Genomic DNA, 72,089 nt, shown 5'->3' on the forward strand with positions numbered 1-72,089 from the left:
AAGGCTTTGGGAATGTTAAAGGTTTAGGGGGAGGAGGGGGGAGATATCTACATTTCAACTAGGAGTTATAGAATATTTATAAATCCTGTCTTTAAGCCAGACCAGAGAGAAGTCTTTCACAACTAGCAAGGCAGAAAGTTAAAAAGCAATGGTATGATTTTTGGAAGACTTATTTCACTGGGACCAATGGATAACTTTTGTTCCTAAAAGGGGAGGGTGCTTCCTGTGAGAGACAGTAATGTCATTATTCATGCAGTAAACCAGCCCACTTCAACTGCCGGTCCTCACAATGCCTACAAGTGTAATAAAAAAAAAGAATACAAAAAAACCACTTGCTTCCTTTTTTATGAGTATTGACATTCTTGTGCAGTATTAGGAGAGCTAATTTAGCTTCCAGTTCTAAGAATTTTTGAATCTATAGCCAGTAATTATTGGCATTCAGAGGTACAAAAGAGGAAAACAAAGCTTGCAAATTCTAGCACATTCATGTGGGATTGGGAGCTGAATTAGGATCCTCACACCCCATTGAATGATCAGCCCCCCTATTAGAGCCTTATTAAAATGGTAATGATTATATGCCAGCTATAGGCAGGCAGCCGCACCTGTCAAAAACTACCCCGATTATCCTGTTCATTGAACTGTCTGGCTCTCGAATCAGTGTCTCAGGTTTACTTCTCTGTGAAGTTTTTTTTTTTCCCCCATTTTAAATAAAAAAGATACAAGAACAAACATCTCTTTGGGGTCACAGAACACTCTTAGAGTCCATTATATCTTCTCCTCATTTTCTGTTTTTTATCTGGTCTGGCAATATGATAGGGGAGCTGTCCTCTCTTTGGTTTAGGATGCAAATAGGAGAAAGAAACAGAAGAAATGTAAACTCTCATCCAAATAAAAATTCTAATGTCAGTAAAAGATAATGCAAATCTATAATTAATCTGTAAACTGGGATTATTCGATTGTCAGTTATAAGTACTGTGATCAAGGCATAGATTCTTGTTACTCATGCATCATTTGCCAAGCCTAGAGATCTGTTGTCCTTTATTTAAAAGATATTTTGGGCTGTCATCTACCTTTTGCCTTTTAAAACCCACAGAACAATAATGTGTTTCATTTGAAATCGCTCCCCTCCACGAATGAACCATATCTTTGAATGCACAATGTTGGGTTTTTCCAGAGCTAAATTCTGCCCTTACTGGGAGGAAAAATGTCTTTAAAAGTGTTTCATCTTGTGGTTTGCCAAATTCCAGAATATAAAAGAAGATCGGTGGGAGAGGGCATTGAGGGGTGGATGTCACTGATAGCACTTGTGACATGCTATGATGGTAACTGCTCAGAGCACAGGAGAGAAAAGCAGATTTGTTTGGTTTGGTTTGCTTTTTTTGGTCAGAGGATGGCTTCCTCTGATTCCTAGCATTTCGTGGGTGGGTGGGGGCATCATGAAGGATTTTGGTTTCCTTCAATAGCTACTGAACTGCAGGGATTTCCATTACTCATAAGCCATATGAGAGGAGAGAAGGAAGCACATACTTTCTTATCATCTGCCCTTTGGTAGAACTTCCGCCTAGAGGGACTTTGAAGATACAGGAAGTTAATAATAGAAAGAATCTCAGATTCCTTTTACACATTGTTTTGTTAAGTTGCAGGAAAACAAACAACATTCAAATTTAGGATTTTGTGGGGCGCCTGGGTGGGTCAGTGGGGGTCCCGGGATCGAGTCCCACATGGCTCTCTGCTCAGCAGGGAGCCTGCTTCCTCCTCTCTCTCTCTCTCTCTGCCTCTCTGCCTACTTGTGATCTCTGTCTGTCAAATAAATAAATAAAATCTTTTAAAAAAATTAGGATTTTGTGACACTATCCTAGCTGAAGTACCTTGGGTTTCCAGTCACTTTCATATTACAACATGAAAATATTCACAACTAGGTCTGTTAACCAATATCTTAATTACACTGAGCTGCTGCTTCTATTACTGTAACAACAAAAGAATGCCTTTTTTACAGCAATTCACAACTCATCTGAGACATTCTTTCTAAACATGCTATTTATTTATTGAATGACTTCTGTGCAACATACTGCCGTGCCTTCCCAACACCCACTGCAATCTACCTTGTCCCCATCCAGCCAGTATTGATTGACTATCATGAAGTACCACCTGCATCATTCTCAAGCCTTTCTTGCCACAATATTTGAAGAAGGTTGTATTATGGGATGATTACATATTGAAATAATTGATTTACTATGCAGCCAAGATTACTACCAGAGCGTCTGGGTGCCCAAATCCTGTTCATAACCCTTAAGCCCCCTGACCTTGTTCTAGCATAAACAACCCTTGCCTCTCTGTCCAGAACCATTCAGCCTGACACCTTTGTGATATGTTATCTCCCTGGCTCTCCTCCTACTTCCCTTCTCTTTTCTTTCCACTCTTTTCTTTTTAGCAATTTATTTTTTCTGCGATTCCTTGTAGTCACCTCTAAAAAGACAGCCCCAAATTTCAGCCTCAAGCAGAGACCTCTGCAGTCACTCATTCCCAATAGCTGGTCTCTTCCCCCAAGGGTGTCCCAGGAGTTCCCAGCTCAGCCTGACTACTTCTGAGTTAGTAGTTCTTATACCTGTTCCCATTTCTGTAGCATTCTCCTCCACTAATGGGTCACAAATTGACCATCGATATTCAAACCTTACAGTGTTTTACAGCAGGATATTCTGACAAACTAGACAGTGTTTCTGTCTAGAAATATATAGCCAGTAATTATTTGCATTCAATGTAGATGTATCCTCATGTACATTTTGTCTCACAAAGACCACCATTCAATGCATAGTAAAGGGTATCACAGAAGAAAACTATCTTGGGTCTTCCAAGTTCAAAGCCAAGACTCCAAGAAAATGCAGTGTATAAACTCTGAATCTGGAGGAATTTGTGGTAAATTATTCCAGTTTTCCTATCCACATCAGCTAGGTACAGATATCTTGGGTTGAAGGGAAAAATGAGAGGACCAGAGGGGTAACTAAGGAGGGAAGCCTGTGGGTTCCAGGACAAGGAGAACAGGGCTTGCACAACCTCCACTCTTGTGGATGTCATCTTTAGCCAGTCCTGTGAGCCAGGGGGAACTGGGCCAGTGCTCACAGTAGTGGTTCTTCTCAGTTCACAATGTACATGGTCATGCTGGACAGTTCCACTGGTGGTCCTTCATGGTGGCATCCGTTGCTCATCCATGGAGAGTAACCAGCAGAAATGACTTGTGACTTAGGACATCGAAGTCCTAAATGACTCACTGTGACTTACCAACTTACCATGCATGGGCAGCCTCCTGTCACTGATTTTGTAAACCTCTCCCTCCCAGCGATTCCTTGATGCGGAGAAAAGGCTCTGTTCTGCACTTCAGAGAGAGCATAGTGGTGTGAGAGGTAAAGCTCAAGGTCTTCCTCTTAGTCAAGGCACTGGTGGGAGAAACAGCCCACCCCACATTCTCTTAAATATTCCTACTTGGCCTTCCACTAACCTATATGAGGTCTTCATTACCTTCTTTCTTACGCTGCATGTCGCTGGTTTATCCCTCCTCCCATCTGTCTTGTGGATTGGGTCCCTTCATGTTAGTTCCCTGTTGAAACACCATGAATGGTCCTCTATTTCATGCTGCATTAAGTTCAAACTGCTCTTATGTCTTATCTACATAGGAATAAAAATCAGTCTCACTTCCTCAAAGTCTTAAAGGGAACCATCCATTCTTGGCTCTGTTAGGATTCATAGACCACAAAGGCTACTCCTTATTTCAACAGATTTAAGTTCCTTCCACTCCTAGAGGCCTGCAATTCATGAGTCCTGTCTACAGATAACCTCCTTTGACAGTAAAAGCTAGAAGTTATTTCTTCCTCCTCTGACTCCCCACAACACAACACTTTATCTAAACCTCTTTCCTGGCCCCTTTCTCTTTAAATATTCCATATGTACCTATTTTATTTACCTCTCAGTTGTACATCTCTTGAAGGCAGGAGCAAATTTTGTTCCATCTCCAGAGAACCCAAGACCTTGCCTGCTATATCAAATTCAAGATACATGCTTGTTAGAGGAAAGCATATCTGTGGTTTGTGTTATGCACCTGGCTGTATTGAAGTGTTGTTAATGTGTCCTGAAGTAATTTCCTGGGAAAATTGCTTAATATTCAGTGCGAAAGGTGAAAAAAAGTAGAAATGCTTAAAATTGAACAGTGAAGTTAATTTTATTATTTTACGAACTGATTCGCATCAATGTTTAGAATTTTTTTTAATTGTAGCATTTCATTTTTGCCACATGCCCCAAATCTTGAATTCTTTTTGACTGTACTGTTTCACTTCTCAGAATACATCAGGACATCCTTTCAGAATATATCCAGAATCCCAGCCATTCTTACCACTTCTACTACTACTCTATTTTAAGCTGCCATCAACTATGTTACCATAAATATATAATATATAACATATATGAAATATATAACATATATGGTATATGGTATATATAATATATAACATTTAACATATAATCATATATTATACATTATATATTATAAGTATATTTTATTTACATAAGTATATTAATATAAGTATATTTTACATAGATAATGTACAATATATAGAATATGTGAGATGTTATCATATCATATTATAATCACCACCACCTAGATTACTGTAAGAGCTCCCTAATTGGTCCCTTGTCTCTACAGTTTATTTAATATAGAAGCTGAAGTGATCCTGTTAAGATGTAAGTTAGATCATGTCATACCCCCTCTCAGAACTCAGTGGCTTCCCATTTCATTCAGAGAAAACTTTACAATGGTCTACCAGGGCTTATCTGCCTCCAGTCCTGCCTCATCTATAACCTCTTTTCTTATCACTCCACTTCTTGATGGCTCCGAGCCAGTCACACTGGTGTCCTTGATGGATCTTGAGCACCCCAGATACTCTTGTGTTTTAGAGTCTTTGCCTGACTGTCCCTCTGTCTGAAACACACCCTTCCAGATTTGTACAGGACTTACATCTCATTTCCTTCGAGTCTCTGCTCGGATGTCACTTTCTCATAACATCTATTCCCAACAGTCCCGTTTAAAATTATAGTTTCCTAGGGACTCCTGATGTCCAACCTCTCCCCCCCACGACTACTCATCACCTTCCAACATATAACATAATTCACTTATTTTATTTTATTATCAGCATCCTCCACTAGAAGGTAAATTCCACCAAGCTAAGTTTTTATGTTTTGTTCTATGGTGTATCCTAAGATTTTAGATCAGCTACTCATATATAGTAGCTACTCAATAAATATGGAGTAAATGAATGGTACCATATTAGACTTTAAAGAGAGGTCTCCACAATCTTCTGGTCTCATGGTTTCTGACTTGAGGACCTCTGAAAGTCATAATAGTATCTCTTAGCAATTTTCATAATTTTCAAGAAGTCTAATAAAATAAAAACAACCACTTGGCTAGATAAAATTATCTAGTTTGGGAGTCACACTCCCAAACTGTGTGCTAAGGACCAGAGTCATCATCTAGCTCATGTTCCTTTCATCAGGCTTTCTCCCTATGTCTACAAGGAGTCTGTGGAGTGATTTTCAATACATTAGACTTTGATAGGTACATGATCATTCTATCTGTGCTCTAGTAAAGAGTGTACTTTCCTCCCCTTGCCATGTCCTATGGTCATTGAGTAATTCTTGGAACATATTCAAAAAATGTATGCTCAATTGAATTATACAGTGACCTTTCCATGTATAGATCAGATTTCTTAAGTTCAGATGTATATTGATGATAATGAAACCAAGAGGAAAGTTAGAAAAGCTGCTTGGTTCATAGAGGGAAGGAGCTGGTGCTGGTTAACACAACAATGCATTAAAAATGGAGTGTGTTGAACAGGTGTGCTTGGACACGACTTTATTTCACAGAACATCTTGTGAATGCTGGAAAGAATATAGTCCTATCTATACACAGCACTCTTAGTTAAGAGAAAAGTTTGATTAAGAAGTCAAGGCCCTAATCATTTTTTTTTAATGTAGCTCATGCATTAGGATTTGAGGATAAGAATATTTTTAATTCCATCCTTCACAATATAAACATCAGTCTTACTTACCAAATCCAAGTCAGCAATCTAAGAAATGTGTTGGCTTAGTAACCATAAGTATCTAGAGTTGTATATAGAATAGTTTCAAACTGAAAAATGAGAAAATGCAGAATAATGCCTGCTTCTTTAACATCTTGTGCTCCACAGATGGTCCCCTAGCCAACATAATTTTCTCTCTCATTTTGATGATATGGGCTGGAAAATGTCTCAACCAAATTAAGCTAATGGAGGTCAGTGTGTGGTATGTGCCATTAATTTGAAAAACAAGGAGATAGATAGAGGAAAGACAAGGTAATGATTTGTGACAGGGGGCCCCAAATTTGATTTAAACAATTCAATTACCCCTTTTAAAGTCCCCCAAAGAAATGTACTGCAAAGCTCTCCACTCCCCACCCATGCAGACAAGGACACAAAAGCTGCTCTTAATAACAGTTCTATATTACTTTCCCTGTGACATGCTGTGGAGATTGCAAGACAAGAGCAAAACAAACCCCAATGTATCCTATTGTAAAAGATTAGAGGTGGACAGACCATGGAGGTCTGTTTATGCAGGACTTGGAGAACAGAAGATGGCAAGTCTCATGGGAACAGCCTTTTTGGCACCTTACTGGGGACACTGGGCTAATGTTGCCAAAGTAGCTCTGGCATTATGAGAGAATTACTTAAGGAAATTTCCACCTGCAACAGCCCAAAGATACCAAGTATATTTAAACTTCAGCCCTGGCCTCACAAGGGAAACCAATGGAAGCATGTACTCTTATCAAGGTCACAAGTTCTAAAAAGAAGCTTGAACATTGGTTCAGTGACCTTCCCTAATCTTGGGCAAATTGGTGAGCTTTTCCCTGTCTCAATTTTTTCATGTGTGAAATAGAGATTATAGCAAAACTGATCTCATAGGACCCTTATGTTCTTAGGTTCTTAGGAGGACCTCATATTTAATCCTTAGAAGGATTAAATGAGATAATTCGTATAAAGTACTTATAACCAAATTGAACTTGTGAAGGTCAGAGCTAACATATTATGGATACTAAAGAAACTTTATAAAAAGTAAACAATAAAGTATTAATATTTGTTTGTTTTTCTTATTTTAATAATGACAAAAACACTTCTTAGTGTTAGTTATTAGCCATCTTCTGGGTACTTCCTTTCAAAACCAACACCAGTCATCTCTCACCCTAAAAAGGAGCAAGGCCATATGCTTAACTGTCTTTAGTTCGGAAAAGAGAGAGAATTCTCTGATCAAAGGGGAGAGTGTATCATTAGATACACTCAATGAGTAGATCATTAGATCTATTCCAGGAATATTCTTTTATTCCTTCACCTGCAAAGCCAAAACACATGTATAAGACAGAGATTGTTTGGAAGTGCTATGAGAGAGAAAATTGTTCAGTTTCTGAAACAGAATAACTGTAGAAGTATTTCACAATATTTTGTAAATACACAACCTTTGCAAAGGGGTTGTGGCCACAACAATGGGTAGAAGCACTGTGCAGCCATCATACTACCTTACATATTCATGGAATTAGTAAAGGCAGCTGGACATATTTGAATGAGCAAAGACCATAGTCATCAGTTTGTGTCTGGCATATGGTAGGTGCTCAATTATTGAAAGCTATAGTGATGGTAACAATGAGAAGAGGTACGATGGAAAAGAAACTGTATCTTAAGAAGAAAACATAAAAATAATTTGGAGACATATTGCCTGTCAGTTATAACATGGATATTTTAAATATGTGTTCATCCTACTGCAAATATTTTTGTCAGGAAGTGATCTTTTTATCTATCATCACCAAGTCCAAAATTTGCAAGGTATGTTGACTGGATGTAACATTCCAAATATGTTTAATAGGTTGATCTCTTTTTGTGGCACCACGAGGTTGAAAGTACAAAGACATAGATTCACTTGTTGATGACTTTGTGACATTGATCCTTAATTCAACATATAATTGTTGCTCATCTAATCACCTGTATATGCTAAGTCAACCAAAATAAGCAAGAAGTAGAAAGAGCTTTCTAACAGCTCTCCATGTAGCAAGGGATGCAGACACACAAGCCAATAACTTAAAAATCTTCTTGATCTTGACAAGAAAAGAATTATATACAAGAGCATACAGAAGCTGGATATACTAAGCATAAAGCAGCTTGAAGGTTGAGTTTGAGGGACTCAGGATCTCTGTCGTGTTGATCATTACCTACTTTGTCAAATACAAAATAAATTACAACAGCCCCTTTGTAGAGGACTTTGAAAGAATGGAAAAGATATTGCATCCAAGCACAGGAAATTTTATTCTTCTAGTTAAAATAGAACGTATTTTCCATAGTGGTATGAAATGCTGTATCTGGAGAATCATTTTTAGTGTTTCTGTATTTCAAGAAAATGTGACCAATTCTGAATCACCTGTTATCAAAACATTGCACAAATGGGAGTATCACCTTTCTTTCTAAAAGCCTATAAGTTTTTATTGTAATAAATAATAAATATAGTAAAACTTAAAAAGTTTACATGACATTTTATAGACAACTTTCTCTTCTATGTACTGGGAAAATAGACCAAGTTATTTAGGAATAAAAGAATATATATCCTGTGAGTAGATAAACCTGTCTAATTAGTACAGCCTGTCTCCCTTGATCAGAGAGTTCTCTTTTTTCCAAACTATAGAACATTTTTTTAGATGAAATAAGTTACCCAATCTTGCCATACTTGCAATTTCTACTATGCTCATAGTATATTCTTAACCCAATTCTTCACATTGCATGTCATTTTGATTTTCTATTTCATAAGGAAATCAAACCTCAGATGTCTATGCTGTTCAGATCCCCAAGGCAGGAGGACATAGGCCTGGTGTCCTGCCTTTGGAGCCACACACGCCATGCCCACAGGACTGGCCCAAACTTTGGCCGGCAATCTTGCCCACAGAATCGGTGAGCTGATGATGAATGGCTGTGAAGGCTTTGTGATTGCTCAGGCTCCTTTGTGGTACTGGACAATGGAGGAGGACACAAGTCTGGCTCAGGAGAGCAACGGATAAAACTGCTGGGCAGGATGGCGGGCTCCTGCCGACACGACCACTTGTTGACATTGAAAGGATTTCACAACAAGTGAGCAGAAACAGAAACGATTCTGTTCGGCAGGGCTATTAGTTGCAACGTGTGGCACCGGAGCGGTCACTCCCGATGTGTTTCCTCACTAATGAGCTCTGAATGCCCATTAAACTGGGCTGCCATAGGCCCAGAGCCACCCGGACAATGGCATGCATGAATGCTTGCCCCTGTTACTATTGGTTGGCCCAAGGAAGAAACAACTGGTATCACTCAAATTTAAACAGAGTTGACAGTACAGTTAAATGATCATTAATTAGAGTTTGTGGGCAGATAAAGATGCAGAGCCATTTCTAATGACAAGATAGGTTAGCGTGACTCACTCGGGAGCGTAACCCAGTCTGGTCCTGCCCTATTTCTCGAACCATGTGAAGGGGCATCCATGGGATTTTAGACAGGGTAAAATCATCTTTGGAAAAGTGTGTCGGGGTGGGGGTGACAAAAATAAAGCTTTATAAGTTGTAGCTAATAACTAATCGTTATTAGCGATTAATAATACCTCAGAAATAGTATTAAGAACTGAGTTCAATTGTATATATGAAAAGTCCTTGAGCTGGGATAGTGTAGTATGGGGTGCAGAAGACTTTAGATAGAAAACCAGGCTTAAACTTTGGCTCTGAAGTTTATTTGTTGAGTGATCTTGAGCAGCTTTTGAAACTCAGGCATCTCCATTTCTCCATCTGTGAACTGGGGCTAATCATCACCTCAACAGCACAGTGTTATTGCAAGGATCACATGAGGGAGAGATTTTTGGGTTATGTTGAATCATACATCTGTCATTATCTCTCAATTTCAGGCTACCTACATTATACACAGATATGACATATGCAGAAGGTGGCTAGGTCTCTCAATAAGCAAAAATATAGACAGTTCCAATGAAATGACAAATTTAAACTTTGTTTTCCAAACATTTCATTCTTAGAGGCATGATTCAAGCTGCATGATACCTCAAAACACCTCAAAAGAAAAATCACTCTCAGAGGTCTTTTCCTTAATTGTTCACCTCATAGTATCTCCTCAGAAATAATGGCAACAGAGCTGAATGAAGAACAATATTTCATGATCAGAAGATTAACATCTTATTCAGAAATTAAGGAATATTCTCATATACATCCTTGACATCAGTTGCCTTCCTCATGCTGATAACCCATAAATCTCTACAAAGAACTTTATCTGCTCTCCAAGATTCAGATCTGAATCTTCCTTCATATCTAAATGGATATTTTACAAAAATCTCAAATTTAATACTTCTATAAAAGATAGCTTTTGCTGTATGATAAACTTCTCCAAAACTTAGTGACTATTGATTTAGCTTATGATTCTGTGGGTTGGCAATTTGGGCTGGGCTCAGTAGGGTGATTCTTCTGATGTTGGATGGACTCCAAAACCATCCTTGGTGTTGGTCCACCATGGATGGTCCAAGGTCAGCTGTTTGGTAAGGTGGACTGTCTGACTCGTCCAGGATGGCTTTGGTCAAGGTGGCTTATTTCTGCTGCACGTGACCTTCCATCCTGGAGTTGGTCAGCCTAGGCTTGCTCACATAAGGGCTACATGGTTCCAAGAGAAAGAGCAGAAGTGGTCAGAGACTTTTTAGGCTTAGACTTGGAACTGGCAGGCATTCCTTCATCTGCATTCTATTGGCCAACACAAGTCACAGGTCAAGGCGGGAGAAAAGTGTTGAGAAGATTCCATTTCTCAGTGGAAAGAGCTGCAAAGTCTCACTGCAAAGAAGGATGGATATGTGGAGGGAAATTAACATGGCCATGTTTGCTGATAATCCTAAACTCTCCCAAACTGAACTCATCATGTTCCCATGAAATTTTTCTCACCCCTGATTGTCCCACTTTGGTTAAAACCATCAAGACCTACCTGAAAACCTTAATGTTATTCCAGGACATTTCATGCTGACAGTGGGTGGTTGAGTTTTATTATGTCTACTTGATTGATAGATCTTTATTCAATACTCTCATTATCTCCATTCCAATAGACTCAGTGTGAAGTTATTTTGTTTTAAAGAGACAGTGCTCCTGTTTTCCTAAAGAGATTTTTCTCTCTCTCTCTGTCTTTAAGTATCTTAACTTCTCCTCCCCACCTTTTTCTTTTCTTCCTATATATATATATATATATATATATATATATATATATATATATATATAGATTCAGAGGTGTTTTTCCACTGCTGTCACGGGAGGGTAATAAGGGGGTATTGGCCCCTTGGCCTCCTGAAACTTTTTATTTTATGTACTTAAGTTTAAAATATGAGTGTGAGTTCTCTTTTGTGGAACTTAAGATGTAATATAAATGATTCTTTCCAAAATTGTCCAACAGCTTTAAGGAGACAGTGACAGTTTCTAAGTAGTTGGCTGGGAGTCCTTTCACATTTCTACTTAGATTATTTTGCAATCTGAGTGGTTCTCCCTGCCCCCAGAGTGTCTGCTTAGCCATTTCACCTCTAATACGGATGTTTTATAAGAATCTGCTGATAACTTGGAGTTCGGCAGATCTTGTTATCTGGGCTCCAGGGAAACACACATTTTCTTGACTTCAAAAACCCAAAACGCATGCAACTTTACAATTTGGAGAATTAGCTGATGTGCCTCCCAGAGACCTGAGGAGGTGATGGGGAATATGAGCAGTGTTGTCTCTTTAAAAGTGCCTTTTCTATGATTCCCCCTCCTGGGGCCTCCTGCAGGAGCTGTAGGCTTGGGTGAGATTGCTGTAGATAGTAGTGAATCAGAATGAAATGATTTTTGTGTAGATGCATTTGGCTGCCTATATATCTATGTATATATACATATATATAAAACTTATTATAACTGTACAGTTTGTTTCTGTGGTAAAACATCATTAAACCATTTTCCAAGTGAAAAAAATGATTCTTCCCATTTTTGCCTGGATTATTTGATAACCCAATTGACCTGTTTCCAGTACTACATTCTGTATTAGTTTTCTATTGCTATGTCACAATTTGCTACAAATTTAGCAGTTTATAAAACACCCATTTATTATCTCACAGTTTCTATAGGTCCAAATTCTGGATATAGGTTAGCTGGATTCTCTGCCGAAATTCTCACAAGTTGTTACCTGGGTTATGTTCCTTTCTGGAGCTCATTACCAATGTCATGGGACTATTAGTAGAATTCAATTCCTTGCTGTTGTAGGATGGAGGTCTCTACTTTCCTTCCGGCCAACAGAACACCAGAAGCCACCTGTTCTTCCTGTCACAAGGCCTGCTCCATTAACATTAGAGTTGATTTCTTCCAGTCAGTAGGAGTACATCTCTCTGACTCCCATCCTTTCCCTATCTCAGGATGCTAAGACAGAATCTTATATACAATATAACTAAGTCACAGGAATGACTTGTTATCATTCTCAGGTTCCTCTCACACTAAAGAGTAGAGGGTTACATAAGTTATGCACACCTACTCACAGGCAGTGGGAATCTTGGGGACCATTTAGAATTCTGTCTACTATATCTTCCTCCAAAGGCCATCTCATCAGAATGCAAATTGCATTATGTCATTCCTTGGTTTTTAATCCATTCATGGATTCCTATTACCTACAAGATAAGCATCTTCTTTGACAGGGTGAATCTTTCCCTTGAAACTCTTTCTTATTTAAGCCAAGACACAGGGAAAATGCTCTCAGTTTGGAATAAGCCTATCAAGTCAGAGACATGGCTAGACCAGCAGACACGTGGCACAATAATGACTTGGGCTCAAAATATATCATCAGTTCAGTATTTGGACTATATTTAATCATGGGCCCTATTGTCACTAAAAAATCACCAGAAAGAAAATATTGTGGGTCATATGGGTTTTTTACTCCCTTTAAGACTCAAGAATGAAATAACTACACAACATGCAAGCATACGCTTATATTTATTAAAAATAAATAAGCAGAAACAGTCTAAAATCTGTAGAGTTATAGTTACTGAACAACATAATTAAAGTTTGTCAACTGTACTCAATCCCACTTAATTTATAGTTCATGTTTATCCTGGGGCTACTCTATGCCAGGTGCTGTGCCTAGCTTATATGCATCAGTTCATTTAATCTTTATGGCAGTCAAATACGGTAGTATGATTAACTCAATTTTTTTGGAGGAGGAAGCTGAGGTAGTAGGAAGTTAGTTAGAGCACAGCTAATGAGTGACCAAAAAGAAAAATGGGTTTTCAAATATATATGTCAGAATGAGGTTACATGTAAGTACCTTCAGTCCTGGCAACACAGACACATACACACACACACACATACACACAAGGGATAAAATATAACATAATTAGTTAAATATGAGTTCAAAATAAAGAAGGACAAAGTCCCAGATATGCAGATACCAGGATGAAAAGCCCAAATGAAGTCTAAACAAATGAACACTACAGCAATCTAGGAAAATGCTGGATGTAGAAACATCTTCCAATAGCTAGGAGTTGCGGTTTTCATGTTCAGGTAGAGAGAGAAAACTGAGAAGATAGGGTCTTGGGTCTGCTCAAAATGTGCAGCTGGAGCTGAAGCGGGTGCATAAGGTTCTAAGCTCGATGGAGCTGTCTTGCCATACAAGAGTGGGGAGAAAACCCCTACCCACAAGGTCATGAAAACAGGAGGGATGTTTGTCTCTCCTTGGGGCTCTCACAGAACAAAATAGTCCCTACCTTCTACATGAAATATTGAAACCCAAGTCTGAACTGTCTGTAGGTGTGGCTTGGATTGTTCCCACACTGTGTTGGTTTCTAAGCAAAGAAACATATGTCAAGATTTGTCTTAGACAGAAACCAGAGGCACATATGTATGCTGTGTACAGACTTCTATCCAGGCTCGTGGGACCTGGCAGGAAGGAAGTGCAGATAGAGGTGAATTCAGAGTCAAAAACTATAAACCATATGAGGAAAAGATCCACTATAAGGGAGAGTCAACAGACACAACAAAGAGGAGGATGAACATTTCCATAATTTTAGATGTTCTTACAGCTGAAGGAGTTTATAAAATAAGAGACAAAAAAAAAAAAACCCTCAATTTAAAAAATAGACTAAAAACTAAAACATAATTAGATTTGAAGAAAAACTGAGTGGAACAGTGGAACTGCCTGTATTTTAATGTCTTATTTAAGTGAAAAACTCAATAGTTATTTAAATTAAATTAATTAATGTTTATTTAAATTAAAACCTCAATAGCACACTAGATACAATAAGATAAATGTACAGATTTAGAGCTAAATATGAGGAAATTACACAGAATGCTACACAGAGGGAGAAAAAGATAGAACATAAAAATTTGTTGTTTTTTTTTCCCTTTTTTCTTTTAGTGAAGTGTATTTCACACACAGTGTTATATGAGATTCAGGTGTACAAAATAGTGGTTCAAGAGTTCTATACATTACTCAGTGCTCATCACATTAAGTGTACTCTTAATCTCCTTTATCCACAGGTGAAATTTGAAAGGGATCTTAGTGACAGGAACATAGTGATATAACATTTCAACAGGCACCTGGGAACAGGTTTGAGAATGGAGAAGACAATACATTCAAAGATAAAATAATAGAAGTTCTTTTCATAATTCACTAGAAATGTGAAAGTATAGACGGAGGCATATAAGTACCAAGTAAGATAAAATGAATAAAACCATATCTGATAAATCATGCTACAGTTGCGGAGAAAACTTATTTTAATGTAGCCATGGGGAAAACTTAATGTCCTCCTCAGGGATTGTGGATCAACTCCAAGGCTCCCCAGCAACAGAAATAGAAGTCAGAAAGTGATGGAATAATGCCTAGTTTACATATAATTCAAGAAAGAAAGTGAAATAAAGGTATGTCAGACATGCAAAGACTGAGTTTATCACTTGCCAACACTCCCTGAAATAAGATTGTTAAAGGATGCACCTGGGTAAAAAGGAAACAAGCCTGAAGAAACAGGTACTAGCAATGGTGGGGAAAGAAAATACCAAATGTGAGAGAAAATATGAGCAAACATGGACTGTTTTCTAAAACAGAGTCATTCTTAAAGTTACAATTCCATTTATTTTTCTAAAAATATAACAATATGGAATTATCATTTTGTAACAGTAACATGAAATGTGGAATAAATGATCTAAAATTTTTTGTTTCACGAAGAAGGGATGCAGAAACACTGCTAAAACTTTGACTTTATGAATACATAGTTAAAAGTTGTGGGTACCCACTAAAACTATGAAAATAATATATTTGATTTCTAAAGACTGATGGTGAAGAAAAGGGTATAAAGAAAAGTCAAATAATCCCAAGAAGTCAGGAAAAGAGGAGAGAGAGAGAAAAAGAAGGTATGGGGAAAATAAAACTAAACATTAAACAACAAAAAGAAATCACATGTGGGGCACCTGGGTGGCTCAGTGGGTTAAGCCGCTGCCTTCGGCTCAGGTCATGGTCTCAGGGTCCTGGGATCGAGTCCCGCATCGGGCTCTCTGCTCAGCAGGGAGCCTGCTTCCCTTCCTCTCTCTCTGCCTGCCTTTCTGCCTGCTTGTGGTCTCTCTCTGTCAAATAAATAAAAAAATCTTAAAAAAAAAAAAAAGAAATCACATGTATCAGTAACCACAATAAGCATGAATTTGTAAGCTCCATAGTCAAAAGACAGATATTCTGAGAATTAATAAAATTATAAAATCCTGCTAAGGCTGTTTCTAAGAGACACTATTGAAATACAACAATAATGAAAGATTGAAAGTAACCTAAAGGAAAATTATTTGCCAGGAAAATATTAATCAGAAAAAAACAGGTGGGAAGGCAAACTGGTGCAGCCACTCTGGAAAACAGTATGGAGTGTCCTCAAAAAGTTAAAAATAGAACTACTCTATGACCCAGCAATTGCACTACCAGGAATTTATCCAAGGGATACAAAAATACTGATTTGAAGACATACATGCACCCTGACATTTATAACAGCATCATCCACACTAGCCAAATTATCAAAAGAACCCAAATGTCCGTTGACTGATGAATGGATAAAGATGATGTGGTATATGTACACAATGGAATATTACTCAGACATCAAAAAAATGAAATTTACCATTTGCAATGACGTGGATGGAGCTAGAGAGTATTATGCTAAGCGAAAAAAAAAAAAAGAGAAAGACAAACACCATAAGATTTCACTCATATGTGGAATTTAAGGGGAAAAAAAAGCAGATGAACATAAAGGGGAAAAAAAAGAGAGGCAAACCAAAAAACAGACTCCTAAGGCTAGAAAACAAACAAGGTTGCTGGAGGGGAGGTGGATGGGGATGAGCTAGAAGCATGATGGGTAATAAGGAGGGCACTGGTTGTGATGAACTGAATATCTTACGTACGTGCTGAATCACTAGATTCTACACCTCAACCTACTGTTACATGTTATACTGTATGTTACCTGTATGTTAATGAACTGGAATTTAAATAAAAACTTGAAAAAAAAGAGAAAGTAAGTATAACATTATGGAAGGGAAAAAAGCATTATGAAAAATGTTTAAAAGAATAATTTATGAGAAAACTATGGTAATCCTGGACTGTAAGAACCGCCTCATCTAGATTCACACTATCTAAAGCAGCAATCAGATAATGACAGACTCACGAGTTAACACACCTCTGTGAGCAACTGATAGGTCAGTTAAGCAGCTAAAATTAGCAAAGTCATAAAACATTTGGTAAACAAAATAAAAACTCCTGAATATATGTCTTGCCATTGAAACCTGGAATCCTAAAATTAAAGAACAGCATTCTTAATCTTAAAACTAGAGAACAGTATTCTTTTTAAGCACACAGTGGACATTTATAAAATTAACCATGCACAGAGTCACAAAGCAATTGCCAAAAATATTAAAGAATCAAAGTACAAATCTGGGTTTTTTTTCCCTTGATATAGGTAAATATAAAAAGCAATAATAAAATTATAGTCCTACCTCTCATTATGTTTGGAAACTAAACAAAATATATGTTTAATCAGTTTACTGGTTAAAAATGTGTTACAGAAATGACAATTTTTAAAATTAGGTGACAGTGAAAGAACTACATTTTAAAGATTATGAGATACAGATGGTACAGCACTTAGAGAAAATTCATAATCTTTAACACATAAATTAGAAAGAGAGAGAGATTAAAAATGAATGAGTTAAACATTTAAGTTAAGAAGTTAGAAAAGAGGGGCGCCTGGGTGGCTCAAACCTTAAGCATCTGCCTTTGGCTCAGGTCATAATCTCAGGGACCAGGGATCCAGCCCCATCTTAGGCTCCCTGCTTAACAGGAGTCTGATTCTCTCTCTCTCTCCTTCTGCCCCTCCTCCACTCCACTCACACTCTTTCTCTCTCAACTAAATAAATAAAATCTAAAAAAAAAAAAAAAAAGTTAGAAAAAAGCAACATTGTAAACTTTTAAAGTAGAAGGAAGGAAATAATAAAGAGAATGTGTTAATGACAAAAAGAAATAACAATTAAGCCAAAAGTTATCCTACTGCAAAGACAATAAAATCATTCTCTAGAATGACTGATTTAAAAAGAGAGACAGGGAAAAAAATAATAAAAAGAGAGACAGAAGAAATAAACAAATAAAATCAGGAAGTTTAAAGGGACAAATAAAGACAGAGATAAAATATTTAAAAATATAAAGTGAGAAACAGTTCAATGCCAATTATTTTTAAAATCATTAAAATAAACAACAGTCCAGATAAATATTAATTCCTATAATTGACTAACACAAAACTTCATGACATGAGCAGATTTATTTATAATCGTTATACAAATTTGATCTACATCCAAAATTTCCTTGTTTTGAAAAAGAACTGGCCAACAAAATTTTTCTGGAGCGGCCTATCAAATCTTCTAGGAACAGACACTGTTGTGTTATAGCAACTGTTTCAGAAAACAACAAAGGAAGGAAAGCTCCCTGAATCATCTCATGAGGCCAATAAAATCTCCATGGCAAACCCATACAAACTAGCGTTGGAATGAAAACTCACAAGGCACACTCATTCATGAGTATATATGCAAAATCATAAATAGAATTCCAGTAAATTGAATCCAACCCTGTGTGTGTGTGTGTGTGTGTGTGTGTGTGTGTGAGAGAGAGAGAGAGAGAGAGAAAGAGAATGAGAGAGAATGTGTATGTATATGTCTGCATGTAGGACTTATCATAAGAGGTAAATACGATTTAATACAAAAATATTTGTTGGGGCGCCTGGGTGGCTCAGTGGGTTAAAGCCTCTGCCTTCAGCTCAGGTCATGATCCCAGGGTCCTGGGATCGAACCCCACATCGGGATCTCTGCTCAGTGGGGAACCTGCTTCCTCCTCTCTCTCTGCCTGCCTCTGCCTACTTGTGATCTCTGTCAAATAAATAAATTAATAAATAGATAATATTTATTAATGTAGTTTATCACATGATCAGACTAAAGGAGGAAAAACCATTTAGTAATTTATAAAAAATGTAAACATACAATGCAATCATTATTTTAAAAACTTTTAGCCAAATCTGTATTGAAAGAATCTTTCTCAATCTGATAAAGAAAATCTACCTCAGACTGAAAACAAACATCATAATTACTCATAGGAGTACACCTTTCAAAATTAGGAACAAATCAAGGATGTCAGTTGTCAATTTCTATTTAACATTGTATGAAAGATCTTAACAAGTTGCCATCCAAAAACAGTGGATTAGCCATATACTGAGGTAAAACACTTGTAAAACATGTATTTGACAAAGGTTCAGAATATAAAAAGAATATTCTGGAATACATAAGTAGCTGCAAGTTACCTAAAATAGATCTAGATATGAAAGACCCAATAGAGAAAACTATTAACATTCTTTGAAGTACATAAGGGAAGATATTAGTCTTTGGAGAAATGTATATGCCATTGTAGGAAGATTTAATATCATAGAGGTGTCAGTTGTCACCTAACAAATGTTTAAATTTAATGCAGCAAATCACAACTGACAGTTTTTCATGGGCTTGACAGAACACTAACCCCAAAATTTATATGGATGAAGGGGGGGCCAAGAATAATCAAGAAAATTTTGAAGAAGAATTAGGAGGGGAAATTTGCCTGATCAGATATTAAGAGTTATTATAAAGCCAGATTAATGAAAGCAGTGTGATGTTACTGCAGGTGTAGAGAGACGGACCAATGAAACAAAACAGACAACTCAAACACAAGCCCATATACACACCTGTGCTGGTGTGTGCATGTGGGTGTATGTGTGTATATGTGTGTGTTGCAAAGCTAGTCTATGAGACAAGTGCCATTACAGATGAGTGGAGAAAAATGAACCACTTACAATCTGATTTGGGGACCAATGGCTTGCATTACAGAAAAAAAGAAAATTGAATCCCCATCTTAAGCCTTTCCCTAAAAGCAATTCTAGATAAATTAAAGTTCTCAGTGTGAAATGCAAAGCTTTAATATGCTTAGAAGAAAAATAAAAGAAAATATCACTATACAATCAGGATAAGCAATGATATCATAAGCAATACACAAAAGCATCGATCATAAATGAAGTCTTCTTATAAATGACACTACACTAAAATTTAAATAATTAGATAAAAATGGGCACCATGAGCAAATAAAAATGATAAGACACTGATTTTTTAAAATGTGCATTAAAGGGTTAAAGACAATTTATTAGCACCTAAAATGTATAAACAATTTCAATTTATGTTAAGTATCAAACAATCCCACCCCCATCTCCAGCTCCCTACAATGAGAAAAGGTTATGAATAAGAAATTCACAGAGAGGGAGTGCCTGATTGGCGCAGTCCTTGAATGTCCCAATTTTCATTTCTGAATCAGGTCAAGATCTCAGGGTCCGGACCGCCAGCCCAGCATGGGTCTCTGCACTCCGCACAGGGTCAGCTTGAGATTCTCTCTTCTTCTCCCCTTGTCCCTCCTGCTCATTCTCTCTCTGTCTCAAATAAATAAATCTTTAAAAAAATTCACAGAAAGGAAATAAAAATCCCCATAATAATATCGATAGTAATCAGAACAAATCAGTAAAGCAACAGGGAAAGAATGTTAACTTTTTACACTAGGTAACAATAAAAAGTCTGATGACCTCAGATGTCTTACGATGTCTAGCAGAGGGTTTAATGGTGGACCCAGGCCCTGCCCGTCTGCTACAACCTCTTTGGGGAGTAATAATCAGCCTGTCCCTCAATAGAGGGTACATAGATGTATTTATTACAACTTGAACTACTACACAGCAGAGGTCAATGAATGAAAGTTAATCAACATGGTTAAAACTGGAAAACTTCGTTGAGTGAACAAAGCAATAATCAAGAATGGACCTCCGGTATGATACCATTTGTGTAAATTCTCAGAACATACAAAATAAGATAGCCTGCTGTTTATGGAAACATGTACTAAAAGCACAGGAAGGCTATATAAGCAACCTCAGGATAAGAGTTCTGTCTGGGACTGGAAAAGGAAGAGTTGGTTAGGGAAGGTTATCTTCCCATTCATTTTATGGAAAACAAAAGCTCTGGAGGAATTATGACAAAAAGTTTTTGCTAAATCTAAGTACTGGATACAAAAGAGCCTGAAAAACTGTTTCGTGGGCTTTTTTTCATGTCTGAAATATATCAAAATTAAAGTTTTTAAAAGTCATACAAAATTTTCTGGCTAATGCAAAAACTATGTAAAATTAGCAGAAATCTCTATGAGTTAGAGTTAGAAATCTCTATCTCTATAACTCATATAACTCTATGAGTTATACAAATATCTACTTCCTTATTTTCTATTTTCAAAACTCTTCTGGATTATAAAAAGCTGCTACATTTTGAATTTGGTTTGTACGTTTGGGATGAGAGATTTGGCAAGGGTTTTATTTGCAAACAATGCTAATATCTTGGAAGCACTTGTTTTTTAGTCATTCATAGCAAATATGTAAATAGATTTTAAGTCGGTAACACCAGTTGGGCTATTTGGTCATTATTAAATGTCATGTTCCTGGTGCTCTCACCAAGGAGGATTGAAAGGGCAGACAGTGCTGAGCAACTCTTGCTTTTTATCAAAACTCTATGTCCTTTGGCCTCCAGGAAACTCAGAGCTCACTGAATTATCAAGTACAGCTGCCAATTTAACTTCGTTTTGGGTCTTACTTATTTATTTCATCTTCCACTTTTTTTTTTTCATTTTTGATCATCCTTTCAATAGTCTTATTGTTCTGTCTCTTAAACCAATCTCAACCAACAACAATAGAAAAAGAAAAAAAGACGTTGGAAAATAACTAAAATGTGAAGAAAGTACTTGTTCAGAAAATTAAGTTTAAAACATGTAATATTTAAAACATGGACCCCCTCCCCTGTCCTGGCCTTTCTGACATTAGTCAGGGTCCCTAAACTCAAGTCTTACAGAAGTGGGAGGGATAGTGTGTTATTGCTTTCAGAGTCCCTGTACCTTCAGAAAGAATTTCATGGAAATAAATAGCCAGTGATTAGCCCCAAGGAAAACAAACAGTGGGATTTCAGGAACAGTGAGAAGATGTTTTAGGGTTAAGGGCTCCCCAGCATCTCTAGAGCCGCATGAAATTAACCAGCTCAGTTATCTTGTATGCAAAATGCCCCACGCAGTCTGGGACACAAAGCAAGCAGTCAATTAGAGTTCTCTTCTCTTGAAGACTTTGTTCTCAACATTTGGTCACATGTGGAGACATTTCAGATTGTCCTAAGGAGAGGCCCCCGGCACCTAGTGGGTAGGGTTTAGGGATGTTACTAAAGATCCTACAATACACTGAACAGCCCTCCTCTCCTGCCCCAACAAAGAAGGACCCAACCCAAATGCCAATAGTTTCAAGGTTGAGAGACCCCGGCTCAGAGTTCAAGTTTAATAGCAGAGATTTAGAAGAAGCTAACTGCTTTTTAAATTAAAGTCATTGGTTTCTCTTCCGTACTATGGAGTCCTTCAAGTATGTGTTTCGGACTCTTCATTTTGTGAACGGTCATATAGGGTTTGGGATATGGAAATGTCGATTCCAACCAGACCACACTTTATCTAGTATGTGTTTCTTTTCACCAAATGAGTTCATTTGTCAAAGTTTACATTTTCTTGTCAAATCATAGGTTTTTAAAAAATACTCTTTAATAACCGGATTTCCCCTACCAGAAAGGTGGGGGGGATGTTTTCCATTTTTGTTAAAATGTTTTCATAAGATAGAAGGTATTCCATTGGAAACGTTTGAATTGTTCGAATAAGACTTTGTGGTTTGCATTTTAAAGAAAGATTAAAGTGTCTAGAGGGAGATAGCCAGTGGATCTGTGGCGATTTGTTGTACTTGGGCAGTGGATTCTAGAAAGAGGAGGCATGGCTAGGAGTCAGAAACCCATCTTTTACTCTGGCGGTCCTCAACATGGGGTCCATGGAACAGTAGCAGCATCAGGATCACCCAGGGATTAGTGAGAAATGCAGGTTCTCAGGCCCTACCTCGACCGGCTCACTCGTACTTCAGGAGCTGAGGCAGGCACCTAAGACTTCCATATAACCCTGATGCATACCCAGGTGGGAGAACCACAGACCTAAAGCTCTTTCACTTCCCTCATATCACTTGGGCAAGTCAGTGACCCTCCATGACCCTCAATTTCTTTGTGTATTTGCCTCTTTGGATGAAAACAAAAGGAGACTTCACTATAAAGGCACTTTGTAAACTGCATGGTGTAACACTAATATTATTAATCTGCAACACGTCAGAACCAGAATCCACACTGTTGAGGACAGAAGGCCTCCACCTCCCTTAGAAATGTGTCCTTGTCCTTTTCTGTTCGTTATCCCCAAAGTGGAGACATCCACCCCTAGGATGAGTGGCTTAGGCCATGTATCAATCAGATAGAGGGTTCACAGAAATGACTCAGTGTTTACCAGGGTAAACAAGAGAATTTGCAAGCTGTGCAAAAAAGGCACCCCAAAACACTTAATGATTGTTTTCATCCTGGCATAACTGTATCCCAATGTACTTGGTCCTTGTTGATAACAAATTGTACCCTGAACTTCAGTCTCACTGGTAAAGTCTGAGAACTAAAAACACACTGTGGGAATGTCATTTGATCTGCTTGGTCACCCATCGCCTCTCAAAAAAAGGAATGGAGTCTTTGTATTCATCTCTAAATTAATCTATCATGCTCTCACTTCTTTGCCCTTCAGCTAAGTTACCACAGCAGCAGATCCTCTCAGAATAACACAAGTTGTGGAATCTCCTCGATCCCTAGTCAATGGATAATTTTTTTTTAAGTTTTATTTATTTATTTGAAAGAGAACGAGCAGGGGGAGAGGCAGAAGAAGAGGGAGAGAGAGAATTCCAAGCAGACTCCCTGCTCAGTGTGGAGCCCTATGTAGGTCTCTATCTCATGACCCTGAGATCATGACCTGAGCTGAAATCAAGAGTCAGATTCTCAACTAACCAGGCCACCCAGACACCCCCCTCACTGGATTATTTTTTGATTATGACTATAAAAAAATTGGAGATGCTGAGTGTTTTAATTGAGATTCCAAAGTGATATTATAAGGGTTTTTGCCCCCACTCTTGCATCCCCCACAATACCCCCAAATCTCTATTTCCTGGAAGATAAGAGTTCTAAGCTGTTTCCTTTATCTCATAAAGCCAAATAGGTACCTTAGAAAATTGTGTGGGTGACGAAGTAAAATTGAAGTAGATGCTATTTTTATTTGGAGCATGTAGAGAAATGGGGGCTTTTATTCACAGCAGGTTCTGTTCTTGGTACCCACCTGTAAAGTGGGATCATATCACTCACCTATCAGATTTGTCTGGATAATTTAATGGATTATAAGATCTTTAGTACATGTGAAAAATTTCATGCAGAGGATGGCACATAGGAAGTGATCATCTAAGATCATATGTATTTATCTGCAAAAATCAGTTCAAACGCTCAGGCTTGCTTTTGTGGACATGTAAGGACCTCTCCCAATTCTGCCCGCAGTGTTTGAATTTTCTTGGCAAATATGGCTGGATTCAGTTGTAGAAATCATGACTATAATGGTGGGTTTCACAAAAACTATAGCTATTTTTTTTTTCTCCTAGCTATCTACATAGGTAGTGAGTGGAACATGATTTAGTCACGGGGAGCTCTGAACTTGGAGTTTGGGTTATAAAAGGACATTTGAGAAGCAATAGATCAATATGTGAACATACCATTGCCCCTGCTGATAAGGAGAGTCAAACAGAGAAAATTTGTATTGCCAAAATGGGGTGTTGAGAAAGGCGTTATTTGCCTCTTGATGACATTTAAATTTGGGGTGACATTGTGTCTGTCTTGTTGGGTATTTCATCCAAGCCCAGTGATTCCATTACATTGTGAATACTTCGATGTGCCCCTCAATACCTTGGTCCTAAATCTCTATACCAGAAAGTGCTATTTTTAAAAATAGTGATGACCCATTGAGCATTCATCCTGAGCCAGCAAAGTGCCCCCGTCAGTTCACTAGTGAACATTGGCGTGTGGAGACCGTGGGTGACACACTGGGAAATTAACAGTCCACATGATAAAACCAACCCCCCTACCCTCACCCTTGGGTGCTTTTGGTACTTACTAGTCTTCACTACAGGAAAGATGTTTTTATTCCCATTTCACAGATTACAGAAATGAGACTCAGAAAGTTTAAGTTCTCAGAGACTGGATTAAAACCCAGGTTTCCCTAACTCTTAATCCGATCCTATTTTCAAAATGCCTGTTAATCTCCAGCTATATTTGGTGTTGAGCCCTCTGTCATGAGAATGGTAAACTCAAAGTCCTCTTTCAATGGAGCAGTGATAGATTCTAAATAACTCTTTGCACTTCGTTGTGTTTAAGGCATGTTTCAAGGTTTAAGCAATGACTGCCATCCATGTACAGGTTGCTTATGACTTGTGTTGGTTATCTGCTTACATTTTTTTTTTATAACCTTCAGTATAAGGAGGAGAGTGCTTGTCCTGTTACCATCCCCATGTGTAGAGAGGGAAACTGAGATCCCAAAGTTAAATAAGTGGAAAAGCTGGCATTCAACGTCAGTTCACTGACTTCATGCACTGGATTTACTTTCTGTCCTGAGTAGCTGTGAGAGCAGCGGCACAGGGCCCCCACAATGACCACATTTTTGGCTGGGTATGGTTCATGAGTATCAAACAGTCCCACCTCGGGCATTAAAGTGATTTCTCTCCTTTTAAGAAATGGATATTGCTGGCTAATTTTGAGATTAGCTGATTTTTGTTAATGTAGAGATTGCTTGGTCTTTAAAATATATTTTTATGTATGTGGTTGATAATGACTATTTCAATATTTTAAGAATAATCTCCAGAAGGATAGAAAAGAAGTTGTAATAGCTCTGAAGCTCAAATTTAATTCTGCAAGAGTTTATTAGTAAAAGATTTGGGTTTTATTCATTTCCTTCCGGTGTATTCTATGAAGGCACTCTGGCTATAGCTCTGATTTGTAAATAAAAACCTTGAATTTTCACATCCTGACCCCCCAGCTTATTAGCCCTATGGTCTTGGAAAACTCAAAAGTGCAGCTTTCTCATCTACCAACTGAAGCTGAAGTACTCTCTTTCCATTGTTATTGTAAGGATTAAAAGCAATAATTTATGTTAAAATGATCTAGAAATTGTAAGTCACAGAGGAAAGTGAAGCACTAGAGACTTTGGTATCCTTAAAATTTTAACTTGGAGGCATAAACTCATGGTGGTAGAAGGCTAGTGTTTTCATAACTTGGGAGGCTTAGCGGAAGGCTATGCCTGGACAGAAATTACACCACTGAGTTTATCATTTGTGTGTTTGCCTCTACCACTTGATGGAAAATCTAGAGAGCAGGCATTATGACTTACTCAGCTTGTTTATCTCCAGTGCCTGGCACGCACATACACAAAAAAACACCTGAGCACATAATAAATATTTTGAGGAATGAATGAATCCAACCATCTACTGGGAGATAAGATCATAAGGGGAACATAAAGTCCTATAATTCATCATCCGTCTCCCCTGCTAACTCATGAGCGCCAATGGAAATGAGAGTTGGTCCAAGATTAGACATGGATCTTTAGTATATTTTTCTTTGACCTCTCTCTCTAAGCATTAGCTTTCTTTAGGTACCTGGAACTATGAAAACATTAGCTTTTATACAATCATAAGCTATGTCTTAGATTTATGAATTTATGGAAACCAAAGTATTTAATACTTTACATTTTTGTGATTTAAATTTATACATTCCTGAAAATCCAGCACAAGATTGCATATAAAAGTAAATACATGCCCCAATTTGCCTAAAAAAGACCTGACTTATATTTGCTATCCTGAAGAGGGGTTAATTATTAATAGTTCTTTCATTCTACAGAGGATTCTGTTTTGGATAATTAAGAAAAACTGGCATGAATGTAACTTGCTGGATTTCTTTTTTGCCACTAGAAATGAGGGAAGCAGTATTGTTATATGGTTTGAACATATAGGCCTTGGGATCTAACAACTGGATCTTAATTCCAGACCCTTAATTTACTAACTATTTAATCCTGGGCAAGTTACGTAACCTCTCTAAATGTTATAATTACTGTAATTAGAACAGAATCACTGGGGCGCCTGGCTGGCTCAGTTGGAAGAACATATGACTCTTGATCTTGGGGCCATGACTTTGACCCCCACATTGGGGGTAGAGATTACTTAATAAATAAATAAATATATTTTTTTAAAAAGCCAGAATTGCTAATAACATCAACCTTGACAGTTGTTATGATAATTAAATGATATAATATATGAGAAGCATAGAGTCTGCTGTAAAATAAACACTCAATAAATACTACGAATATAGTTCTCCCTCCCATTTTTGTCCCAGTGAAGTGCAGCACAGCCATTCCATGTCGTTGGTGGTATCCGCCCTGAGCCTCAGGAAAGACCCCAGGACAGAGGAGGTGGTGACAGAGAAAAGCAATGTTAACTAATAGAAGATCCATGAAGACTCATCATCTGGCAGATCCAGATAACTTTTCAGAGAATGCAGTGATTGCTCACTTGTTCAAAGTCTGTCTTCTTCAAGTCAGCTACATGCTCCATGAGGGCAGAAACTCTATCGGACCTGTCTACTATTTGTGGCTTTGGAACATGGTATTGTGTCTCAGGAAGAAGGCCAGCATGCAAAGGAATGTTGAACCACTGCAGTTCCCATGAAATCTAAAGATGCCAAGCTACAACAAATGTGGAATGTCCTTCGTCTGCAGGACTTCTGTACCAGCTGTCTGGGAGGGACCAGATCAACATGTGGGAGGAGAAAAGGCGGTCTCTGGGATCTGACTCAGTGGGCCAAGCCTGGCAGGCTGTCCCCAGTAACCACACCGCCATTGTCCATAATTGTCCATCAGATCCAACCAGAGTTTTATCCTCAGATATTTCTCACATCAGAAGTCTGCCTCAAATGACCCTGGTGTCCAAGATTTGCTCTACCCAAGCATTCTAGATTTCACTCATACTGAGTAAAAAGATTAGCCCCTGCTAGTTTTTACGACCTGAATAGCTAGATGACTCTATTGTGTAGCTAAAGTCATTTGTATTTCAACTCAGTGGGAAATTAATAACACAAGTACTTTAACATCTATATAGGGAAATTTAGATGGAAAATACCTTGCCTAGTAGAGATGGTATTTTGAGCAAATATGTGAACTGGGGGTTAAAGGTGTAGTTTCAAAGAGTGGAGAAGCAGGAAACTTCAGTCATTACTCAGGCTGAACAAGCCATCTGGTTGATGGATTCTGGGATTTTTTTGTAATCTGAAAATTTGCTTTAATCTTTTACTACACTTTATATGTATACCTACAGCCTCCGGGTCTGCTCAAAGTGGCCAGCATAATTTTTTTTTTTTTTTATGTTAAATTCTGTGAAAGCAACCAAGTATGGGTTAGGCTGAGGGAAGAACCAAAGACACAGCCTGAAGTGCTTCGTGATTGCAAGGAGGTAAACCAAGAGGGCTGGCAAATGACTTTGTTCTTCCATTCTTCCTGCTCTTCCTTCCGGTCTGTTTGCATTTGGGACAACCCACCCCCATGTCAGAAAGAAATGGGCAGTGATCTATGGGAGGGGTTCCCAGGAAATGTTTTTCAGAGTTCCCGAGGGAGCAGAGCCAGACTTCCTAATGTGCAGGGCCCAGGGCCTTCTGCGTGCATCAGGACACTTTTGTTTCCTTTTGCCACTTGAGAGGGTAATCCTGGGCAAGGTTGCAGCCACTGTTTTTGTTCGTTCAGCCGTTCAACAAATATTTATTGGTCACCTGCTATGTGTCTGCACTATGCAGCTTCTGGAAATCCAGGCATAAACCAGACATATATGGTGTAGGAGAAAACTGGACAGACAAGAAAAAATACATATAAATATGTAAGTAAAATGTATATAATATTAGATGGTGATAAGTTCTACGAAAAGAACTGAACAAGGAAAGGAGATCTAGTATTGGCAGGGGACTGCCGTAATGAATAAGATGATAAGGCCTGTCCTCGATGATAAGGTAACATTTGACTAATGACGTGAAGGACATAGGAGAACACACCATGGGACTATCTTGGGGGTACACATTCCCGGCAGGGGAAACTCAAGTGCCAGGGCTCTGAGGACTCTGCCTGCTCTGCAGAAGGAACAACAAGAAGGTCTAGAGCAGAGTTAAGAAAGTGGGGAGGTGAGGTCCTAAGAGAGTTATTGCAAAATACCTCATAGGCCAGTGTAAGGACTTTGGCTTTTTACTGTGACTGAGATGGGAAGCCATTGGAGGGTGTGGATCCAGGAGTGGTATGAACCACCTTGCATGTTAACAGAATCAGTCTGATTGCTGTGTGCGGAATATACTTAAGAGGGGCAAGGGTAGAAACAGGAAGACCAGATAAGAAGCTACTATGATAGCCCAGGCAAGAGATGATGGTGTTTTGAATCAAGCTGTTAGCCGTGAATCGGTGGGAAGTGGTGAAATTATGATATATTTCATTGGAAATATTGTTCACAGGGTCTTCTGTAGAGACTGATGCATGTTAGGGGGGAAGATCCTGGGTTCAAATTTGGGAATTTCTGAGACTTTGCTGCAATCTGTATGGACTAGCACCTGTTCTGTGTTGCTAGAGAGCCACAACCATCTTCAATCGAGGTTAGCCAAGGAAAAGTCCAGCCAGTTGGCAAGTGTTTGCAGACAAGTAATCACAAACAGGTTGTGCAAAAGGCCGCAGTGTTGCTCAGATGCTCCAACTGACTAGGTCAGTAAGCAGGCTGCCAGCTTTAGCAGGTGGCAGGAAGTCAGTTTCCAGGATAATCCTGGGATGACCCTGGTCATGGGTCTCTCAGCGCTAGGTCAGAGAAGGTACTGGATTTGAAGGAATAGTCAAGAGATACGACCTGGAGAATTAAGACTTTCACCACTCAGCCTGAAGCACTAATTAAGGAACTCAGTGAGGAAGAATTAGTGCCTGACCAAAAACAAAATAATAATAAAAATAGGAAGCCTATATTTAATGCTTTAGAACCATTTCCTGGTATGGTAGACATTAGTAACATGTGGCTATTGAGCATTTGAAAAATTCCTGGTTGACATGAGATGTGGTGAAGATGTAAACTACATATGGATTTTAATACTTCGTATGGAACAGCAAAAAGGTAAAATATCACTTTAATAGATTTTATATGGACTGCCTGTTTAAATCATATTGGGTAAACTTTAAAGAAATATGTTAAAACATTAAATTAATTTCACTTCCTTCTTTTTAAAATATTTGACCACTAAAAAACTTAAAATCATACCAATGAGACAGACTCATAAATATAGGGAACAAACTGGTGGTTCCAGAAGGGAACCAGAAATAGGTTCCAGATGGGCAGAAATGGTGAAGGGGATTAAGAGGTACAAATGTCCAATTATACAATAAATAAGCCATAGGGATGGACAATACAGCCTAGAAAATATAACCAATAATATTGTGATAACTTTGTATAGAGATACATGGTAACTACACTTTCATAGTGAGCATTTTACAATGTACATAATTATCAAGTCATTATGTTGTATACCTGCAATGAATATACTATTGTATGTCAACTGTTCTTCAGTTAAAGAAAAGAATACATGGGATGCCTAGGTGGCTCGGTGGGTTTAGCATCCAACTCTTGGTTTCGGCTCAGGTATGATCCCAGGGTCGTGAGACTGAGCCCCATGTCAGGATCCACACGGGGTGTTGATTCTTCTTAAGATTCCCTCTCTCCCTCTCCCTCTGCACCACCCCCCACTCGCACTCTATCTCTCTATCTCTCAAAAAAACTTTTTTTTAATTAAATGTGGTAAAATTATACTATGCCTCCCATATGTGGCCCTCATTATATTTCTATTGGGCAGAGCTGCTCTGTATAAAATGCTTTCATGCAACACCTCAAGGTAAGTGTAAATTTTTCTTTGCTTTCCTTGAAGAAGTCAAAGTACAGAGAATCCTTACCAAAGGATACCTAGCTAGTGATTGGAATTCCTACTCTTTCAGCCATGAGAAGGAAACTATGTATTAAGAATGGAAGCAAAGCAAACTAATGGCTTTTCAAAATCTCTGCTAGTTCAACTGCTCTATTTGCTTTAACTTTGTATAGTAGTTCTGTTTATAATGTTGCTGTGTCTGCTCCTTTGGCCATAGGGTTCCTATTCATTATGACCCCAAGATGCTAGATAGGTTGTATGCAATTCTGTAGGACTCCAAAAGATACTTTTCTACACAATATGTTGGTTTTGATTTTCTTAGGGCCTTGTTAGAGAATGTAAAGGAGGGGAGAAAAAGAACTTCTATGGGGTTTCTGTACTGAGGCTGAAAGTTATTGATAAGAGGTGGGTTTGTGGTGATAGTGGGCTGTTTGCATGTGGATGGGACAGTCACCAACATCAGTAAAAGACCTTGAGAAGAACCAAATGGCACCCTTGGCATCACACAGTCTCTGATCATAGACACCTCAAAGCCCCTATAGGTGTTTGGGTGATGTTACCACTACACAGTTCACAGTCATAAACTGACCTTGCTTTCAAACCTCTTGAAAACTATTTTGGGCATTGCAGTATTTGGAAAGTCAAGAATTAAACACCGGCCAGCAATTCCAAGTGACCACAGACTCAAAGCAAAGGGCCATAGTTATTTATGGTTGAATCCAGCATAAGAATACAGTTAGTTTTTTAGTGGCCTTTGTACTTATACATCCTAAGTAATTACTATGTAGCATTATCTTCAAACACTTGGGATATTGACACAGATGTAGCTGTAGATACTTGGGACGAGGGCCAGGAGTAAGTATTGGTAAAGTGGGCTTTTGTTTATGAGGTTCATGAAAATAATTCTCTACTCTCCTAAAAGGCCTTGTTCACACAAACTTCATGGTGATTTTGACCCTATCATTCTTTCATATTCTGTATTTTGGTTCTCAAAAATTTCAGGGAAAAGGCTACAGACTGAATTTATTCATCCTAAGTTATAGCAAGCTAGATTTAAAAATCGTAGCTTTTAAAATATTCAGAGAAAATATAGCTATAACCCCAAAGCCAGAAACCCCAATTTATAAAATAATCCAAGACTCATAGGATACCCTAAAAAATCCTAAGAGGCTGACATTAAAATTACCTACAACCTCAATCCAGGAAGAAGAGAGGGATGTATTCATGTCTCCAGCAAGACTATGCAGGGGACTCTCTAGGAGCTCAGACTGTCCAATAACTACCTGAAGACCACATAGCACTGTCTGCTATCTGTAAGTGCAGAGTACTCCAAGATAAAGAATGCTAGAAAGAAATTATAGATTTTTTTTTAAAGAAAACTTTGTAAGAGGTTAATGAGAAAAAAGAGATGGACCCACTACTTGGTAGAATGCTAACAAATGGCTGAGAAAGCAGAGTACCTCTTTCACTTGTCTCTGTATTGTGTATCCAGAAGTAATGTGTTTGTTCTCAAAGCAGTAGGCCAGTTACCATTGCAACTGACCATTGATGAGGACCTCTGGGTCAAATGGCAATGTGTTTACAAGAGATCATTTCCCTCTTTCCCAATTCCCAACAAAACCACCTTAGTGATGTAGAAGACAAGGTGGGAGAGATTTACATCACAAAAAAAAATATAGAAAAATGGCATTGCTAAATCAGAAACATTGACAGATTTCTGCTAGAAATGGTGTAAGAGAGACCACATCAGACTGAGACACTACCAACTCCTGATGCTTCTTCCTTAGAGTGAACAGGAAATGGAAAGCCCAAAAGTCTGAGCTGTCTTCACATCTATGAGCCTATGCAGAAGCAGCTTGTAACTCTGGGACACCTCAGAATTTATGCGTGATGAAGGCAGAGACAGTGACCACAGGATGGCAGGAGCTGTTTCCTGTTTGGGCTAACCACTCAAGGAAGAAGTGTAGGTAGCAGTGCTCCCTGTATCTATCTGCCCCAGGAAACAGCAGATGCTGTTAGGACAAATCTCCTAGTGATGCTTGATTTGTTGAAAACAAAAAGGAAAAGATGCCAAGAAAGACCCCACTTGGGCCCACAACTCTGGCCTTTTCCATGTCACTTCTAGAAAGAACCTGAAAAAGTTCAATACCCACTCTTGATTCTAAAACAAACAAGAAACACACCATTGTAAAGAGGATGAGTAATTTCTTAATATAATAAAGTTATCTATCTGAAAAGTCACCATAATTATACCTACAGGTGACATGTTAATTTCAGATCCATTAATAACAGTAACAAGATAAGATACCCATTACGAGAGCAATTATCAGCTTGTTCTGGAAGACACAATCAGTGTAATGGCTCAAGAATGGGAGGAGAGGTTATGTATTAGGGAGATGTAAACCTATAGATATTTGGAGATGTGATAGAAAGCTTCATGGCATTATCTGAAAAAATAAACAGAGAGAAAGGACCACAAAGAGTGCTCATAGATACCACTCCCTACTAGTTTCCCACATATTTTTTTTTTCTGAAATAAGATCTATTCACAAGAAATACAAAATAAGAAGTAGCTAAAAGCAAAATTACATTATTTTTTTCTTTGTAAAAATACAGGATTAAACTCACTGCAGGACATAAAAGGAGACATAAATGCATGAAAGAGCATACAATATTCCTTGTCTAAAAATGGTAAAATGTCAGCTTTCCCAAAATTAATGTTAAATTTGAAGTATTAGTTTGAAACATATAAAATTGTCAATATGCTATCATTTTTTAACCTAAAAAGACTGTAATTCCAATAAAATTCCCCACTGGATTACTTACAAATTTTATGAATAATGTTAAACAAATTTTAAATGATATTAAAAGTTTTTAAGAATTCTTATACAATTACAAAAATTATAACTAAAATTAAGAGACAAGTAGCAAACTGGGAAACTATTTATTGTATATAAGAACAATAAGGGTTACTCTATATCCCATATAAAGAATTCTTATAAAAATCAACTCTTAAAAAAGAAAACAGTCAGATAAAAATAAGCAAAGGATACAGAATACAATTCCAAAAACAAGAAATGCAAATAGCTAAAATATGCAAACAGATGTTCAATCTTACTAGTAATCAAGAAATTCAAATTAGCCATGTGATGTTATTCATTTTACCTGTCACAATGGCAGAGATTTAAAATATTGCTAATACCAACTGTTGATGATGATGTGAGAAATAAGCACTGTCATGCGATGCTGAAAGGAACATTTTTTAAGGTTTTATTTATTTATTAGAGAGAGAGCATACGAATAAAAGGAAGTGAGAGAGAACAAGAGCAGGAACAGAGGGAGACGGAAAAGCAGACTCCTTGCTGAGCAGGGAGCCCAGCGCGGGGCTCAAGCCCAGGACACTGGGATCATGACCTGAGTCAAACAGATGCTTAACCAACTAAACCACCCAGGAACCAAGAGGAGCATTACTTAATGACTTGATTACTTTCTGGAGAAAAATTAACAAAATCTACAAAGGTCATCAGCCTAGAAACTCCATTTCTAGGAGTTTATCAGGGAAAAAACCAAAAAACAAAAACCAAAAAACTTCCTTTACTAAGATCTATGCATTAGACCATTCACTGCAGTGTTTCTTATGCTGGAAAAACAATTACCTTAAGGGGCAAAACTAGGGTAAAGTTTCCTTATCTGATAAGTATCATATAAGGATAAAATGCAGTATTCTGTAATATTAAGCATAAAATGCATTATTATTACAAAATATCTAAGATATTATAATTTAGATATTCTTACCTATATAAAAACAAAAGGTTATGAAACAATGTGCATAACATAACCCAATTTTTAATATACACAAGCATATTGTTTGCATAGAAAAATAAATGTAAGTGTGCATGAATGTGTATGTATATGTGTGTGTGTGTGTGTGTGTGTGTGTGTATACGTATGGAGAGAGAGAAAACAAAGAGCTCTCTTGGAGAAATCTTGCCTCTTCTCCAGGAATCATTTGGTCAATTGATATTTTTTGCTTCTCACAACTGGGCAGGGTAACGTACCAACATCTAGTGGGCCAGGAGTGCTGCTAAGCTTCCTAAAATGTACACAACAGAATTCACCTCAACGAAGAATTATCCGAGCCAAATGTCAATAGTGCCAAAGAAGCCCTGAGACATACGTATACACTTCTGTGTATAGTACTTATGGGAATATTCTTTACTCAGGCTTTTGTTTCTGGCTTTTGCTTCTTTGTATTCTTCATTGGTTCCAATGTTTTGGGCCAAGAAGCTTGATTATTTTTAGAGTCAGGGAAATCATGAAATATTCTCTAATTTGGTGGAGGAGGAGATGCCCTTAGAGCGTCATTTTCTGCTTGCCTCTTATTCTTTACTATCCTACCCCCTCTCCCTCCTCTGGACTACCATAATACTTCCAGTGGTATCACATCATTTAGGACAATTCTAGTCCATTTCATTTTATTCTGGTCTATTGGCTATTGTCTCCACCATCCAACTACATTATAAACCCCTGGAAGTCTTGGAACCCTGAAAACTTTCAGAGGGGGATCATGTTCCCCAGCTGTCTGCCCCCAAACCTGACATGTGAGAAGTGTTTGATAGCTGTGTGTGAAAACAAGGGAAAGAGGAAGGAAGGGAGGAGGAGAGAAAGGTAGTGAGGGAAGGATAAAGCAGAAGAAGTTGCTAACTTTATAAATCTTGATAGTTTCCCTTGTTCCTCTCACCGCACCATCTGGCACAGGGCAGCGGCGGAGCCCGCACATGGTATAGAAAGAGCAGTGTGGGGTGGTAGAAAGAGTACCTGTTTGGGAATTAGAGAAATGGGTTCAAATTTGGATTCTGCAACTCACTGTTTTGGGGTTTTCGATTTTTTTTTTTCCTTAGCAAACACACAGTGCTTTCCATTTGCCAAGCACTTTCTAAACTTTTTACAAATATTTGTTAACTGTGTCATCTTGTGCAGACACACGAGTCTTTCAGAGCCCAGATTCTGCATCTGCAAAATGGGAGCAACAGTACCTTGCACAGTGCTGTGAAGTGTAAATGTGATCATGTATGCCCAGGGTTATGGCCAGGCCACAATGTGTGATAGGCCCATATCACCATCATTGTCACCATCATCTTTCTCATCCTGATCATCCAATGAACTCTTTGCAGATGCTTTGTTATTAATGGACCTAATGGACTATGAGATGTAAAGTATGTCTTGAAACTATTTCTGCAAATGAATTATTAGCTTGATAGAGGGTGGCCCAGTGCTTCATACACTCTTAAAGGAAGAAATCTCAACTTCCTCCTGGATTATCATACCGACTGTCTGACTGCTGAGTCTGGGAGTTGATATGCACCGGATAAGTGGGGTGGCTTTCCCATACAGTATTCTTAGCAATCTGCCTCAACTACTCTATGACCCTTGACAAGCACAGGGACTGCGTACTGTATTCTTGGAAGTTATACTTAAGGACCAATATCAGAATCGTGGACTGGAGTGTAGGAGCATGGAGAGAGAGGAAATGCTGATGCATGGCCCAGAAAAATGCTAGGGGAACGAGATTGTGGACAGATGGGGGAAAAAACTATTGATTGTCCAGACTTTGCCCATGATTCCAGTAGGTTCCAATATATGGGACGGAGTGGCATCAGGGCATGTTGACGCTGAACCTTGACCAGAGCTGAGTCAGATGGGATGAAAGATGAGAAGGTTGATAGGAGAAATCAACTGAATGGGTGGAGGTTTCTTTGAACATATTTCATTGGTTTATTCTATTTGCCTCTCCCACATTCCCAATCAATAAATCAAAGTATTTCTTTAGCAACTACTACATATCAGATCCATCCTAAGTGATTATTGGTTTTGTTTCCTTTTGATATGTCTCCCAGAGTCCAAGTCCTCCCAACCCCTTTTAAAATCTCCTTTCTCACCATTACCGTATGTTTTTCTGTATTCACACCTTCCTAAATAACAGGGGAAGGCATTCCAGCTCAGTCTTCACTACCCAACATACTCCAGAAACCTGAACATGTTTTGTCTTTTAATCCTGCAAAGCACCCTTTGGCATCTTCTAACCCACTTTACCCCAAATGTCTTCTTGGCGCAGATGCAGAGGATATCAGCTACCACCTACTGCTGCCTGGCTGAACCTCTCTTCTGTGTTATGTATGGACTTCTCCCTGTCTTGCCCACCTCTCATCCCCAGTGCCCATGCAACACCCCAGAAAAATGCTGAGGATACTAACTACCCAGATTCCTGAATATTGTCCCCAGCCCTTTCCCTTGGGAGAAGTGCTTATTCCATGAAGATTTGCATCACTCATTCCTGGAAACATGTAAGTACTTCACATTTTTAAACTCTTTCCCCACAGATACAGACAACATAGTTACACTTTCTCCAAGTCAACCTTGGTGTCAAGCCCTTTAAGTGTTGTGGCTCATCTGATTAGCAAACCTCTTTGGTAATTATTGTCTTCAATTTACAGATTGGAGAGCTGAGATGGAATGAGGTCAAGTTATTTCCCCAAGGTCATGTGGCTATAGGTGGTAAAGCAGCAACTCTAAGTCAAGTTAGTCCACCTTTAGTTTGTATTTCCAAATTCCATACTGGGTGGCTTGGCTGAGGATTTGTCTTTAACCATCATTTTAAATAAAAAGAAAAAAAAAAAACTTACACTGTGGTTTTCAAAGAGATTTTACTGAACCAGCTCATTTGATGCTCACAAGAGCTCTATGGGTTGGAAGAAGTCAGTGAGGTTGATTAAAAGGACCGGTGTTACTTCTGCAGCCTGGGTCCTCCAGGGAGCAAACTTGGAGATGCGGATTAGTGTTTAAGTCATTTCTTGGAAAGGGGGTTGCCAATCAACACTCATGCAAAGAAGGAAGGGAAGTGGACCAGGCAGAGGCAGAAGTCAAGCTCAGTGCAGACTCAATGGCACCCTTGGCCAAGGTTGGGGAACTAAAGATGAAGTAACCTTGAGTAGGGGTGAGAGTACTGAGACTAATTATATTACCATGATTGGTCATTGGATGTAGATTGTCCTCAGAAATTTTCATGACCTTCTGCCAGGTAGCTCTTTGCTGCTGCTACAACATCTGGTAGCTGAGGGGAATGTGGGTTGTGCATTGGGTTTTTCCCTACAGTTACCAGCTGGTCACAGTACAGCGAGAATGAGGAGCTGGTCCTGGGACCCCCACATGGACACGCTTGCACTTTTCTAGAGAGTCTGTCACATTGCCATAGCCTTCTCAGCATTGACAGTTCTTTGTTGATTTTGAAGCAAAGTAAGAATCCAATAACTTGTACTGACCATTTGGATACTTACAAGCTGCCTACATGGGTACCCAAAGTAGATGTTGGTGAGTGTGTTAGTGAGATTTATGGGGGCCCCAGGTAGCATAACAAAACTGATAAAAGTGGAACTTAGCTCATTCCATCTATTACAAAAGGACAATAAACTTCCCTGAATAGAAATCACTGTGAGGCATTGGTAAATGATTCGGTGTCCTTGAAAATTCACATAGAAAGAGAAGGATTTTTAATTCTTTGGATATACATACAAAATCCATTGCATGCATCAGTCCTGACTTTTAACTTGTTAAAAGTTATACATTTGGTATTTCCTCTAGTCCAAGTCACTTTAAAACACTTACTTTTTTGGCTCCAAACTGCATTCCAATCCAAAAGTCATAATCTGGGAAGTATCCATTGTCATGTACTTTCACATGGTACAGTTTGTCAGATTTTTTTCCTTGATAATTTTAATCAAATCATCTGTGGTTTAGTTAGGTCCTCATATTACTTTCAATTTCCAATATCCTTTGAATTATCTGTACTATTTTTGCTCATTCTTATCTTGTTTTCTCAGAAGGAATCTAAGAAATTCAATCCAGAAAGATCCACCTCTGAAGATTTTTCTCAGAGAATCGGACAGTTGTAGTCACTTGAGGGGGAGTTCTGATGAGGAATGTGGGTGGTGGTGGCAATATTGTATTTGGTGGTGGTGGTGATGTTGGGGATACGGTATTGTCAAGGTAGGGGTTTTGTTGTTGGGTGTTGGGTGATGGTTGTGGTGGTACTGACATTCTTACTGGTTGTGGTGGTAAAAGAGTGTTTGGATCATGATGGAGGTAAGGAGTTCTCATACTGAAAAATCCACAGTTTAAACCATCTATTGAAAAGGAGCTAAATAGGAATGAAACACATTTGCTTCCTGTCCTGCTCTTCCAAGATTTGAGCCAAAATAAGGGTCAATAGTACTGGATAAAATCCTTTTCTGAGGTGCTCATTCAAAATTCTTTCCCAGGAAACTATATATTCCCCAGAAAACAAATCAGAGAAGAAAATTTCCTGCCCTTCCTGAGAAACCAAAGTCATCATTTTATGCCATAGCACACTTCTCATGCTGGTGAGAGTGTTTCCTTCCTCAGACCCTGACAAGCCACATCACTCTCCACTTTGTCTTTACTCACCTCTTGCCTTTCCTTAGCATAAGTCCATCCCCTGTCATACTTTTCTCAATTGTATCTTTGAAGATTCAGCTTGAATTTCAATTCCTTAAGGGGTGAATCCTCCACCTTTGTAGAATTCTGATTCCCTTGACCATCAATACCACATGGTTTAGCACAATTACGTATTTGTGCTGTTCTTAAACAGTGCCATGCGAGTTCATCTCATCTCTCCAGACAGACTCGCAGCTCTACAAGGACAATGCCCTTGTCCTGTGCTTTCCTCATATTCTCCAGAGCATCCAGTACTCAGTAGGTACTTAACTGAATACCATACGTTACTATAAAGCACAAAGAAAGAACATCATACTGGAAAAAAGGACCCTAGTCCTGGCTCTGCCCCTCATCCATTACATCTTTATTTCACTTTTCTGGTCTTGTTTCTTCATCAGTAAAGTACATTACTGAACCAAATTAATAAAATAATAATAACAACAACAACAATAGTAAGTTACACATTATGTTAATGAATTTATTATTATTATAAATATTAATAAATTTAATACTTTAATAATTTTATATAATATATTTACATAATATTAATAAATTTATGATTACTATTATTATTATTCAGCACTGTTTTCCAGGCATGTGGATGATATATAAATTTCTTCTTATTTTCAAGTAGCCTTATTCAATGCATTTCACTTATAATCTCTGAATTCACTATTTATTATTTTGGGTTAAAAAATAACTTCAGAGGTCAGCTGGGGTGGTTAAGTGTCCAACTCTCTATTTCCGCTAAGGTCATGATCCAAGGGTCACAAGACCGAGCCCCATGTCCAACTCTACACTCAGCATGTGGGGTCTGCTTGAGATTCTCTCTCCCCCTCCCCTCCACTTGTGTTCTCTATCTCTAAAATAAATAAAATCTTAAAAAAAAAACTTTGATATGAGGAATTTGAAAGGGAAGGTGGGGAGGTTCATGGGGAGAAGGGAGGGGAAAAATGAAACAAGATGGGACTGGAGGGAGAGGCTCTTAATCTCAGGAAACAAAAACTGAGAGTTGCTGAGTTGCTGGGGGTAGGAGAGGACAGATAGGGTGGCTGCATTATGGACACTGGAGAGCGTATGTGCTATGGTGAGTGCTGTGAATTATGTAAGACTGATGATTCATAGACCTGTACCCCTGAAAAAAATATACATTATGTGTTAATAAAAATAAATAAAAAATAAAATAAAATAAAATAAAACCTTCAGAGTTCTTGTTCCTGATGTTCTAGGTGGTGGTGTAAACACACAGAACCATCCCTGTCCTGCTTCTATTACATCTATTACATCAACAGATGTAATAGAGAACAGTATTTAAAAATATTAATACACAGTTAGCTGAACTCAAAACAAGAGCAAAAACAGAGATTTCCAGTGACCAAAAAAATTATGATGTGCATGGTTCTCTTAAGAAAAAAAGAAAGGGAGACACAGAAAACTCAGAAACTAATTCAGGCTGATTTTGAAGCACAGAGAGGGTCCGTCGTGGGTGTGGGTCCTGCTGCAGAAGCTCAGGTGCTACATCTGTCAAGTTTTATCTGTAATAGTCTAATCTTTTAAAAAGACATGTGCTATGTGTAATTAAAGAAAAAAAAATGCAAATACAGAGTAAAAAAAAAGGTCAGGAGGCAAACTGCCCCTAAAGTTTTATGATGGTAGGACTATGAAAAATAACTATTTTCTTCTTTGTCCATTTCTATAGTTTTAAAGTTAAAGCACAGACAAAAACTCCTCCTCCATTTCCTTATCTCATTGCTCTACATGTCTCCCTTCAATTACCTGAAATAATTGCCAAAGTACAAGCTACCTGCGCTCTAAGCCCAACCTCTGTGAGGCCAACATACTAAAACCCAGGGCTATGGGCAGTGAATCTAAGCCAGAAATGGTGGCTTCTTCCAGTTGTCAACAGAACTGTCCTTGGGAAGATCAGGTGGGCTCTTGTCTGTAGCTCCTCTGTCCCCTCCCCCCTGGTTTTCTTCTGTAACAATACAAACATTCTATCATTAAAAGCTAAAAACCCACTGGCTTCTGTTTTTGAGTCATTTCATTGTTTTGGTGCCTTGTGGCAGGGCACCCGATGAATGGAAGCCAGGCTGACCTAATCTAGTCTAAATATTCAGAACGCTAGAAGGGAATCCTTGTGCAGCAGAATGCCAACCTACATCTTTTAATTGCCTCGGCTCCTGATAGATTGGCTCTTACCCCCGTTGAATTCCTTTGTTGCAATGGAGTTAAAATTCATGAGCGCCCCATGCCTGGGAAAATTTACTCCAGTGCTGCGATTTTTCTGAGCCAAGCTGGCCAACATCGCAAAGAGTCGGAGGTCTGTCGGGCCATCTGTTACATAATAGTCAACAATCTCAAAAATCTAGGGAAACAGGGATGGGGAGAGTGAAGATGATGAGGCATTTAAACAGAACAGATTGCTGCTTTACTTACGGGAAAAAACGGGAGAGATAATATGCTTTGATGGAGGCAGAGACAAGCTTTATTAGCATAGGGAACAAAACAAACTTAAAAAAATGGCACCAATAAAGCTGACAGTCTAAAGAGTCTTGGTGACAAACCCCACGTTGAATTGTAGTTCACAGGGGCCCCAAATGCGACAGGGAGACACGCACATAGTAACAACACACAATGTAGGCACTGGCACACAGACGCGCACACAGTGGTGACAGAGGAGAGAACTTGCTGCTGGACGCAAACACTAAATATAAGCCTAAACCTGAATTTCAAAAGCTTACAGGCCTGGGAAAAAGACACTGGGACTTCACCACCACCCAAGCGAATCACCTTAGTTATTATGGGGTCGGAAAAGAGGCCGGACACACTTAGAATATTTCAACAAAGCCAGAGCCTCACATTTGATATGACTAGGCTCTTCAGGTGCCTGGGAGCTGCCAGGAAACTGTAATCTTACTAGGCACAAGTCAGTTCCCAGTCCTGACTTGTAACATTCCACCTGAGAAATACTGTTTCTAGAGGAAAAGAAGGAACAAGGTAACAAAGAGTAAGGAAAAACCATAGATGAAGACAACTGGGGAAAGAGAAATAACAAAAGAGACAAAAGAAAATCTGGAAAAGGCATAATGTCAGTAGAGAGGTCCAAAATATAGTACAGAAATAAAGTATGTTAAAAACCAACCAATGGCAACAAAAATTGAGCGCTAGTTAATGGTGTGCAGGCTGAAGTCTTTCAGGGGTGGGGGTAGGGCTGTCTATGGATGTCTACATCTTACCTTAAAATGCAACCAATAATCAAGTAGACTGACTGGCTGAAGGATGCATGAATTGATCAGTTTATTACAAAACAAATATAGAAGGATGCTAATTGTGTCATCTAGGTGGTGGGCCATATGGATACACATTGAGCAATTCCTGTCTGATTTTGAAAACGTCCACAAGATGTTCAAAACAAAATAAATGAATGTGTAATTCCAAAAACTAAAAGGGAATGAATATTGAAGCTAAAGTCCTAGATATTTAAAAACATCCAGTTATTCATCCCTTTAATTTCCATTTTTCTTTGATGTGGCATTGTTTCCAAATATGTCGCTTGAAGTAGAAATGAAAGAAATGGATTAAAATATGTTATTGCCAAGTTGGAGACCAGTTTTGCGACTGTGCTTACTCCAATGTTGTTATTTTGTTGTTGTTTTCAGGAAACTAAAATTAATGAGATTGTGGAAAGTCAGAATCTGGTATAAAATAGATTTTCTTTGTCACTTTCCCACAAATGGGCTTTCTTTGAAATGAACAATACAAATTCTTAATTCTTCCTCACCAGCTCCTTTTCCTGACCGATCATCACTTAAAAACAAAACAACAACAAAAACCACAAAAAACAAACAAACAAAAAATCCCCAAACCAGTTTAAAATGTCAGATATTTCAGAGTACTTTTGGGTTTTGGAATGTTTCTGGCAAATTTCACTCCAGTGAAGATGATTGTATCTGGTTTGTTTTCTTGCAAACCTTCACTGGATCTAAGTAACTAAACTCATTAGATGTATTTTTTTTTTTTTTGAGGGATTGGCCCCCAATTTAAGACTCTTATGTATCAAGGACAGAGAAAGAGAAAACTTTTCTTTCCAAAGATCCCCTTTTGTTTATCTCTTTGAACTAAACTATGAAATGGCAGGATTGAATCAGTGATGGGAGAAATCAAAAAGAAAGAGGAAGGGCGCCTGGGTGGCTCAGTGGGTTAAGCCCCTGCCTTCGGCTCAGGTCATGATCTCAGGGTCCTGGGATAGAGTCCCACATCGGGCTCTCTGCTCAGCAGGGAGCCTCCTTCCTCCTCTCTCTCTCTCTGCCTGCCTCTCTGCCTACTTGTGATCTCTCTCTGTCAAATAAATAAAATCTTAAAAAAAAAAAAAAAAGAAAGGAAATTCAAAGGGTAACAAAATCTTCATATGCATCTGTCTGTGTATGTCTGGGTAAAGGCTTAATCTCCATGTTCAGGGCATTTTATGTATAATTCAACAGTGTAGCAAATCACCTCTTTCTGTAATAAATATATATATATATATATATATATATATATATATATATATATATTTTTTTTTTTTTTAACCAACTCCACCCAATGTGTTTAAGTCAAATTTTTAAACACCTCACATTGGAATTTCAGATGAAGACATAAACCAATTCCATACAAAACTATCTTGTGGGGTAACATCCCAGCTCAGAACATGAAAGACCAAAAGGGGGCAAGATGAAAGGCTTGGCTGGTGTAAGAATATCTGTTTGTCAACAAGTGTTGGAGAGGATGTGGAGAAAGGGGAACCCTCTTACACTGTTGGTGGGAATGCAAGTTGGTGCAGCCACTTTGGAAAACAGTGGGGAGATTCCTTAAGAAATTAAAAATAGAGCTACCCTATGATCCTGCAATTGCAGTACTGGGTATTTACCCCAAAGATACTGATGTAGTGAAAAGAAGGGCCATCTGTACCTCAATGTTCATAGGAGCAAAGCCCATGGTCGCTAAACTGTGGAAAGAACCAAGATGCCCTTCAACAGACAAATGGATAAAAAAGAAATGGTCCTTATATACAATGGAGTATTATACCTCCATCAGAAAGGATGAATACCCAACTTTTGTATCAAAATGGACGAGACTGGAAGAGATTATGCTGAGCAAAATAAGTCATGCAGAGAGAGTCAATTATCATATGGTTTCACTTATTTGTGGAGCATAAGGAATAACACAGAGGACATGGGGAGCTGGAAAGAAGTGAGTTGGGGGAAATTGGAGGAGGAGTCAAACCGTGAGAGACTGTGAACTCTAAGAAACAAACCGAGGGTTTTGGAGGAAAGGGGGGTGGAGGTTGGGTTAGCCTGGTGGTGAGTATTAAGGAGGGCACGTATTGCACGTAGCACTGGGTGTGGTACATAAACAACGAATTTTGGAACACCGGGGGAAATAAAGAATATCTGTTTGTAAGCAGCACATTTTACACTGGAATGCGACAGGCGACAAGGCTATTGTCTGCAAGTTTTCACCTCAGGGGATAAAAAAGAGATGGGGGAGAAATGTAAATGTATTTGCGTCCATAGTAGACACTGTGGGGTGTCCTCTTTTCCAAGCCAGTAACAGCATTTTCGATGCCCTGACCCATGAAAGGAAACATTGGTAGCTCAATGCCCACCAAATGGCAAGTTGGGAATTCAGTATTGGAAAATTACTGGGTAGAAGTAGATGCAATTTCTAAGAGCAAAATAAGGCAGAGGATCTGGAAGAGGCCAGACTCTCTGACTGTTTGTTACCTCAAATGCCTTTCCTGGCCTCTCTCACTCCTTCCTCCTTCCTTGGGTCACATCCCAGGCCTGAGAACCAGCTGGGTACTACCACCTCAGACACCAAGAACCCCAGGCAAACTGCCACCAGTTGCCTAATTGTTTCTGCATACTCAGTGCCTAGACTTGCAAAACCCCACCCCATTTATTTGAGAAGAGTGAAAATTCACCTCATATTTTTTGTAACAATGATCTCCAATGCCTTGCAATTCCAAACGGAATTCCAAATGCTTGTCTACAAAGTCTTTCTCTCATAGGAGAAAAGGCTTTTGAAGAATTTATCAGATGGGATAATAGAAATGTTTGGGAAACTTTTTATATGATTATAAGCTCTGAAGCACAAACAAACCAAACACTGATTTGAAGTCCGATGGTGTCCCAAATGGCTCAGTTGGTTAAGTGCCCAACTCCTTGTTTCTGCTCAGATCAGAGTCTCAGGGTTGTGAGATCAAGCGCCTTATCAGGCTTGTGATCAGTGTGAAGTCTGCTTGATCTTCTTTCCTCTTTCCTCTCCCTCCCTCTCTCTCCCCATTGGCTCCTCTCCCCTCCTCCCCCACCCTCCACTCTTGCACACTTTGTCTCTCTAAAATGAATAAATACATATCTTAAAAAAAAAAAAAGTCTGACTCTCTGAGAACCAGTTGCCTCTGCCATTTTCTCCTTGTGTATAGTGTGCTAGGTTTTTGTAACTCTAGTCTCAGCTTTCCCATATGTAAAATGGGGATGATAATAGTAAGAAGACAATACTACTACTAATCATTCTCATCATTATTATTAACACAAGATTACTGCAGGTTTCAAAGGAGCTAATCCAAACAGAGCATATACCACAATGCTTCATAGTCAAGTGTTAATAACTGCTTGGTAAATCAACTACTGCCCAGTTTATTGTTATCATTATCTTCTGAGTAGAAAGAAAATATAAATTCCCATAAAATATATTTATTGGGGGCTCCTGGCTAAAGAGTCTTACACGTGTACTTCTCAATCTTGGGCTGAAAAGCTTTTCAGTGTTTCTTTAGCTTCCTTCTCTTAAAAGAAAAAAAAAAAAAGTCAGAGGAAGAGGAGGAGGAGAAGAAAAAGCTAAAAAAATGCATTATTTGTAGGCAATCTTGGCTTTAAACAAAAACCATTTATCTCTCCAGATATTGGTTGCTATTTGCAGTCACCTAAGCAAGACTGAGGAAAGTCCCATGGTATTTTTCTATTCTTAAGCCATATTTGCAGTAATAAGGTAAGTCCCTTAATGAAAAATGAGATGCCAAAGAGGCAGAGAGTACAATTTTCTGGTTTTGCAATGTGCTAGGCAAAGTGGATGTTGGTATCAGCTTTCATCATTGCAAGGCAATGAGGGAAGTCTTCCACACAGATTTATTATATTTGACGGTTGAGCTTTAACACATTCCTCATGATCATAGGGGGTGATATAATTTGGAAGGGTGGATGAAAAAATTACCATTCACATCATATATATATATATATATATATATATATATATATATATATATCACATAATCCATCTGCATGTAGTTGGCATTCTTAGTTGCAGACAACTTTAGCAGAAGGGATTATTGGAATGATATGGAGACTGTTTAAAAGTACCACCCTTAGAATGAGCAAGGACCATTGGAACGGGGCGGAGGGTGGCAAGCTGAAAGAACCCCACCTCTGCTGTTTAAGGGTTATCATTGGCATCTTCCCAACATGTCCACCCCTCAAGAGGCAGAATCCCAGGAAAGCATATTTGACTGGCAGAGGCGAGTCATGTGACTACCCTGGCTGTCTTGCATCTGTGCTGGGGCTGTGGTCTCCTTACCTCCAATGCAGGGAGTGGGCACCGTTTCCTCTGATGGTTACACGCAATGAAGGCTAACCCAGAAAAGCAATCAGGATGTTATAAGGGTTAGGACTGGATGTTGGAGAGCCGGAAAAGGTGCTTATACACTGTGCTTTTCTAACCATTCCAAGAGGTTAGAATTAAACTGTTATTTCTAATCATGATTATCATCTTTCACCCTTTCTTAAAAATTCCTGTCTTAAAACAGGTAATTCTTAGAGATCTGAGTTTTCTATTTCCAATTCAGTAGGTTATGGATCTTAATCAATCCCAAAGAGCTCTTGTGAGAAAAAATAGTAATGACCATTACTACATCATTAACAGAGATGTTAGAGTTCAGGCTCCCTCCTGTTGCTTTGACAAGTGTGGGTTAAATTTACTTTTTGTATATGAAACTGACCAACATAAAAATGGAATAATAACCACCAGTGATGAGGTTAGAGTGAACCAGACACTCTCATACTTTGCTGGTAAGAGACTGAATTTGTGCAGCCCATCCGAACAGAAATTTGACATTATGTACCAAAAAGCCTTGAAAATGCCCACATTCTAGGTTGCTTGGGAGGCTCAGTCATTTGAGCCCCCGACTCCTCATTTTGGCTCAGGTCATGATCTCATGGTTCCAGGGATGGAGGCCGCCTCAACTCTGCACTCAGTGGGGAGTCTGCTTGGGATCCTTTCCCTATGCCCCTGCCCCAGTAAATCAATAAATCTTAAAAAAAAAGTCCACATCCCCGATCTAATAATTCAATGTCTAGGAGTTCATCCTAATGGAAAAATTAGTGTAAATACAAGGATATTTATTATAACATTGAGCATAACTGTGAAAAATTAGGAACCACAAAAATATCCAATAAAGGCTAGATTGGTTGATTAAACTGTGGTACAACCATAGGATGAAATACTTTCTGGTTATTAAAAGATGTGGAATTTTTATCAACATTTTAAGATATTTATGATACATTGTTGGTGAACAACAAAAAATTACAAAGGAGTATGTGAAGTATGGCAAAGTTTTTATTTAAATAAATGGAAATAAAGTTTGTATGGATTAATATATATAAAAATACAGAAAGAGGGAAAAAGTTTGGAAAGCCACCCCAATGTGTTAATCATGATAACTGCAGGGAAATATGGATGACTTGGTGTTTTTCTTTGTGATTATGGTGTGATTTTTATGTTTTTATTTGTGTTTTTGTTTGATTTTTTTGTCTTTATGTACTATAAATACAAGCAAAATATAATAAACACTTTTAATAAGGCCTTTTAAGGTTAAGAATATATAAGCTAACATAAATGAGCATGCAGAAGCAAGATCAATGTCACAGATACTATTTCAGAATATGCTTTATGTAAATTGTGCTCTTTTCAGAAAAAAATACCTCTTTGCCCAAGTTGAAAAAACATCTTGAAAGTGTCCTTACATGTTTATAAGATAGATCATAATGTTCTTTCTTATGTCTTTTTCACATCATGAGGCTAAGGCATTAAAAAAAAAAAGTTATCTGGGGCGCTGGGTGGCTCAGTCGTTAAGCATCTGCCTTCGGCTCAGGTCATGATCCTGGGGTCCTGGGATCGAGCCCTGCATTGAGTTCCCTGTTCAACGGCAATCCTGCTTCTCCCTCTCCCACTACCCCTACTTGTATTCCCTCTCTCACTGTGTCTCTGTCTGCCAAATAAATAAATAAAAATCCTAAAAAGATATGTAAAAAAAAATTTTTTTGAATTATCTACTAATGTGGTTTGCATAAACCTTGGGACACTGGGAGAAGCTGCCTTCCTTTGCTCATGGGTGGAAGAACTGAAAGCTGCATTTTTCCAAACAAACAAGACCCACTAAGGTCACCCAGAAATGCCATTCAGACATGACCTAGATGTGAGATCAATAGATAAACCTGTAAGCAGGATGTCCTAGCCCCTTATTTCCAGGGCAAAGTTGGCTCCTGGAGCATAATTCAAAGGGCCTTAGGATGCAGAAGATACACTCATTTAGTGCAGCTCAGGATGAATTTGTACATTTTTAATTTAAGTTAAGCTTTAATAATAGTGGTTTCTATAAATAAGGAGCCCCATAAAAGAGGCAGGAAAGCAAGCATTATTAAAGTGTTACCCTGTGCTGTGGTCAAAATGAAGTTCCAAAGAATGAAAACAATTTAGTCTACTTCTTTTCCACTTATCTGGCTTCTAGCTTTCATTTTTCTCAACAATTATTTTCTAATTCAGATGCTTATCAAGAAACTTCAGGTCAAAAAAAACAAAAACAAAAAAAACCTTCAGGTCAATATGATGAAAGACACTTCGTAGAATGGAGAACTAACATTATGCCAAAGTTTGGGGCTTTGCAAGGAATGAAGCATTTTCTACATAGAAATCCACGGCTATGTCCCAGGGGCAATGCAGAGGTTAATTTTTTTGTTGTTGTTGTTCTTTCTAATGAAACTTTCTCTCTTTTTTTCCTGCCAGGTTTCTTTGTGTCTCAGAATTGAATGCAGCCCACCCGACTATGCCTCTGGTTCCCTCCCTTTTCTGCACTGCACAACAGTCACGACTACACAAAGTGTGCTCTGTAAAGCCGTGATTGTGTAAGGCTGGTGTTCGCCTGGAGTGTTGGTACAGTACACGTCATCTTGTTTAGGTCCCTGGTCCCCTTTTCTATCTTGCTTTGAAAAACCTTGTTCAGCCGTTGCAAGAGAACAAAATGCCTTGCAAATCAGGAGGGAAGAGATTGCAGAGAAAGTCTGTTTACCTAAGGCACATGGACCAAAATAGCCTGACCAACTTTGTGGTTTAACTTTTCATAAGTAGCGACCAGAGGACAAAGCTCCTGGGGAATAATGGGGGAAATAAACGTTAGTAGCATCCCCTCCTTTTTTTATTAGTCATACAAAAGAGAGCCATTTAATTTTAAAAGGACTAGCATGTGTGGGAGAAGCATACCTCTCTTTATGTATTATTGATGGGTGACAGTAACGCAGACAGATGGAAAAATAAACTGACTTCGTTCAATAAAAGCAAAAAAGGTAGGTTTGTGGGAATGAATCCTCACTATGGTACACAAGAGATGTGATCAGGTTTCTGTGTGGGTCTGCTAGAAATCCAATTATTTTAGGTTATTTTAGGTTCTTGCACTTACAAGCCTTTGCTAATTAAAAAGGTTGATATTGTAGCTATCACTGTATGTCTGTATCAAGAGTCAAGTGTTGAATATGACTTCCGTCTTATCAGTTTCAGACCAAAGTATGTTTTGCTTTAATCAAGGCACTCCCATAGTTCTAATTATGTTTTTAAGTCTAGTTGTAAGCTGGATTTTTTAGGGTCTTCTGTGGCCCATACTGTACCAACAGGAACACCTAGCTGCAAATTCTCTGCAAATCCCACTTTATTTACAGGCCAGTGCTTTTTTGTTCCCCAAATTACTTCTTTATCTACCGTCCTTGTGTGAAATATTACAGCATCTTGGAAGAATGTGAATAAAGAAGATTCCTTTTCTTTTAGTGATTAGATTTATATCATGAAGGTCTCTTTAAAACTTCTTCCTTTAGGGCACCTGGGTGGCTCAGTTGGTTAAGCAACTGCCTTTGGCTCAGGTCATGATACTGGAGTCGCAGGATCCAGTTCCACATCGGGCTCTCTGCTCAGCAGGGAGCCGGCTTCTCCCTCTGCCCCTCACCTCTCTCATGCTCTCTCTCCCAAATAAATAAAATATTAAAAAAAAAAAAGAAAGAAAACTTCTTCCTTTAGCCCTGTGTGTTGTTCTCTGGGCCCCGGGACCATAAACTGAGCAGATGCTAATCAGGACTCATCCCAGCTATACTGGGATTTGCTAGCAGATATAAATAAATAGTATCCACTTTAGTAACGTGGGGTGTCTCTCAGAATAACTAAGATATAAATTGGTATCGATTTCATATTATATCACTTTCTTTAATTATCCCTGTAATGTAATATATGTGGACATAGATTTTAGTTCTACTTTCCATGTGGGAAACTAAGTGCAGATTAGTTGAACATTATAAAAAGTCATGTTCTAGCATGCATCTGGTTAAAAATGTGGGCTAGGGAAACTGCAGAAGAGGTTCCCAAGATGTCTGTGCAGCCAAAGAACTATGGGAACCTCAACCACTCAAGAAGGAATTTGTGTATCATGGCATTTCCTTATACAGATTTATATTAAAACTATAAAATAGGGCCCTGAATATGTTCAGGTGTACAATTCCCTGTTCTCATTTATCCAAAAGGCAAACTTGGTCAGGGAGCTCCAATACCTAACTACTTCCTACCTAAATGTTTACTTGTCTTCAAAAATCCATTTTGAGGGGCGCCTGGGTGGCTCAGTGTGTTAAAGCCTAGGCCTTCGGCGCAGGTCATGATCCCGGAATCCTGGGATCGCCCCACATTGGGCTCTCTGCTTGGTGGGGAGCCTGCTTCTCCTCTCTCTCTGTGCCTGCCTCTCTGCCTACTTGTGATCCCTGTCTGTCAAATATATAAATAAAATCTTTTAAAAAAATCCATTTTGAAGTACAAAGATTGAGCCTAAACTGTATTCCCTTTTCACTGATTTTTAAAATGAAACCTTTGCTTAGAGTTAGTTTTCTGTCGATAGAACACCTGAAGTTTTCATTCTGATTTTGGGACCAAAAAAATAGCAATTTGTAAACCATGCCCCCACAGAACGCTGTACGACATAGACTGCCTCAGTATTTGGTTCCATCCTTTAAAATGAAATTTTTCAAGTTGTCAGTTTAGCAAATGAAAATTTAGGACACCCAGTTAAGTTTGAATTTCAAATAAACAATGTGTACTTTCTAATAAACCGAAATATAAGTATATTCCTATGCCTTCTGAAAATACTTAAGAAGCAATCTAGTCATGAAATAAGATTTCATTAAAAAAAGATTTATTGATCGATTGATTTGAGAGAGAGGGGGCACATGCACACGAGTGGGAGGAGCAGAGAGATGGGGAGAGAGAGTTCAAGCAGACTCAGTGCTGAGTGCAGAGGATGACGCAGGTCTGTTTCTCACAACACTGACATCATAACTTGTCCCAAAACCAAGAGTCAGAACTTAACCGACTGAGCCACCTGGGCTCCCCAAGATTTCATTTTTAATTCACTCCTCATGTTCAAAGTTTCTTTAGTGAAGAGGATATTTAAGATTGGAATTAATAATTTGGAAATTAATCTATTAATAGAATAATCTAATAGAATAATCTATTCTCTCATAAATATATGCTATTACTTTTATAAAGTCACTTCTTAAATAAAATGACTTTCTTTTAGCACCTATATCAAAAATGCCAAGTTATCTCGAATCTAAGGAATTTATAAAAGTAAATCTCGGTGGATGAATTGTCAAACCAAAGTTTTTAAGAATAGACATATCCTGAAATTTAAGATAATGACATAATTTAATGAATCTCTGTCACCGGTATTGCAAGATTCTTTTTATTTGATCATATAGTAGAGATTATTGAGCATCTGTGCTGTGTCAGGCACTGGATATATAAATATGAAGGAAATCATGTTGTTTTCTTTAAGAATCTCATAGTCAAATTGGCAAAAAAGAAAAAAAAAAGGTAAGTTAACTTCAAGAAAATGTCATTGTAGCCAAAATACCTTAGAAATACCACCCACAAATGTGTTACTTCTGCTAAGAATACACGAAAACCAAAGTGCTTCTAAAACAGTGACTAGGCAAACATTTTGAAGTTAGCTTTTAATGAATGCTTATTATAGGCTAGCCTTTATGCTAATTTAGGTTAATCCATAATCTAACTGAATCCTCATAATTCTATGACATACATTATTTTATTCTCTTTTTGCAGATGAAAAAACTGAGGCACAGCAAGACAGAGTCACATGCCCCAGGGCACACCTCTTTGGAAAGGTGGCCCAGCTGATGCCTGCTATGAATCCAAAGAACTGGGATATAGGACTTGCTCAAAGTGATGCATGGTTTTTGTTTGCTCCAAGTAGATTCCTGGAGGTATCACCAATAGCGGAGCACATATTTCTAATACAAAATACCGAAAAAGCTGAGTATTGTGGATTAGTAACTGCTTATATCAGAGTTTTTCTCTACTGGACCACTTTGCTCTTTTTTTCCATCAACATCATCACTTTGCTCCAGAAAACTATCATAGATTACATCCTAGATTTCTTAACCTGGCTATCATCTGAAGGAAGAGTACCTCATCACTTTGCTCCAGAAAACTATCATAGATTACATCCTAGATTTCTTAACCTGTCTATCATCTGAAGGAAGAGTATCTTCCAAGGTGATTAATACTGGCAGACACCCAAATGACTTCACCAGTGAATTAATTGAAACATTTAGCAATGAAATAGTATCGGTCTTGCACAAACTCTTCAAGAGAATAGAAAAAGAATACTTCCTAACAGGTCAGAATAACCTCAGTTTTTAACCCAACAAAAATATTAACATTAATATTAATTAATAATACTAACATTAATTAATTAACACTAACATTAGCATATTCTTTAAGAAGAGTAGCATCATAATCAAATGAAGTTTAAAAAAAATCAATCAATATAACTCACATTAACATTAAGAAAAGGAGAAATTATTAGTCATCTCAAGAGATGCAAAAATTTGACAAGATTTAATATACATTTGTGAAAATAACTTTTGACAAACTAGTTATAGATTTATAAATTAATAAAAGAATTCTCAGTTCCTTATTCTTGAATATTGGCAGAAACTGTAAGTATGATGGGATCACTTTGCAATTAAGTTAATAATGAGTGATGTCAAGTTAATCAAAGGGCAGATTATCCAAGTGGGCCTGACCTTATCAGGTGAGCCATTAAAAAGAACTGGGTCCTCCCTGAAGTTAGAGAGATTTGATATAAAGAGGGTTTCCTGCTCCTAGCCTTGAAGAAGGAAGAGGCCAAGTGTCTAGGACTAGAGTGTGACCACTAGGAGCTCCAAGAAACCCCAAGGCAGGGATCTACAAAACTATGAGATAATAAATTTGTGGTGTCTTAAGTTGCTGAATTTTGTAGTAATTTGTTATGCAGCAATAGAAAAGCAATTCAAAACTGTATTTTAAAAATCCACAAAAAATATCAAACTAAATGACAAATATTAAAAACTTCCCTTTGAGATCAGAAATGCCCACTTTCATTATTTCTATTCAATATTGCACTGGCTGTCTTAACAAATACATCAAAACAAACAAAAAGAAATAAAAAGCAGGAAGGATTGAAAAGAAATGGATAAAATTGACATCGCTTTCATAATTGTGGACCTAGAATATCCAAAGTATCTATAAACTTTTAGATTTAAAAATAAATGTACCAAGGTTGCTCAGTACAAGGAAAGTCAATATACAACAGTATTTTTATAAAATAAAATTTATTAAAATTTATTAAAATTTTTATAAAATGCAATAATTGTATTTTACCCTAGTAAGCAGCAAACAGTGGAAAATAACATTTTAAAAATGTCATTTAAGATAGCACCAAAATAGTCAAACACATTTGAGACTTATAATGAAAGATATACAAGACTTTGTACTAAAAACTAAAAGAATATTACTGAGAGAAATTAAAGATTTAAATAGAGAGACCATGTTCATGAATTGTGACGATATCAAGCCCCCACAAATTAATCTATTTACCTACTGCAGTCCCAATATAAATCCCAGCAGTGTTACAGATTGAATGATTGTGCACCCCCCCAGATTCACATGTTGAAATCCTAACCTCCACTGTAATGATATTAAAACATGGGGTCTTGCGAGGTAATTAGGTAATATGGGTGCAGTCCTCATGGATGGGATTAGCTCCCTTATAAGAAGAAAGATTTAAAATCTCTCTCTCTCCATCTTTCCCTCCTTCCCTCCCTCTCTCGTTTTCCATCTCTTTCTCTCTCTCTCTGCCTCTCTCTCTCTGCCATGTGAAAAAGTAACAAAATGTAACCTGCCTGCAAACTTAGAAATGGACCTTCATCAGATACCAGATCTGTCAGCTCCTTTACCATAGACTTCCCAGCCTCCAGAACTGTGAGAAATAAATTTGTTATTTAAGCCATCAGTCTATAGTAAATAGTTACAGAAGCCCTAGGTTACTTAGAGAAGCAGTTCTAAATTTTTTGGATAAAATTAACAGGTTGTAGTCCCTGTTGTTTAATGTGCTTATATTGCTTGTGATTTTAGTGTCATATCCAAAAAAAATCATTGCCAATGTCAAGGAGCTTTATCCCTACATTTTCTTCTAGAACTTTTAGTTTCAGGTGTTAGAGTTAAGTCTTTAATGCATTTTGATTTAATTTTTGTGAACAGTATAAAATCAGGTCTAATTTTATTTTATTTTTTGCATATGTACAACACCCTTATTGAAGAGATATTCTTTCCTTACTGTATGTTCTTAGAAGCCTTTTAGAAGACTAGTTGCCAACATACGTGTAGGTTTATTTCTGGGCTTTCTGTTCTGTTCCATTGCTCTATTTGCCTGTTTATATGCTAGCATGCAGAAGTCTAAGAAGAGCTAAGAAAAGGTTATTGTGATACATCAGCTAGGTAGAGCGAGAATTGTTCTTCAATAAATAACACTGTATCAATTGAATATCTTCACAGGAAAAAAAAAAAGTATCGTAATTCCTACCATACATTATATAGAAAATTAAATTCCAGGTGGATTGCAGATTTAATTGTGAAGAATAAAACAGTATGTCATTCAGAAAGAAATTGCAGGAGAACATCTTCCTGACTTGGGGTAGCACATATTTTAAAAAAATAAAATACAAGACAAAATTATAAAAGAAAACCATCTGTTAATGAAATTATACATAATTAAAATTTTGTGTTCTTCAAAATACGCAAATAAGAGACTTACAAGTAAACTGACGGAGTGGGACAAGGTATTTTCAGTAAAGAATTCATATCCTAAATATATAAAGAACATCAACAATTCAAGAAGAAAAAGGCAGACTTCCCAATAGAAAAATGATCAAAAACCTTGAACAAATACTTCATAAAAGTAGATATTTGAATGGCCAATGACTTATAAAAAGATACTCAAATTCATTTGTCATCAGGGAAATTAAAATATTACACTCACACTAGAAAAATTAAAATGGAATAGACCAAGTATTGCTGAGACATGGAGCATGTGACACTCTCATGTACAAATAGCACAAGTATAAATCGGTACAACCACTGTGGAAAATTGAGTACCTATAATATCAGAATATATGCACATTCTATGACCCAGCATTTCTACTCCTATGTGTATGCCTAAGAGAAATTGAAACATATGTCCACCAAAAACACATACTCCAATATTTTATAGCCTTACTCTTCATAATAGTAAAAAACTGGGAACTACTAAATCCCCTTCAATACTAGTAAGTAAATTATGGTGTAATCACAGAATGGAATACTACACAACAGTGAGCATTAACAATCTACAAGGACATACAAGAATGGGGATGAATCTCAGAAAAATAATTTTGATAAATGAAGCCAGACACATGTGGTCATGCAATGAAATTCCATTTGTATCAAAAGTACAAAGTACACAAAACTAATTACTGCTGACAGATATCAAGACAGTGGCTCCACGTGTGTGGGGAGATGACTGGAATGGGCTGTGAAGTTGAGGGAGTGGCTTCTGGGGGTGCTGGTAATGTTCTATCTCCTCCATGCACATGGTCACGCTTTCCTTTTCACGGTCTCATTTGTTCATATGCTGTGTTCATGACACCCTCCACTTGTAGCCTGGGTGTGTGTGTGTGCCTATGTACATGTACACATACGCGTATGCATGGGTTTCATCTTCCCAACTAGATCTCCCCAACTCTTTGGAGGCAAGAACTCCGTGTTTTCATTGTGCATGCTTAGAATGCCTTGTTCGCTCAACTTAGTTAAAGAAGGAATGTTGATCAGCTGAATGATTGGTTGAATAATTCTGAGACCCCCTATCCCTTATAACAAACCAGGTGGTCTAATTGAGAAGTGCTTCTCTGGGATGAGGTCACCAGAGGTGAAACAACAGAGCACTAGTCAATGGGGTGTTCACCTTGTGGTGTTTGATATGTTATCAGCTGCTGAGAGTTTGCCAAAGGTGACGATAATGAGTACTATGATTCCCTTATTAAAGTTAATTCAGTGGGGAAAAAAATATCTAGATAGCATTAAATAAAAATGCAATCTTCGGTCCTTCCCAGAATCTGGTCTGATACCAAAACCTCCTGAGATTCTATGATGAAGGAGAATCGAAAAATCCCTATAACCACACAAGAATTCCTTTGAACAAAGGGGTCCAGGGCTAGCCCATCCCCATCCCTCTTTTCCCATAAAGGGGTCCAGGTATTCTAGAGGCTAGTGAAAAAGGCTTGTAGGGGATTACCCTGTAGCATAGACCAATTGTTCTCAAATACATGTTGTCCCCAAATAAAGCAAAAAATAAACACTGGTAGGACTTGAGGTCACCATTTGCAGGGGATAGGCTGGATCCCTCAAAGAAAAGTTCTCAAGCTTACTGCAAACACAACACTTCACATTTGCTCATCAGATCTCTTGCTGGGGAGCCATGAAACAGATGGATACCCCCAATCCTTGCTGAATCCCAGCTCTTATCTTCCCAAAAGCGTCTTGACTCCTACTAAGCTAACCTAATAGCCCAGAGGGTTTCCATCTCCATGAGAAAATGAAGTCCCGGGACTTCAGTAAACTGTGACTTGGACAAGCTAAGATATACAGATATGTCAACATAACCCAGTGGCTAAAAGTCAGATTGCCTCATTTTATTTGGGACACTGTGCCTGGGTTTAAATCCTGGCTCTACCACCCGTTAAACAATTACACCATGGGCCAATTTGCTTAACTCCCCTTCCTCAGAAGTCTCATGGTAACAACAACACGTACTGAACTATTTAGGAGATGAAATGACCCAGGGGAATGTTGAGCATAATGTCTCCCATACCTGACAGCTCAATTTTTATTGGTCCTACTCCACTGGATCTCAGATGCAAAAAGTGGAATGAATACCATCGCCTCTCAAGGGCAGGGACTGCGGGGGAAGGCTTCCCATTCTTGTCATTGCAGGGATTCTAACTCACAAGGTTCCTCTTGGAGGTCCCCATGTCTCCACTTCTTATCCCAAATTCCAAACTCAAGCAGAGATCTTATGACCTCCCCATAGGTCAGCATTGTAGAGGCTGACTCGGGGATGTATCCTATTAAAGTAATAAAGGACAGGGGTGGGGGACAGCCTTCACATTATCATGTTCCTGTGCAAGTTCTTCCCAGCTTTGGTTCTATGAGGTTCCAGTCAAGAAAAGACTGTTCTGAGCAAACACATTTTAAGAACACTGCTACCATTTCCTGGTCTTGGAGATTTTCAGACTCATCAACATATGAAAGGCTCAAAAAGATCATTCAGGAAATAAACCTATTTGACTTCATCTCACATAGTATCTCTGCCATTTATTTTACAGCAGACCCTATGGTTAATACCTTGGTAGTTGTAGTCTTCGGAAAACACATTGGAAATGGAGGGAGATGTCAAAACAACAACCACCAGTACATGTACCAGAAACAGCCACCATTCAATTTTTGCAAATCCTCAGAAAACATTTTTTAAAATGCCCTGTAATTAGTATTGGCCACAGTTAAGCTGTCCTTTTGTAAAATGATCACACCTGGCCACAGAATTGAGATCTCGCCGTGACAGGACAGTGACAGCAGTCTCATATTCACAGATGACCTGCTTGTTTGTGAAATGCTTTATGTGAAATGCTTATGAAATAGCACAAATAGCTTGATTTTGACTTTGCTTTTTGGGTTTTTTTCAAACGAAAGTTGTCTTCCTTAGAAAATAGATCATTCAGCTCCATTCTACGCCAATATGTTTTTGCCTCTCACTCTTTCTTTGTGTAGTAATCTACTATAGAATCTGTTCCCACAGGTTTGGGGAAGAAAAAAAGGCCTCCAGCCCCCCAGACCCCCCTCCCTTTTGCCTTCCAATGCCCCCGAGCAGCTGGTAGAGTTTATTGCTGTTCCCTGACATTGGCTTCGTTCTATACATGGAGTAAGATTGATTATCCTCATTCTAAAATGTGAAGATCCAGCGTGCGCCTTTGTCCCGTATCCCCCGAGAGTGAATTGGCATCAGCAGCCTCGGTAAAGAGGCGGCAACTTTGGGGCCGTGAACGGTGACAGTGACAGTCTGGAGCAGGCGTGTGGGGGCCGCGCCACCACCCATCGTCATGATCAGCCTCTACCTCGAGGGCAGGCCCCACCAGCGTAGGCTGCTGGCTCACCAGACACTGCAATAGGAAAAGTAATCAAGTCCAAACCTCCTGCAGGGCCTGCTTTGCAAGGTTGGCCAGGGGGAAGCTGTAACTGCAGGTGAAACGGCCTTTCAAAGGCACCTTCGATGACGCATCCGAGGCTACAGTGGTGTGTGTGCGGCGCAGTGTGTGTGTGTGCACACAATGTCTGCCCGAGTCACGCCAAAGACAGGTTGCATAAACCTGGCATATTACAAGATTCTCACCAGGCTCTCATTTTTTTTTTTTCCTTTCACCAGTTTGACTGAAATAAAAACTCAGAGCCCCTGCAGTATTGAACCACCATTCCAGAGCCGGCCAAGGTTTGGAACATAAAAAGAGCTGAACGAAGCAGCATGGAGGCAACCCAGGGAAGGTAATTGTTCTTAGCAGCATGGCTGCTTCTCTGCTTAGCATCTGAACAAGTTAATTTGGAAACATGGCCTTCTGGAAAGAAAAGGCACTCATCTCAGCATCCTGGGGATTCATGGGGAGAGATGCCCTTTCACCAGGTAGAAACAGTAAATTATATTTGAAAACCATTTCTATTGAAGGGGGGAAAAAAAAATCTCTTCCTTGGGAGCCCCTCTGTTTGCATGATGGCAACACTTAATATCGGTTGTCTAACTTCAGAGGTCCCTTTTTGCTCACACCAGTGTCTGGCAACTAAGGGGAGAATTTTACTAATGAAACAGGGAGCAGTTTAATTAAATACAAATTCACATAAAGGAGTTTGCCCTTTGCCAATCCTGGGCTTCAAGGAACTGATCTCAGCAGCACCTAAATGGGCTAAATTGATCCTGCTTCATAGGATGGGTGCTTCATCTAGATCCAATCAGTGGCAGATTGAGGTGTGATGTGCACTCAAGGGAAGAAATCAGGCAGTCCACTGTTTTTAGGGTGGGAGTCAGACTTTAAGGAGCAAAAATACCTTCCTTTCGTGTTGGATTTGTTACTCCTGAAAACACAGGGGCTGCTGAATCATGGCTCCAGGACTGCCCTTTCTTCTGAGCGGAGGGATAGGCTCAGAGAAAAAGAACCAGAGAAATAAGATCCAGACATCGTGCCGTTTGTGATTCCTACAGGTTGGCAAGCCTGCATTTGGTCTTCTATCCCCAATTAATTGAACAGTAATAGTAGAGAGGAGCCACAGCATTTCTGGCCCTGGCTAGATGGTTTACAAAATTATTTTCCATACCGTAGACCTGAAAAGTCAGCTGTGGAGTATAATGGAGAAGGTGTACTTGGGGAGTGACTCCCAGCTTCCAAGGATTAGCGGTGGATTTGAGGCAAGTGACATACACACCCTGAAGCTCAGTTTTCTCCTCTGTAAATCTGGGAGACTGATAGTGAAGGTTTCAAAGTGACAATCCTCAAAAAGTACTTCCTGCAGCTGTGATGACACTCATTTTTGTTTACAGATAGGGGAAGAAGCTCAGAGAAAAGGAGTTGTCTCAGATCCCATTGCTAATAAGTCACAGAATTAGGGAATCCATATTGGATTTACTGATCACTGATCACTGAAGTCTAAACAGTCTCCTCTGTGACAGGTGGCCATGATGGAAAATGATCGTTAGACGCCTTCTACGATACGCTCTCTGCTAAGGTTCGTAAAGAGGGACAGAAGAAATCTAGGGTGTCATTTTTTTTGTCTCCAAAGCAGTTTAGATAATGAGCACTTATGTTTAGGGCTTACCGTAAGCAGATTAAGACTCCCTAAAGAGACTCTGTCATTACAGAAGTAGCAATGCTATTCCTATCTCCATATGATCCCCCACAACCATCGTGAGTCTTGGGGACATGTATAGTCACTTTTTGCTCTCTGACATTGCAACTACGTAGCTATAACTCTAGAATCTTGCTTCCCATTTAATGGAAATTATCAATTTATATATACCCTTTCTTCCTCTGGGCAGCAACTCCCTGAAAACAAGGTATTACCAGATGCTATTTGAGCTTCTCCAACCTGGCGCAGTGCCTAACACACAGTAAGCTATGAGCAAACAGATGTCAGATGAAGACAAAAATGAATAAATGAATGAATGAGTGCATTTCTTTGCTCTTCACAGAAGGACTGCTGCCTTCTTAAGTCCCAGGTAGGTCCAGAGAGGTGACAGTGGAAGTAGACATTGTCCTCAGGAAATTTAGGTATCATATTATTTTCCATATACTCGTACTCACCGTTGTTTGTGCCAGTTTTGTAAGCCTTTCAGTCCCATCCAGATTCTAAGCTCCTGGAGAGAGGGAGCCATTCATTTACTCCAGACAACACCCTGCATTATGTCATATTGAATTGAATTACTGGCTTAGTAAAGAAGAAATAAGATTTTTTTAAAAAAGAAAGAAACAAGATAAATTGGCAGGTGACATATGCCTATTAATATATTCCCAAATGGGAAATATTAGGATATTAGGACAAAATATGTGCAGAGTTAAGGAAATCTTGGGTAATGGGACTCATGGCACTCCTAAGTATCTTCAGATAAAACCAGTAAGGTTCGCCACAACAGGCATGCAATCCGGGGCATTTTCTTCATACTGAAATCCACCTTTTCAGTGAGGGAGAGGGTTGCAAGTATACGTCAAAGATAATAACAGGTCTCAGAGGTATGAAAACAATAGTAGGCAGGCCTTCAAACTCATGTAATGTAGCCAGCTAGGGATGATTTCCCTTTTGTTTTTCTTTAACAAAAACCATGAGAAAACCACACAGGTTAGCCTTTCAACCTACTGTGCTCCTGATATTGTACCAAGAACTGTGGACAGAGCATGACAAGGCCAAACGAGATCACTTTGCTCAGGAGCTTATAATCTGAAGAAACCACATGGCATTGTGGTCAGGAGCGTGGGCCCTGCAGTCAGCCTTCCTCTCTTTGAACCCTTGTTCCACAGCAAGTTTAGTCTCAGTCTTTGTGTAAGAAATGTGAATGGCCCCGTGCCTAGGTTTCCTCACCTATGCATTGGTGAGAACAGGGAATGGGTGTCATAAGGTGTTATTCTTAAAGGTGTTATTCTTATTAAAGGTGTTATTCTATCTAATGAGATACTATATAGGAAGAACTTAGTGATATTCCTTCGGATAAATGCTTAATAAAGTTTAGCTTTGGGGGCGCCTGGGTGGCTCAGTCAGTTAAGTGTCCAACACTTGATTTTGGCTCTGGTCATGGTCTCAGGGTTGTGAGATTGAGCCCCATCCCTGGCTCCGCATAGGGACGTGGACCCTGCTTAAGATTCTCCCTCCTTCTCCCTCTGTTCCTGCCCCCTCTGCTCTCAACCCCTCTCTTAAAAAAGAGGTTAGTCTTACTGTTATAATACACAAACTATAACATATATAACACACTATGTATAATATAATAAAGAAAGTGTCCTTAGCTTCAAGAATCAGATACTCTAATAAACATTTTGGGTATTTTATCTCATTTCACTTGACTACCACAACAACCCAATGAAGTAGGTAATATTATTCCCATTTTATAGATGAGAATATAAAGATTTTAAAAATTTAAAATAATTTAATTATGATCTTATAATAAATGAACTCAAGATCTGAAGTGAAGCCTATTTGTTCCCTAAGATCATGCCCCTTCAGCTATCCAATATTACTGAACAAACCCTTCAATTCAAAGGCAATAAGCTCTTCTTCCATTTTTAAAATTCTTACCTGGGATGAGTAGAGATGTTTCATTTCATATTTAGCCTTTTCCTTTTTCTCACACTATCTTCACTCTCTCTTTCTTCATATTCATTTGATTTGATTTTGATGGGCAATTTTTTTTTTCCTTTTCAACATGCTAATTAATTTCTGGGGACAAAGTTCCATGCATTGGTTCTTTTGTTTAAATTGCTCTACAGAAGGATGGTGTGGCTGGGTAACGGACAATGAGGGAGGGTATGTGCTATGGTGAGTGCTGTGAATTGTGTAAGACTGATGATTCACAGACCTGTACCCCTGAAACAAATAATACATTATATGTTAACAAAAATAAATAAAGAAATAAAAATAAATTGCTCTACAGATGAAAAGCTCAGGGCAGAGCCTGGTACTTATTAATGGCTTGGGAGATTGTTGCTGTTGTTGGTTGTTATTATTATTATTATTATAATTATTATTATTAGTCTTCACCTTTCCTGACTCTTTAAAAACATCTACCTGAAATCCATTTTGGTATTTCTAGTTCTACAATAATTTCTTTTTGTTGCTTACCAAATAAATAATCAAATGTTTTTGAACTGAATTGCTGTGCTCATCAGTATATGTGGCCCCTCTGTCACCTTGTATCTCTAGTTTGATGGCCTCCATGACCCTGATAGCTTCATTGGTTGTGTAATCATGGTCTTTTTCACATGCAGTACTTTCGAGGTGTATGTCCTGACCTGCTCCAACTTGGCTTAGCTCTAGATAATAAGGACTTTCAGGTTCAGTTCAGCATCACTATGGTCCCTTTCCAAATAGAATTACAACTGACAAGAGATTAAAAGCTTGATCTCCACCAGTAAATCATGCATATATTTAGCATTTACTTCCCCAAGCCTGGTCCACACGGTATCTCGAGAATCACTGGAAAATTTTGTGTTTCCCCAAATTGAGGCTTCTCTGGCTAGTCTCCTCTATGTGGTCTCAGACCACAAATCTCTAGTCCCTGATTTGTACACTAGTCATCTCTGGAAGCTGTGTCCTATCTTGAACCCACTGAATCCCTGATAAATTTTTGCCTCTTGCATCTCCTTAGCCATTGGCTGCTTTTTTTTTTTTAAATTTTATTAAAATACGGAGTTTATTTCACATGTATATTTTGTCTCCACACCATTTGTCTGACCACCATTACTACTATGTCCTATCATAACATTCCATACATACTTAAAACCAAGCATTGGCTGCTTTCTTGATTCAATCCAATGGATTCTCCTGGAAGGAACATGCTATCCTGGACCCACTATTGATCAAAATTTCCTGTTGAATTTTTTCCACTCACTGGATGAGATTTTTAAAACTTCATTTCAATAATCATTTAGTAAACATCATCTCTGGGATCAAACACTGAACCAACTAAAAATAAAAATTAGACTTATTCTTGAATAACATTCAGCATCACGGGACAAACGAACTGTAAATGGAAAAAAAAAAGTTACAGATGGAGGTATGAAGAAAAGTAAGCTAGAAATAGAAAGAAGTATTTAACAAGATCTCCCCGTGGGGTATGTGCATACATGTGTATGAAAATATGTAAATGCTTACAAACAACTCTCTCTTAAAACTTAATTCTAAATAATCTCCATGTCTTAAATTGTGTCTATGTTCACATGTACATACATGTCTTTATTGGGAAATGAGGGAGAGACAATGGGGGAAAGCTAAGAAATGATTACTACTGTGGATATTTTCTGCTTTTATTCTACACAATGGAAGACTTTAAACATAAGTAATTGAAAAATGATTTTCATTTTTTTTATCAGAGCTCCTTTATTTATTTATTTATTTTTATTAATTTTTTATTTTTTATAAACTTATATTTTTATCCCCAGGGATACAGGTCTGTGAATCACCAGGTTTACACACTTCACAGCACTCACCAAAGCACATACCCTCCCCAATGTCCATAATCCCACCCCCTTCTCCCAAACCCCCTCCCCCCAGCAACCCTCAGTTTGTAGACAAACCATAAGTGATTTTCAGTTTTGTATAGGAATGAAACCAGTAGGAACACATCAGAAAAAAATGGGAAAGTCAAGAGGCTGAAATGCAAGATACCAGCACAGTAATCCAAGCTTGGGTGGCAAATACTCTGGTCTTCTTCCAGTCCATGGGCTATACCTTTGAGTCTCCCTTGTGGGTACTCTTCATCTTCTTGAACTTTCAATTTTGGAGTGTCCCAGATTTACATTAAAAAATCTCTTTTCTGGAGCACCTGGGTGGCTCAGTGGGTTAAAGCCTCTGCCTTTGACTCAGGTCATAATCTCAGGGTCCTGGAATCGAGCCCTGCATCAGGCTCTCTGCTCAGCAGGGAGCCTGCTTCCCTTCCTCTGTCTCTGCCTGCCTCTGCCTACTTGTGATCTTTGTCTGTCTAATAAATAAATAAAATCTTTAAAAGAATTGAAAAAAGAAAAAAGAAATCTCTTTTCTTCTCTATTTATACTTATGACCTTATTTCACTTTAAATGCCCTACCTACACTGGTTATTCCAAACTACATACTCAACAGTTTCATTTGGATGTCTGGACCTAAATACAGCTAGGTGAAAAGCTGACATTTTGGTATTCTTCCAAAACTTGCTTCTTCTCTACTTAGTGGCTCAAGGTCAGTCTTGACTTTTTTTTTTTTTTCACACTCTTTACCAACAAACTGACTTTTTTTTTTTTTTTTTTCAAAATTTGACCGCTTTCCTTCTTAAAAAGGAAGTCAAATCATACCTTGGCCTTGCTCAAAATCCCCCACTGATTATCTATCTCAGTAGAATCTGAATTGTCCCACATGGATTTTCCCTTGCTCTCTGTCCTCATCTCCACCTCCTTTTTATCACACAATTAATACCCAGTGTACTCAATTTAATGCAGTGTATGCTACTGCTTTGTCAACTATGGAGGATGTAAATATGAACTGGTTCCCTGCCTTCAGATAACTGATAGTCTCGTTGAGATGATAAAATATTTCATAGCCTGACAATATTTTAGAGATCATCCAGTCTAATTCTTCCAATGCAAACAGGTGGAATTCTACTCAATACTCTTCCCACCATGCTATATTTGCTCTCTATTGTATACATGCCCATTATACAGATCTCTGTCTTGTTCCTGAAATAATCTAAGTGCATTCTCTCCTGGGACTTCCAGTCATCTTTCTTCAAGATGACTCTTACCTCATATAACCACCTGCTCAATGAAGTGGGAACTTCATTGAGATTTCTGCTTAAATGTCACCTATTCAGAAGGGGCCACTAAAATAACAGCACTCTGATACCATCTATCCACCCAAGTATATGTTTATTAATTTGCCTTTTTTTTCCTATCTTCCTTTCCTAGAGAGTGAGTTCTATGAGGAGGGAGATTGTCTGCCTTGTTCGCCATATTTGTTGAACGAAGGACTGCATGAGCAAATAAAAGAACAGAAGGACAGGTATGAGAAGTTTAAAAAGTATAAGGAAAGATGAGCCAGAAGTGAGCAATGTTAGGAAGGGATAACTTATAATCCTTTCTGAGAAGTTCTAAGAGAACAAAGGTAAAAAAAAAAAAACTGTCAAAGAGATTTTAAGTCTCAGGCACTGGGAGAAGAGTACTTTCAAAAATTTAAGGAGTTGCGAAATAGAATAAGTGCTAGAGAGGGACGTTCAGAAGTTATTTGAGAGGCAGTGGTATGGAAGCCTGGGTTTTGCTAAGATTTCAGACTGGGAAAACAAATAAAGAGAAGAGCACAAAGTCAAAGATTAATCCTTGGGGTCTACCCATGTCTAAGGTTGGGAAGAAAAGGCAGACTTTTTTTTCCCTTCTTCTCTGTAGTGGTATCTTGGGAGTAGAGGATGTACCTACCTACAGGAAAGCTGGTGGATGGGCCAGGGATGAGAAGGGAAGCCCAATGAAAGGGACACAGAAAGGTGGGAAATACTCAGGAAGGAAGCATAAAAAGTCAGTGTCTCTGTGTTGAACACAACTAGGCCAGTTTGGGCCACCAGAGCCAATGATCATGTAGGGCACAAGATAAGGCAGGATGGAAAGTCCAGAGGTGAAGATCAGGTCCAGTCTATTTCTAAGAATGGGCATCATTTGTGCATTTCCCAAATTTTAGGCAGGAGGGAGGCTACTAAAATTCATGAATAAGATTGTTCTCCTAATTTCAAGGACGTCCCAGTCTGGGATTGCAGGAAAAACAGAAGAGAATAACTATGAATGAAAGGAAGTAGGGAAGTTTGGGGAGCTGAGTGGGTAGAAATAATAATGTGAAGGAAGTGAAACTCATGAGTAAATGGTAAATTAACCAAGTGACAAGGTGTTTTGAGGAAGTCGAGAGAATGAGCAAAAGACAAGCAGCCCATACTTGTAAGGACAATGATAGTGGTAACAACCATATTTTACAGAACTCCCTGTTCCCTTTTGTCTGCTTACTTTTCCACCTGCCCACATGTCTGATTTATTCTTCCTTTTATATCTGAGAGATAATATCCCCTCTTTATTTATTGATAAGTAAACAGAGGCTCAGCGAAGTTTCCAGTCCCCAAGCCAATTTTCACTGCACTGTCATGTAGCAAATTCACAAAGTCCTCTGCCAAAGCCATTTTATTTCCTAATAAACCATACCCAGATTTTATTGGCCTGTTTCAAGGATAGCCTTACAAAATATTTCAAACAGTTTTAGTGTTTTCTTTTTTTCCTGGAATTTAATCCAAAAAAAGAACATGGTGTAATAACCCAATTCTAAAGCTAACACCAGCCTCCTTTGTGCCTAGAATCCAAATTTCATCAAGTGTATCTCTTGAACTCAGACCCTATGTTAATAATTAAAGTTCTCACCACATAATTTCCATGGGTGTTTTTGTTTGGATTGCCCAATAGTTGATGTCCAGGGACAGAGCTTCCCCCAGTCAAGGCTTTGAAGTGTGTGTCCTCTTCTCTCCAGGAACAAAATTGTTCTTTGGGAAAATCAGCACCACAATGTCTGTCAGAGATAATCCAATCCAGGGTCCTTGAATTCAGACTTCACCTAAGGTTACTGAAGATGTTAGTGATATTCTCAAGGTTCCAGGGCTGAGAGAGCACTTTATTAAATTCACATACTTGTCTTTTTGCATTTTTATTGACATCTAGATGCCCAATATATAAATTCATGAAATATAATTGATCAAGGATTATTGAGTTTAACACCTTCATTTTATAAGGTAGGAGACAGAGGTGAAGAGAAGCTAAGCGATGAGTCTGATTTCACAGGGGAAATCAGCAAAAGCTGAGATATCCCGACATCCTTATTCCTCCTCTGGACATTTTGCATAAGACAGTGCTTCTCTAAATATACTTCACGGACGCATTTCTGTGTTAAAGAAAATCTGCTTCCCACTCTAACTCAATGAAACTGAATCATGATTCCTGACAGTCACTAAGGAAACTTAAAGAAGGCCTGAGAACCTTCTGAGTCCTGACATTACCCTTTTCTCATGCAGGTTTGAGTACCTCAAGCTATGAGAAGACAAATTTTACCTCTGCCCCCATATCTTAGACGTTAAGGAAAAACGACAGAAGAGTCCTTGTAACTTTCATTAAATTGCCATCCCTTGTTTTTTTCTCAGGTCAATAGCCTCCATTAAACAAGTGCTCCTTCCCTCTTTATTTTGTTCTTTGCTTTGTTTTGTTTTGTTTTTGTTTTTTTTAATTAACATATAGTGTATTATTTGCTTCAGGGGTACAGGTCTGTGAATCATCAGTCTTATACAATTCACAGCACTCACCATAGCACATACCCTCCCCAATGTCCATCACTCAGCCGCCCTATCCCTTATCCCCCACCCCAGCAACCCTCAGTTTGTTTCCTGAGATTAAGAGTCTCTTATGGTTTGTCTCCCTCCCCGATCCCAACTTGTTTCATTTCTTCCCGGCCTGCCCTCCACGACCCCCGACCCTGCCTCTCAAATTCCTTATATCAAAAGATCATACAATAATCGTCTTTCTCTGATTGACTTATTTTGCTTAGCATAATATCCTCTAATTCTATCCACATCATTGCAAATAGCAAAATGTTGGAGTTTATTGATGGCTGCATAGTATTCCTGTGTGTGTGTGTGTGTGTGTGTGTGTGTGTATCTCACCATTACATCTCTCTCTCTCATTCTCTCTCTCTCTCTCTCTCTCTATATATATATATATATATATATATATCACATCTTATTTAACCATTCATCTGTTGATAGACATCTAGGTTCTTTCCATAGTTTGGCTATTGTGGACATTGCTGCTATAAGCATTTGGGTGCACGTGCCCCTTCGGATCACTACATTTGTATATTTAGGGTAAATACCCAGTAGTGCAATTGCTGGGTCATACTCTTTCCCTCTTTAAAGCCTGTTTCCTGTGATTTTCTCCTGTGCCAAAAGAAGGTAACAGAGGTGGCAACACTTGCTCCTCATTTTTTTTCTGTTTTCTGATCACTGTCATGGCTCCTTCTTCACTATATCTCACACTCACCATTCTCTCATCATGTCCTTCCTGGTTGTTTCATTGCAGGAACTCCCACACACTCACTCTTACTGTACCTACTGTAGATATTCACAGATTTGGGAAGCAAATGAATCTGAGTAAAGGGGAGTATTCTATCTGCATTTCCAAAGGTTCCCACTGTTTTCTCTCCTATTGGAGAATACTCTTTTGGGAACCAGGTAAATATTTTCAAATATATGTTGTATAAGAAGAGGCTGAGCACCCCTGTTTTGGAGTCAGACTGCCCACATTCATAGATGTAACTCTGTGATTCACCATTTTGTATTCTGTGACCTTGGGCAAGTTGCTTAGTTTCAATAAACCTCAGTTTCCCATCTCTCAAATATAGAAGTTAGCAGTTACATTTTAGGTTTGTTTTGTAAATAAGGTAAGAATGCCCATAAAGGGTTAGCAGAGTGCCTGGCATATGGTAATTGCTCCATAATTAATGAGGTCCCAGTTCATGTATCTGGCCTCATTCTATGGCTTTACACATGTCATTTAACTCTTACCACAACTTCTTGTGGTAGCATCATCTTCCACAAAAAGTTCCTCGTTTTGCAATGAGGAAACTGAAGCACACACAGATATACAACATATAGAAGGTCTTGAAGTGAGCAGTGGCAGAACCAGGATTTGAAGTCAGACCCAGAATCTGCGCCTTTAATTCACATTTTGTACCACCTTGAAACAAAGTCCAGTCTGGTAACCACAGAGGAATATTACACATAACTCTCTTGGGACTCAGGTGTCAGTAAGAAACTGCAGCCATTCACATGGGAAAAATGATGTCACTGTGAATAATTATTATTCATCACTTACACTTGAGGTGGGAATAGGTAAGTCTGTTTTCCAGCAGTACAAAAATTCTCCCTATCCTTTCCCCCTGCTTGCTCCAGTTTTGTTTATCATTCAACAATTTATGGGAATGTGCCCTGAAATGTATAAAGTAACCTCCTATTGGAATAACACCTGCCTGGACTATACCTTTCAAGTAAAGGCAATGGAGACACATTTCTATAAAGAACCGTTGGATGGAGATTCACACGCTGCTTTATAATGGAATGATGACTAACAAGAAGGAAATAAATATGGCAGCCTGGTCCCCAGAAAATCAAGTTCAGCTTCTGATGCAGTATGGCCCCTGATGTTTGGTGAGATGCTTCTATTCCTAAGGTAAAATGGGCCTCCATAAAGAAAGAAGCAGGGTGCTCTTCACATACATAAAGCATATTAAGGCTCTGACCAAAAGTCATCCCAAAACATCCAGCTATAGTCACCAAGGAAAAAAAAACAATCTTCTTACTTTATATGACATTTTCTGACTCCAGATTTCCAGAGAGCTAAAGAAAGGCAAGGACTAGCAAGGAGCTAAAACTATCTGAATAATTTTTGGAGAACAAAATTCAGGAACAGGAAAGCAGCTCCAAAAAAGGAACGAAGCATCTTTTAAAGTTGAGAGCTGCCACCATGGACGTCCAGGGGACACACTCTGAAACCCTGAGGAAAGACTGAGTTTCTCGTATAAGCAATCAGATAATAAGACTCCTTTAAGAAGCACAGAATCGTTAAATTCATCACCATAATTTAATTGTACAGGTTATTAAAGAGCAGTTCGCCTCCTCTCTTTCTCCGGCGCTGCTTTTGTGTATTAAACTCAGACTAATCAAATTGGGGATTCCAAGAGTACTGTATTAGTCATCCCCATCCCTTTTAATTTGTTTAATGGCCTCTTCTGTGTGTGCGTGCATGCATGAGCGTGTGTGTCTGTGTGTGTGTGTTCTGACTGGCTGTACATTGTTTAGCCTTACCACGACATGTAAATAAAGAATGGACAGGGAAACTTTTGCAGAAAAGAATAAAGCATGTCTCCGTCCTAAAGTTACATTTGATGTTTGAGTCATTCATGGGACGTGTCCTGCAAGCAACAGCGCTCATTATTTCTGCTTAGCAGTGTCCAGACACAGGAGAAGAGAGAAGGCGAAGAAAGGAAGGAAGGAAAAAGAAAAGGAGTCTGAATTTACACTCACCGCTTCAAAAGCTCTTTTGTACTCAGCCAACTTCTCCTGGCTGAAGATGCAGTATTCGCCAAAAAGTCGCCTGCAAGAAAGCACACAACAAAACTATAAAACAGTCCATTAAGGGACTCCTTTTCTGCTTACCCCCACCTTTTTTTTTTTTTTTTAAACAATTTTCCTTTGACGTGAAGGACATATTTTTAGAAAGTGGCGCTCGGTAAGGGACAATGCCGACCAGGATTAGAAAATATTCACCTCGTTAGTGAAGTTTTGAGTTCAGTTTGGCTGTTTGGGTCAATTGTCTTTTCACCTGGCTCGGGCCACCAAATCAACGTGAACTAAGAATAGGGGGTTATTTAGCATGTAGAGCCCGTCGGAGAGCAAGCCTCTAGGAGCGGTGGTCTGAGGGGAGTGAGAATGGCTGTCTTGTTTGGGTTGTTGTTTTTAGCTGCTTTTACACATTCAGACTTTCTGTCCATTCAGCCAGAGAGGCCACGTGTCCAAAACCTGAAAGGGGCTAGTGCTTTAGAGCAACTTGGTTAAACTTGCCTTTTCGTCTGTAGGATTTTCCATGTGGACAGTTTGGGGCATTTCCTGGCCAGCTTAGGGAATTTTTTCAAATATAAGTGTTTGAAAGTGCTCTTATATTCACACGGGTGCTGGAACACCAGCATAGGTTGTGGGGTGTGAGTGGGAGGGTAGGAAGGAGGAGAAAGTAGAAAACAAAGAGTGATCAGTAACTTCTTCCATCCCAGGCTGCACGGACACCTGCTGAAAAGTCACAAGTCTAGTGAAATGACTGGTTGAATGTTTTGGTCTCCGCGATGCCAACTGGCTGACTTTTCCAATGAACTGACCAGTTGTTTTGGCATCTTTCAGGAACAACTCTAG

General features: G+C 38.6%; 1 long non-coding RNA gene across 1 annotated transcript; it reads left to right on the forward strand.

Moving 5' to 3' along the window:
• Positions 1–29,408: 29,408 nt before the first annotated feature.
• On the forward strand, positions 29,409–37,147 carry LOC131838007 (uncharacterized). Its single transcript, XR_009356407.1, has 3 exons — positions 29,409–29,766; positions 36,684–36,912; positions 37,063–37,147. It is a non-coding gene; the product is annotated as an uncharacterized LOC131838007 (long non-coding RNA).
• Positions 37,148–72,089: the final 34,942 nt, after the last annotated feature.

This window comes from Mustela lutreola, chromosome 8 (assembly GCF_030435805.1).
Source record: "Mustela lutreola isolate mMusLut2 chromosome 8, mMusLut2.pri, whole genome shotgun sequence".
Taxonomy (NCBI): domain Eukaryota; kingdom Metazoa; phylum Chordata; class Mammalia; order Carnivora; family Mustelidae; genus Mustela; species Mustela lutreola.